Source organism: Nannobrachium achirus, assembly GCF_963921795.1.
Source record: "Nannobrachium achirus genome assembly, chromosome: 5".
NCBI classification, from domain to species: Eukaryota; Metazoa; Chordata; class Actinopteri; order Myctophiformes; family Myctophidae; genus Nannobrachium; species Nannobrachium achirus.
In genome coordinates, this window is record NC_137814.1 from 6,249,241 (window position 1) to 6,321,329 (window position 72,089).

General features: G+C 42.1%; 2 protein-coding genes across 2 annotated transcripts; both read right to left on the bottom strand.

The window, feature by feature from the left end:
* Positions 1-19,866: 19,866 nt before the first annotated feature.
* On the bottom strand, positions 19,867-20,892 carry LOC308286203 (acyl-CoA desaturase-like; the record flags this gene model as incomplete). The annotated part of the gene is made up of 1 exon (XM_080727162.1): positions 19,867-20,892. The coding sequence occupies one exon, from the start codon at positions 20,890-20,892 to the stop codon at positions 19,867-19,869; it is 1,026 nt and encodes a 341-aa protein (XP_080583288.1).
* Positions 20,893-36,504: 15,612 nt separating this feature from the next.
* On the bottom strand, positions 36,505-56,831 carry LOC308286205 (uncharacterized protein; the record flags this gene model as incomplete). Its single annotated transcript, XM_080727164.1, has 14 exons — positions 36,505-36,513; positions 36,811-36,925; positions 37,013-37,100; positions 39,291-39,455; positions 40,138-40,218; positions 40,555-40,713; positions 43,493-43,723; positions 46,597-46,788; positions 47,160-47,276; positions 48,061-48,156; positions 50,599-50,658; positions 54,532-54,627; positions 54,843-54,902; positions 56,561-56,831. 14 exons carry the CDS (start codon positions 56,829-56,831, stop codon positions 36,505-36,507), a joined length of 1,740 nt encoding a protein of 579 aa, XP_080583290.1.
* Positions 56,832-72,089: the final 15,258 nt, after the last annotated feature.

Here is a 72,089-nt window from a genome sequence, read left to right on the forward strand (position 1 = left end):
GTTACAACAGGGGGAAATAACTAATAATTAACTAATAATGAATAGCATTAACACACTAGGGGGTCCTCAGAGTTACAACAGGGGGAAATAACTAATAATGAACTAATAATGAATAGCATTAACACACTAGGGGGTCCTCAGAGTTACAACAGGGGGAAATAACTAATAATGAACTAATAATGAATAGCATTAACACACTAGGGGGTCCTCAGAGTTACAACAGGGGGAAATAACTAATAATGAACTAATAATGAATAGCATTAACACACTAGGGGGTCCTCAGAGTTACAACAGGGGGAAATAACTAATAATGAACTAATAATGAATAGCATTAACACACTAGGGGGTCCTCAGAGTTACAACAGGGGGAAATAACTAATAATGAACTAATAATGAATAGCATTAACACACTAGGGGGTCCTCAGAGTTACAACAGGGGGAAATAACTAATAATGAACTAATAATGAATAGCATTAACACACTAGGGGGTCCTCAGAGTTACAACAGGGGGAAATAACTAATAATGAACTAATAATGAATAGCATTAACACACTAGGGGGTCCTCAGAGTTACAACAGGGGGAAATAACTAATAATGAACTAATAATGAATAGCATTAACACACTAGGGGTCCTCAGAGTTACAACAGGGGGAAATAACTAATAATGAACTAATAATGAATAGCATTAACACACTAGGGGGTCCTCAGAGTTACAACAGAAATAACTAATAATGAACTAATAATGAATAGCATTAACACACTAGGGGTCCTCAGAGTTACAACAGGGGGAAATAACTAATAATGAACTAATAATGAATAGCATTAACACACTAGGGGGTCCTCAGAGTTACAACAGGGGGAAATAACTAATAATGAACTAATAATGAATAGCATTAACACACTAGGGGGTCCTCAGAGTTACAACAGGGGGAAATAACTAATAATGAACTAATAATGAATAGCATTAACACACTAGGGGGTCCTCAGAGTTACAACAGGGGGAAATAACTAATAATGAACTAATAATGAATAGCATTAACACACTAGGGGTCCTCAGAGTTACAACAGGGGGAAATAACTAATAATGAACTAATAATGAATAGCATTAACACACTAGGGGGTCCTCAGAGTTACAACAGGGGGAAATAACTAATAATGAACTAATAATGAATAGCATTAACACACTAGGGGGTCCTCAGAGTTACAACAGGGGGAAATAACTAATAATGAACTAATAATGAATAGCATTAACACACTAGGGGGTCCTCAGAGTTACAACAGGGGGAAATAACTAATAATGAACTAATAATGAATAGCATTAACACACTAGGGGGTCCTCAGAGTTACAACAGGGGGAAATAACTAATAATGAACTAATAATGAATAGCATTAACACACTAGGGGGTCCTCAGAGTTACAACAGGGGGAAATAACTAATAATGAACTAATAATGAATAGCATTAACACACTAGGGGGTCCTCAGAGTTACAACAGGGGGAAATAACTAATAATGAACTAATAATGAATAGCATTAACACACTAGGGGGTCCTCAGAGTTACAACAGGGGGAAATAACTAATAATGAACTAATAATGAATAGCATTAACACACTAGGGGTCCTCAGAGTTACAACAGGGGGAAATAACTAATAATGAACTAATAATGAATAGCATTAACACACTAGGGGGTCCTCAGAGTTACAACAGGGGGAAATAACTAATAATGAACTAATAATGAATAGCATTAACACACTAGGGGTCCTCAGAGTTACAACAGGGGGAAATAACTAATAATGAACTAATAATGAATAGCATTAACACACTAGGGGGTCCTCAGAGTTACAACAGGGGGGGGGGGGCACCAAATCCTTGTGTGATATAAGATCATTGTTTTAAATGAACAACTTCAACCCTCACATCCCGCAGCGCCAGGCATTGAGAGCTTGTAGATCGGTTATTTTCGGCAAATAGGTTTGGTGTAGAGGTAAAAAAGAGCAGACCAAGTACAGAGTCAAAGGTCAAGTTTACTTAGTATCGCGACAATTTAATGAGTTAAATGTCTGAAAAAACAAATGAACACAAATCCAACATAGACTGATGACAGTGCTGTCAAACAAGTCTAGGAATCTACCTGTGAAATCGATGAAAATCTGCATCACAATTAATACAAAATGTAGTGGGGGTCCCTGCTGTATCTCCCTCTCAGCTAAGGGGTCCTTAGACTGAAAACGTTGAAGACCCCTGCATTAGACCCCTTTCAGTGGTAGAGAACGCTGAGTTTAAAGGAGTAGTTCATCCCCAAAATGACTTTTTTTTTTCTCCTATTGATTATTCATGCCATGAGTTGCCAACAATATTTTCTTTGTCTTAGGAATCCGACAAAAAATGAAAAAATAGTATTGAACTCAACTCTCCATGGCGTAAATAATCAATAGAAAATAAAGTCGTTTTGGGGGTGAACTACTCCTTTCACCATTTGATCAGCGTTCTGGAACCATGCAACTATAAGAAGCACATGCATATGAGGCTCATATGTTGTCAAGAACAGTAATAATGGCACTAACCATAATAATTAACAGCATCACTTGATATAAATTGACTCTATTATTATTATTATATCTTTTTAAAGTTTTAAAAATCTGGTTGCCATAGCAAAAAGAAAAAAAGTGCCTCTTGAGGTATAGTACTCAAGTAAATATACTTAGTTACCATCCACCACAGGTCATATGACACATTGTACAATTGTACAAATTAATTTATATATAATACAAAAAAAAACAATTAATACAAAATTATGTCCTTAAAAATCCAGGCTTTGTCTGGTGTATTTAAAATAAAGTGTGTTTCAGTGGATGAACTCACCAGTGAAAGAACAGCTCAGACTGTGCAGGAGTCAGTGGTTTCTGCTGACTGAGTAAAAGCGCTGCATGCATGCAATGTTTCACCACACAGCACATGATTCACCCTTAAAGAGGAATTAACTCTGACTGTCTTACTGACACTGTCGTCACCGCGGACGTGAGCAGCACTCAGGGAGTTTACACACAAAATAACCAGTAAGACTCCCTAATCGGGAGATAAGCCACCGTCAGGTCGCATGCACAAACTTTAGAAGGCAATGGTAGCCAATCAGGAGGGAATATGGGAAATGGGACAGATCCATGTTGATGACATGACTTTAGAGATACTGTGTACCGCTTTGCGTGATTTCAGGGCAAAATCTGTTGGAGCAGAGTCCACAAATGTGTTTTGCAAAGATCAGCCTGATGGTGGCACTAGATGAGACAGATGCATGTTGATGACATGATGGTAGAGATGCTGTGTACCGGTTTGCGTAATTTTAGGGCAAAATCTGTAGGAGTAGCGGGAGTAGTGTCCAAAAATATGTTTTGCAAGAATCGGGCCCATGGTGGCGCTAGATGAGGGTCATGTGAGAAGCCAAGGAGTGTGTGTGCAAAGTTTGGCATGGATCGGGGCAACGGTGGTGGAGATAAGAGTAGGGGGAAAGTGTGACGTGACGGACAGACAGCCGGTGGAGGTTTTGATAGTAACTGTGACCTGACTGTCGCAACAAATGTACCCCAATTGCAGTGGTGGACTCTTACTTGAGTATAAAAGTATCAATACTGCTATGTAGAACTACTCTGTTACAAGTAAAAGTCCAGAATTCAAAATGTACTTGAGTAAAAGTACAAAAGTATTGGCATCAAAATGTACTTAAAGTACCAAAGGTAAAAGTACAAAATGTTTGAAAATAGCAGATCTACAAGCTCACAACACGATGCGACGCGTTTTTCAAATAGCCAAGGTATAGAATAGAATATATGTAGTTTATGTATGTTTTATAATATTATAATTTATATCTGCAAAGAAACTAGTAACTAAAGTTTTCAAATAATTGTAGTGGAGTAAAAGTACAATATTTGGATCCAAGATGTAGTGGAGTAGAGATAAAATTATTGGAAATTGGAAATGCTGAAGTACTGTAAAGTACAAATACCTCAGAATTGTACTTAAGTACAGTACTTAAGTAAATGCACTTGGTTTCTTAACTGCCCAATTGATTCCGGTTCGGGGATAAATGCATTTGGGTCTCCATTCGGGATCAATGGGGGTACATTTACTATAATCAAATTATTGACTTAGGAATGTGGCAAAAACTATTGAACTCAAGTCTCCATGGCGTGAGCAGATCTACAAGCACACAACGCCGTTGTGTGCTTGTAGATCTATCAAAGCGATAGAAAAAGTCATTTTGGGGGTGAACTACTCCTTTAACCCCACTGCGTCCTTATATCGTGCGGAAGACTTTCGCCGTTTGGTTCTGTGTATACACTCTCAGAGTTACAAGACAAGTAAGACAAGTAGGTCGGGAGTGGCTTATTGTCGGTATCAGCCGGTAACACGCGGGAGTCTGTCCCCGTTACAATGCGCTAGACCCCTGGGAGATGGACTGCTGAGGTGGAGCGCCACACCTACCATCAGCTCCCAGTACTTGCCGCACGACTTGCCAAACTGTGCTACTCATACGCTGAGTTGGCGGTGCCCGGAATCAAACCCATGACCTTGCGGTACAAAGGCAAGAGCTCTACCGACTGAGCTACCCGGGCACAGAGTTACAGATCTGTAAAAGTCCATTTGGTTCTGTGGATCCACTCTCAGAGTTACAGATCTGTAAAAGTCCATTTGGTTCTGTGGATACACTCTCAGAGTTACAGACCCGTAAGGGTCCATTTTGTTCCATTAGTACACTCTCAGAGTTACAGACCCATAAGGGTCCATTTGGTTCCATTAGTACACTCTCAGGGGCCTTTTCCGCCAGCAAAGAACCGGTTCTGGTTCTCTCGCCCGCCTATGGGATGAACCAGAGGTGAGCTTTTCCACCAAGAACCGGAGTTGGTTCTGAACCGTAAAAGTTGGTTCGGAACTGGAACCACAAAATCCTTGGTTTTTGTGGTTCCAGAGCAAAATCCTTGGCTCCGGATCAATCTGGTGGAAACGCAAGCCGGTTCGCAAGAACGAACCAAGGTTCCCAAGAAAGTTGAACCGGCACTGGTTCTGGAACCGGTTCTTTGCCGGTTGAAAAGCCCCCTCAGAGTTACAGACCCGTAAGGGTCCATTTAGAACCCTGAGGGTCCCAGGAACACACTCTGAGAACCCCTGGTTTTAACCCCTGCAGGGTGGCGACCACGGTTTTCCCGGTGACCCTGAGTGCAACGGTGGGGGTGCGGGAGTGTGGGGAACACGCCACTGACTATTGCTGATGATGGAGAGGTTATAGGCCTATAGCTTTAGGCCTATGTATTGAGAATGAGAGGCACTCTTGCCGATTTCGTAAGAGACTCGTCGCCAATTGCAAGATATTTAAGTTATATTTGGGACCATGATGATAACCTTTTCTTCCCACTACTAGACTAATAAGGATTTATATTGTCTGTGTTATTGTTTACAACCACAATTATTCACGTGTGGCAAGATCGCGGTTCCAGTTTTACTAGTAGGCTAGCTAGTGTAGGCTTAGAAGCCTTTTCAGAGGTTAATTTAATGTTTTCCATTTAATGATTTACTTTATCCTCATCTAATCTTGCGCTAATGCACGCAACTGTTTTCGCCAGGTTTTAAGGGCTAGTAGGCTTTTCAGAAGTGAATTTAATGTTTTCCATTTAATGATTTCCTTTATCCTCATCTTGCACTGATTTTGCCAGGTTTTAAGGTCTTATTTTAGTTGTTTCTCATAAGCTTGCGACCCTCCTTAACCATCGGCCCCCACCGTTGCGCTCAGGTTCACCGCGGTCGCTGCAGGGGGATGAAATATGTCTTCTTCTTTCGTGTATGTCGCAAACGGACAACAATCACAGAGCTGTGACTCAGCTGTGTTGCAACAAAAGAGTGTCACTAGTTGTACAATTACATTTTGTCCAATCTGTACAACAGAGCAGTGGTTCTCAGCCTTTTCAGGCTGTGACCCCCCGAAATAAATAATCTTATTTGAACTTTTGAAATAGGATTACATGAACAATTCTTGTCCATGTAACCACAGCCACTGTCAATGTTCTAACAATTTACTGACAGCGGTGTCGCACCAAATTCTGGGCCCTGGGTACAAGGATTCACTGCGGGCCCCCCATGAGCTTTAACTATTTTGTGCTTTAACTATTGAAAAATAGCAGCTATACAAGCTCACAGCTTGTAGATCTGCTATTTTTGAAAAATCGTGAAAATCATTTATTATTACCCTTATTATTATTTTTTGAAAAACCTATGTTTCTATGTCAGTGGTGCTCAAACATTTTCATGTCAAGGACCCCCAAAATGATATGTTCCAGGAACCCCCTATAAGCAAAATTTGAGTTACAAATGTTCGCTTAAAAAATACACATATTCAAAGATTTGCACACTTTTCAAAAATAGCAGATCCACAAGCTCACAGTGAGCTAAAGTATAAAATCATTAAGGCCCCCCCCCCCCCCCCCCCCCCCCGTTTACTGGGAGTCCACCGTCTTGCCGATGACATGATGCTTGAAGCTTTCAAACGGGGGTCCCGTGGCCAAACACGTGTGGATCCTTGACGTAAATCCTTGAATGTTTGAGAACTGCTGGCATGTTTCATGTAACATATAGTAGGGACACTGAATGTCCATATATCCGCTCACATCTTGTGCAAGCATTATGAAAGTGTGTCAGAGGGTGGGCCTCTTCGCGATGTGCAATTTGGGGAGGTGTGTGTGTGTGTGTGTGTGCGTGTGTGTGTGTGTGTGTGTGTGTGTGTGTGTGTGTGTGTGTGTGTGTGTGTGTGCGTGCGTGCGTGCGTGCGTGCGTGCGTGCGTGCGTGCGTGCGTGTGTGCGCGTGTGCGTGTGTGACTATACCTATAACAGGGGTGTCCAAACCTTTTTCAGAGGGCCACATTAGAAAATATGAAAACACCCAAGGGCCGACTATACCTCCTGACAACATGTACTTTGGGTCGGACCATAACAAAGTCACATCACATTGATTTCTTTTGTATTTAACTGTCATCATCAATCGTTTAATATCAGTGGTCTTTTGTCAGGTGTCTGCTCTGAACAAAACACACATAGCCTTATTTCACATTACCAAATGTAACCAGACATGCAAGGTAAAAAGAATAAAATAAAAAAATACAATAAAATTGCCTTTCTTTGACCCCTTCAGAATAAGACAACAGGGAACAAGGAATTCTGACAAATTACACTCTGGGAAAATATTCTTGTTTGACGGTGCTGGTGGGCCGTTTATGATACAATGGATGACTAGCGGTAGCTCCGCCCCCACCTTTCCCTCGACGGTAGTTTTGATATGTCCGACACGCTTTGCAGCACCTGTCGTCAGTCATTCATTCACTGTCAGTATGGAGGAAAATGTCAACACGCTGCCCGTCGCTGTTAGCCAAAGTTTTTGGAACAACAGTTCCTTAATATCATCTAGGTCGAGGGAAAAGGGGCTACAGTATGCCTTTGAAGCATATATCCATAATATTAAAATTAAAAAAGAAGGAAACACAACAGTCATAGAAGGAAATGCATACCGTTCTCAAGCCAAAAATGAGAAGCCCCACAATCTCTTTCTCAGATTTGACCAAGAGAGACTTTTGGACCAGTCATGTTCTTGTACTGCTGGGTAAGTTTTATATTTAAGTATCTTATGTCAATAATCTCAATGTGCAATATCTTCCCATCAACTTCCAAATGGATTTGTCCAGGTATAGTGACTATAGTCTAGCCATAAATTATAACTACCAGGAGAGAGTGCTAATATGCGGAGGTTAACCTCCGCATATTAGCACCCTCTCCTGGTAGTTATAATTTATGGCTAACTATAGTCAGTGGTGCTATGTTGATTCATGTTTGGGGGTCGCAATATGTCCCGTGATCGCCACTCAACACATACCATACATGTCTATTGATATGCACATAGACTCATTTCTTAGTTAAAACAGTTGTCGAGGTGTGAACTTGTGGGGGTGCGAGACCCCGGTTCTGAAAAGGGGGTCGTCGGGGGCTCACAGCTGAGCTTCGCCAAGTATGATGTAGAAAGTGTTGGCAGCGAAATCAACTCTAACTACCAAAAGTAAAAGTAGCCAACAAATGAAAATAGCCGACCTACAAGCTCATGTGTCATTCACATATACTTTATGATGGACAATGCATTATCTCAGTCAGACCATGCCCAGGGTTAGACTAGTATACTTATAGTAAATACTGAATGTACTGTATACTCACCTAATAGCAAAGTGGTTCAAACAAACATAGCCCAGCTCTACCCTCCCCTGACCCTTCTTTGTATTGTCCTACTGCATAAAAAAAAATATATATATATCTACTGCATAGTAGGCCTACTGTGTTCTATCCATCTGTCATTCAATGTTATGAGATACTTCAATGGTTTCCTATTGAAATAAGCTTAGTCTTTTCTAGGATCTCCTTTCAGTAGACCTTGTACCAGTGAACTGTACCGTCATGAAACTGTACCCTTTCCTATGCAAACTTCTTCAGTCTTCAATCAATCAAACCTATCCTGTTTCAGGCTTATTGCTATTAACACCAATCCACAAAGGAATCAAAAAGGCTTATCCTTCTATATCAATGAATAGTGGTCATCTTAGCACAAATAATGTCAACCCTACAAAATGTTATTGTCCAAGGAATAGGCATACTGATGTATCAATGTTGACAAAAATATGTTTCAACCCAAGATACTGTAAGTCATTGTGGTAATGATGCTGTTTTTCTTCTTTCTTTTATCAGGGCACCAGGCTATTGTTCTCATGTTGTGGGCCTGATGTTTACTCTAGACTATGGCCGGGCAACAAAAGAGAACATCCCCATCCCTTTTCATGGAAATGAAGAACCCATCTCATGCACAAGCTTACCTCAACAGTGGCACAAACCCAGGGGTAAAAAAATCTTAAATGAACCAGTGATTAATCTGGTGGTAGCGAAAGCCTTAGTCAACCGGAAGCGGAAACCGATTATGTCCAGTTACACCCACAACAAGTAAGTTTTTGCTTTCTGTGTACGGTGTAATAAATTACCTGCCATCCATCAGTATTGTAATGTTCTTAGGAATGTACTCTATGTGCTTTTTTTTAGGAAAGTGCTGGGATCTGAAACCTTCAATCTATTGAGAGAGATGACTGACTCCCCAATAAGTTACATCTCAACAGAAACACATCATCATGTAGATGTTGGAGGCACAAAGTATCCTCTGGGATGTGGTCTAAGCCACCAGGTAAGTTAGACACGAGAATAAGATGAGAACAAATTAAAAAACATTCCCCACTGGTTTATTAACATGTTTCAAAAAACATAATGCAAGACTCAAAACATGAAGGGACTAATGTGTGTGGCTGTGTAGATGTTTTCTTGTCTGCATTCTGAAATCCATATTTATTTTCGCTCTACATTTTATTCACATGCTTAATGTAGTAATCAAAGTACAATACACCAAATTTGTTCTTCATCTGTTCCAATTTTACTGCATCAAAGTATATCCTCTCTAGGTGATGGTCTTCAGCACATTTAAGAAATAAAATCACACCATGACATACCAGTGAGCCCAAGCCATCTGATAGTAATATTCGTGACTCTTAGCTTATAGCAGCGGTCTGCCTGATTGAAAAAGGTATAGGGACACAGTGGATACACTGGAATAGCAGTGAACTTCTTTAACCCCTGCCTTAATTTTTAAGAATGTGAGGCTGGAAGTTTGACAACATACTCACAACATACCAGATTTGATTTATGTTACCCATCCTAGTATTGGGAATTCTTTGTGACACAATTTTGAACCTCTTTATTTTACCAATGGCCCGCTCTACATGCACCCGGTGCTTTGCGATACGTTTTGTTTTGAGCACATCTCCAGCTGGCATTTGCCTCTTAGATCTTGAAAAGGGTGGGATATTTAAGTGCAGTCCTAATGCGGTCAGTTCTTCCTCGATTAGAAACCCCTTATCAGTCATTATGCCATCCCCTCTTTGCAAATAACCAGCCTCAATCAAATTCTTGAGGAGTGGGATGATACCACACTGTCTGAATATCTCCTTGTCGGACAAACTGCCGGTAAAAAGTGAGGATGAAAAAATCACAGCACCACGGGGATCACAAGCAACAAGAGATTTGGCTGTGTTGGTGTTTTTGTAATTTGAGTAAGTTTTGCTCTGAATCGCCAATGAGGTTGGTCTTTCATGTTTCAGTTCTGTGCAATCTAATATCGCAAACGTTGTTGGGTAGTCTTTTTTGTATTCTGGGGGCATGTTTTCTGCAATGACATCTCTGTGAGGCCAAACTGGTAATTCACCTAATATGTCAAACATATAGTCAATCCAGGAATTGAAAATATTACCAGCGATGTGTTCGCTGATATTAAAACTAAAGGCAAGTTTTTTCAGATCTTCGTTGTTGCGAAGTTTGATTAAAACTAATAGCAACTGCCGACGGAGGGGCATATCCAATATTTTCCAATCATGGCGCTTGTATTTAATTGGGACATTCAGTTGAGTAGTGTCTGGATCATTTGGAATTCCAAATAGTGTGCACAGTTCGTTAAATCGTTTATAAGTGAACCCAGTACTGTATTCAATCATATGGGGGAGTTCACTAAGAACTTCAGGTGTAAGCGTCTTATCTCTAAGTGTATTAATAGTTGTTTTCAGCCTTTCTACCTCTGTTTCTTTTAAAGCCAATTTCAATTTCAAGTTCTTGTTTTCTTCCTTTAATTTCTTCACTTTTTCTGTGTCGTGACCCTCTGTGTCATGATCCTCTCCTGCATGTATCGTCTCCCCCCGATCCAGCTCCTCTGGTTCCTTCTCCATCTGATCCAGGTCTTCCACAGGTGGACTCTCTGAAAAGAGAAATTATTACATATTAATGATTTTAATATATATTATTTTGTCTTGTTTTTCTTTTACAGCTTCCCCTTATTACTGTACCTACTGCTGATGGAGGAGCGCCTCAACACCGTGACGAAGAAGACTTCCCCAAATTTACATTGACTCCCCAACCCACAAATGTGTGCACCGTTCTCAATGAAAACGCCATGCAGATCTACACCAAAATGACAATTTCATTACAAGATTCAATAAAACTTGAACAGAACACTAGAAAACAGAACTCAACTAATTTGTGGTTTGATGAAAGGTCTAACCGACTAACTTCCAGCACTTTTAAGAGAATATGTTGTAGGAAAGCTGACCATGACATCCTTGCTGTACAATTAAAATCTAAAGAATCTGTGAAAACCAAAGCAATGACAAGAGGAATAGAACAAGAGCCTGTAGCAGCAGCAGAGTACACTACGTTAACTGGTAATCCAGTGTATCCATGTGGCTTGGTTGTCAATCCCCATGCCCCACACCTGGGAACGTCACCTGACCGCAAAGTCAAAGAGATAAAGGGTGAAAGCACCAGCTATGGGCTTCTAGAAATTAAATGTCCATCTAAGGATAGCATCACACTGTGTCCCTATCTTCTCAAGAAGGCAGATGGCAGCTATAAGCTGAAAGAGTCTCACGAATATTATTATCAGATAATGGGACAGCTTGGGCTGACTGGTATGTCTTGGTGTGATTTATTTGTTAAAAGTCTTGAAGACCATCACCTAGAGAGGATATACTTTGATGCAGTAAAATGGGAACAGATGAAGAACAAACTTGATGCGTTTTATTTTGATTACTACATTAACCAACCATGTCAATAAATATAGAGCATTTTTGGACTGGGAAAGAAAATGCCCCAAATACTGTATGTATGGTTGCAGAATGCAGACAGAAAAAACACATCTATAACGTCGCACACATCACAAACAGGCATGGATTGAAAATCAGCTTTGATCTGAAATCATTTTAATGTGCAAAAGATTAGGGGAAAGAACTGAATTTGAATTAAAATGTGAACACTAGGGGGTGCCATACACAGACCCAAGGTCATGTTAAAAACATGTGTTTTCAACCAGTGGTGGTTCTAGGTGGTCCCCAGCTAAATGTTGGATAGTTGGGAAACAAATGGACCGTTAAAGATCTAACTCTTGAGAGTGTAAAATGAAACCAAATGGATCCATATGGGTCCATTTGATTTAAAGAGTTATTGTAAACAACTGCATTACCTAATTTACCAGAAGTGTACACATTTTGAGAATGTAGAAGAATTGTTATTTTGATCAAATGGGACAAGATCATATCCAACGATAACAAAACAGATCTAGGTTTTGGGTCTCAGAGGATACAGTAAATGCTGACTAAATAGTGGTCCTTAATATGAAAGCGTTTGAAAACTGACGTCATAAAAAGGTCAACATTTTGGCAAAGATAGCCAAGTCCATGTTCATACACCCTGAGGACTAGCTGGAGCTCAACCAGGGTTATATTGACTATATTGTTACATACTGTCTTTTCAAAAAATGTTAATAAACTATCAAAACAAACAATAATGCATTGTGACAATTTGTGAGCTAGTAGATCACCAATCTTTTGCTATCAACAGTCATCGCTCACCTGTGCATGTGGCAACAATACTAGCCTGTTGGTTGTCTTCTGGGGTTTTCTCCAGGTTACTAGACGTGGAGCCCTCATTGCATGCATCTGCCTCAAAGTCACATCTGCGTCTGTAAAAGCATAATTTATGTTATTTTAATTTGTTTATGAATAATAGTACCTGCTGGGGCAAAAATGCATGTTACATCACAAAGGTATATTTAGAGATCACAAAATATATTTAGGGATGAATGAAATATTACTGTTCCTTGTGTACCGTTTCTTTGGAGCCTTTCGACAGCCACCTTGCTGTTCCCTTGTAGGATTAGACGCCTGCACAGCAGCTACTGGGTTGGGATACTCATCTGTAGGCTTTCCATTCACAAAATGCTGTAGCAAAATAAGTTTGCATTAGCTTGATATCACTACAAAACATTATAATACATATATAATATTCAAGATTCATGTGGTTTTATTTGTCCCACATGCTCATGTTTTGCATATATTATTGGTGTGACAGACTAGACTGTGCTAACAATAAACACCATATAAGACAAGTTCTATTTGTTTTGAAATGTATAATAGGCCTACTCCAGCACTGAAGTAAATGTATACACAGGACCACAATGGCAGTGGTGTAAAGTAACAGTACGTTTACCTGTACTTAAGTACATGTTTTAGGTATCAGTACTTGAGTATTTACAATTTCCAATACTTTTATCTCTATTCCACTACAGTTCTGAGATCCAAATATTGTACTTTTACTCCACTACATTTATTTGAAAACTTGAGGTACTAGTTACTACAGATATAAATGATATTATAAAGCATAAATGAACCATTATACATTGTGTACCTTCTGTAGTAGCTATTTTGTATGTAGATAAACCTTACAGCTAGTAATGATAACATTTAAAAACAGTTTTGCGATTACCTCTCAGGTACTTTATGCCTACCTTGGAGCAGACGTATTTGTGTTTGTTTATTGTGGTGGGGTTTAGCTGGTCATGCAGTCTCCCACATTGTTTTATCCACTGCCTGCATTTGTCTGGCTGGGTTTTGGGTTTTGGAAAGGGATAAAAGAGGACTCCCCCCTCCAAACGATCAGGGTACCGGGTGTCCGAGTTACACGTCCCAAAGGCACACCGTTTCACCATTGTTGTTGTTCCTCCACCCCAAAATATTCTGAAACAAAGACAAGCTCGTTTTAACTAAATATACCCATTGCCAAGCTTGATGACATTGGTTAACGTGCTGGCTAGAAGCTACGTAAATGATCACATTAGTCAAACTTTACATTACTCTCAAACTGGCCATGTTAGCTACGTTAGCGTAGCCGTAGGCTAGCTGTCCTGTCTAGCCACCATTAGCTAATAACCACCTAACATCTGCTAGTAAAAATATAACATGGGCATGGCAGTCATCATTTTACGTTTAGATAATGTAATGCCTTGCCTTGTGGATCTTTAAGAAGATTAGAAAGCCAGCCGGCCGGGTGACCACACATTAACAGCAAGCCAGTAACTTTACGTCTATTTTCTGTTTAAAAGGGGTATCAATAAACACAAATATATTAGCAGTCTATCCCATAACAACTACAGTAACCACACAAAGAACAGTAACAACGAAATCAATGAAACGTGTAAGAAAATACCTTTTGAGTTAATGCGACTCCATGTAGTCCCACCGAGTCCCACTGTAGGCATGTGAGGAATGCGGAAATAATGTCGGACGCAGCTTCTGGAGGGGGCGGAGCCGCTAGTCGTCCATTCAGGAATGAAGCTGCGGGCCGTATAAAAGTTGTCCTTTGCCACATATTTGGCCCCCTGCCCTATGGGGACCAAATGTCCCAGTACAGTAGGATTTGAGACATTGCGACATTCTTTCTCCGAGACCCAAAAGAGAGATTAGACGTTCACCCGGGACCCAAACTAGTGAAAACAGCAGATCTACAAGCTCACAATGCGTTGCTTTGCACCGCACAGCATGCTTGTAGATCGGCTATTTACAATTTTTTTCATGTCATTTCTTATGTTTGTTTGTCTTAACCCATTTAGACCTTTTACAAACCTACAGGCGTGCATGTGTGCATGGGCAGATTGGGCACGTGTATGTGCGTGCGTGCGTGCGTGCGTGCGTGCGTGCGTGTGTGTGTGCGTGCGTGCGTGTGAGTCATAAACACTCAAAGAAATATGAATAACTAAGCTGTTACTTTTCTGCAAAAGAGGAAATACATAACCGTTGTTCCAATGGATCCAATGTAGTCATTATTTAGTCAAAAGCTTTTGTTAATACTTTTCATTTGGTTCAATATTTATAAAACACACACACACGTGCATGTGAAATTATTCATTTATTAATTAATTCAGGTATACGTAACGTCCCATTGAGATACAAGATCTGAGATACAAGTTAATGTATGTTGTTACTTCATTTGACATGGACATCAATTACATTGGATGAACCAGATGCATAAAGTGAATAGCCCAAGGGTCTTCAACAGGGGGTCCGGGACCCCTAGGGGGTCCTCAGAGTTACTACAGGGGGTCCTCCAAATCTTTGTGTGACAGAAACCTTTTTCTCTTTTTTTATATTAACCACTTATAGCGTCCATATTCTGAGAACTTTAGCCAAAAATAGCAGATCTACAAGCCCACAACGCCTCGCGCTGCGAGGCGTTGTGGGCTTGTAGATCGGCTATTTTCGGCAAAGTAGTTTGGTGTAGAGGGGGAAAAGAGCAGACTAAGTACAGAGTGAAATATCAAGTTATGTATTGACGGTTCAAGTGGTTAAATACGTATCTGAAAAGAATCCAAAATACATTGCTGATTGTGCTGTCAAACAATGAAACTATATGGAATCTATGAAAAAGTTATGGGGGTCACTGCTTCATCTCTCTCTCAACTAAGGGGTCCTTGGCCTGAAAACGTTGAATGGAATAGCCTATAGTTTTCATCACGTGTCCACGAGGGAGACCCTGTTTAAGTAGTAGCCTACTAGAAGTTCGCTGCCCTTTGGGCTGCTCACGTCTAGAGATTGCGCCCGCTTTGTACACAGCTACATTGCAGCAGTGATCCAACTCAATATGGCCATATATGGAGATCTGTATCTGTCAGTTCTTGCACACTGTCGGAGAAACATAAGCAGAGACACTCTGTTTCAAAGGAAAGTAGGCTACTGGGAATTTCCGTTTGGAACTGTCTGGGAAAATATATGTATTACTGTGACCGCAAGTTGTGTATCTCTGTCTGTCACGCCTGACACTGTGGTTCTATGGGTTTGTCTGTGGTTCTATGGGTTTGTCTGTGGTTCTATGGGTGTGTCTGTGGTTGGGTTTGTCTGTGGTTCTATGGGTTTGTCTGTGATTCTATGGGCTTGTCTGTGGTTCTATGGGTTTGTCGCTCTGACATCATGCTCTGATGTCTCTGTGATGTCAGGGGGGAACCACGTCCTTGTCCGTTTTATGCCCATATATGGAGATCCCTGGCCCGATGTCATCAATATTAAGCGCACAATCTGGGAATGCCCATATTTGGTAATGCCCATATATGGACATGTTCTGACATCACATTGTTGACTATCATGCAGGGGTCTCCATATATGGGTAACTGGTCTGTTAAATTAAACCAGATGTGATAACTATGATGACTTTTTATTGATGCTTTATCTGGTGTTTTTATTTACTATTATTATGTTGTTGTTTTTTTCAGTTTTTCTAATAAATTGGTTTTGGTATGCGGCCAGGTCTAAGCCTGGCTCAGGGAGGAGGACGCCCCTGCCATGCAGAGTCCACCATGGGCATCCTAGGGGTGCCATAGGCCTAGTGTGTGTGTGTGTGTGTGTGTGTGTGTGTGTGTGTGTGTGTGTGTGTGTGTGTGTGTGTGTGTGTGTGTGTGTGTGTGTGTGTGTGTGTGTGTGTGTGTGTGTGTGCATGTGCGTGTGAAAGAGTGAGTGGAATTGTATTCGATCCCTATGATGAAACTCATATTTGTATTATTATTGTATGATGAATGCTGTAATGTAATGTATTCTTGTGTTTGCTGGACTCTTGGAAGAGTAGCCGATGGTTAAAAGAGATCCAAATAAAAATCAAATCAAATCATATAAGTACATCACTGGCCATATGTCCAAGAATTGGCGCGACCTCACCCTTTAGGGCGAGGTTGCATGTCACCCTGAGGCGTCTCACTAGTATACTAGTCCTTACCCGTAGGCGACCCTTACCTGTGTATGCCTCGTATATTTATGGTCCGGATGGTCAAAATGTCATGTGAAACTTGACCAATCCTCAAACTTAACCCTCACCAAAGACGGACAGACATCTGTCTATTAATAGTTAGATATATGTTCGCGCTGCTCACATCTAGAGATCGGGCCACGTATACTGTATATGGCAATGTGACTGATCTGCGTGTCTGTCAGTCAATCTTAATCCAGGAGCCCACTCAAAACACAAATACTAATTCATGTGCCGTGTCCAGTTGTCAAGGTGTCCACATGTCCCTTGTGCCCACATGTCCTTAGTGGCCACATGCCCTTAGTGCCCTTCCTGTCCTGACTACTGCTGCTGCTGTTCAACTATTAAAAAAGACTCTTAATGAAAACGTGAGTGTGGGTTGCTTCTTATACCCGAATTCCGCACCCAAGAGACCTAGAAACACGGTAATTCTACGAGTTGAGCGAACCAGTTCTTTGAAGTGATACATGCCCTTAGTGCCCAGATGGTTTTATTGCCCAGCAGTTGTCCAAGTTCCCACTCGTACAGGTGCCCACATGTCCCTAGTGCCCAGATGGTTTTGGTGCCCAGTTGTCCAGGTGCCCACATGTCCCTAGTGCCCAGATGGTTTTGGTGCCCAGTTGTCCAGGTGCCCACATGTCCTTAGTGCCCAGATGGTTTTATTGCCCAGGTTGTCCAAGTTCCCACTCGTACAGGTGCCCACATGTCCCTAGTGCCCAGATGGTTTTGGTGCCCACATGTCCCTAGTGCCCAGATGGTTTTGATGCCCAGTTGTCCAGGTGCCCACATGATCTAGTAAAATATGCGAGTACTTTTTCCACCACTGGTTGATGTATCGCTCAAGTGCACACAGTGTCAACAGCTTGAGTGTTTCAAAGTCAATCTCAATCTGAACTGGGTTGGAATGGTGTACGATTCGGCTATCGACTTCTGCTCCCTTGTCATGCCACGGCGGCTTTCTTCTGCCTGATTAGTGTGGTTGCCCCTGCAGGGCGACCACACAATAGTGCTTGTTCCGACTTTATTTCCATCTTTCCAGATCATTTTTATTTTGCCAAGCTACTCCTCCCACAGTTTTGGTGGCACGCACTTGGCCAAATAGACCTACATCGGGACATGAAAGGGGTGCATTTTCCTAAGATATAAGATATATATATATATATATATATATATATATATATATATATATATATATATATATATATATATATAATATAGTTTAATTCAGGGGTCTTCAGAAGCAGGGACCCCCACAACTTTTTCATAGATTCCATATAGTTTCATTGTTTGACTGCACAATCAGCATTGTATTTTGGATTCTTTTCAGCTACGTATTTAACCACTTGAACCGTCAATACATTACTTGATATTTCACTCTGTACTTAGTCTGCTCTTTTTCCCCTCAACACCAAACTGCTTTGCCGAAAATAGCCGATCTACAAGCTCGAGGCGTTGTAGATCTGCTATTTTTGGCTAAAGTTCTCCGAATATGGATGCTATAGGATTCAAGTGGTTAATATAAAAATCAAACCTCGGTTCGAATTGAAGCGGTGGACAGATAAAACTTCTATTCTGAATGTATTTGGAGAGCTGGTATGACAGTTGGTATAATAGGTTTAAAAAACAAAATAGATTAAAACATATACATTAAAATAAGAATTTGTAATTAAATAAATACATAAATAAATATAAAGTGTTTAAATAAGACAGATAAACCCTGAAGGCCAAATTATCATGTGAAGCTTGACCAATCCTCAAAGTATCCATTCATCTGACCGGGAGGGACACCACACACATATTCTAGATGTACAGGACATATAAAGCCTATTCATTCTGAACTGAAATGACCATATATGGACATGGGACACACATTTTGCTTTTTGAAAAAGCCTATTCATTCTGGACTGATATTTTACACGTACGGGACAGGAAAAACCTGTTCATTCTGGCCTGGAGTGACCATATATGGACATAAGGTAACGGACATTCTGTTTTTGAAAAACCCTGTTCATTCTGGACTGAGATCACCATATATGGGCGTGATACACACAAAGCCATTCATTGGAAGCGGTTTCCACCGCTTCAAAAAAAGAGAAAAAGGTTTCTATCACACACAGATTTGGAGGACCCCTGTAGTAACTCTGAGGACCCCCTAGGGGTCCCAGACCCCCTGTTGAAGACCCTTGGTTTAATTAATATACCGGTACATCTCCATATTTACTGACGTCATAGACCACCTGAGACTGACACAATATGTCCATATTTGGGCATAACAATATATGGGCTTAATATTGATGACATCAGGAATATCCATATATGGGCATAACACTGACAATGACTGACACAGAGATCTCCATAATACGTATGGCCATTAATGTATTAGTGAATTAATTTTCCCCATTGACTTGGATGGGGAAAATTCAAATGGAAAGACAGAATTAATTTGCAAGTGTGACTCGCGTCACTGCAACCACACTTGCAATTTCCAATTGTATCTTTCTAGTTAATATAGTACTGATGTCGTTACAAAAATAAAGGGCTTTGAAGACCCACTTGGAGCCAATGAAGGGAATCAGACGGTGCAAACAAATAAAGCCATTTCCAGAGCCATTTTTAACCCGCCCCTTGGAAAACAATCTTCCATATAGAAGTACTAGACTCATGATATACAGTATATGTATAGATATAATCTGGCTACGCGAGGCTAAGATCGCTACTCCCTCACACTGCCTTACCCAACTGCTGTCATTGCCATATTTTTTTTCTTTTCTTTTCTTTTACTTTTCTTTTCTTCTTTTCTTTTCTTTTCTTTTTTCTTCCCAATTAAGTCGTTTTGACAATTAATTCCTCCCCCACCCACATTTCTGAGTGTTGTCACCGCTGTTGTATCCTACTGACTCACCTTCCAGTGAGGAGCCCCCACCGGGAGTACGTAGGGCCTCCGTCCTCCTCCCACCCAACGCTCCCTGCTGACAGGCATGCAGTGACAAATATCACCCTCCCCGAACACGTTCCAATTGTGTTCATACAGACGCTCGGCAAAGGGTCCACGGCGGGTTCGAACCCCCAGACTCCATGGTAGTGGGCAGGCATGTTACCACTGCATTACCCGAGCGCCCGCTCTTGTCAGTATTTTCTTTTAGTCGGAAGCAGCAGCCGCCGAGCAGCTCTTGTGGCTCCCGTCGCCGCTCCTCTTGGCCCGGGCGCGGATCTGCTCCTGGGACACGCGTTTCCGGTGGGAGGCCAGGCCCAGGAAGCACATGAGGTCCACGAAGGCGGTGGTGAGGTTCAGCCTGTAGCCGAACTCGCTGGTGGAGTAGTCGTAGGGGAAGGTGTGGTGGTAGTTGTGGAAGCCCTCCCCGGCAGCGCCGAGCGCCACCCAGTAGTTCTCCCTGGGGTTGATGGTGTGGTCGTACGGCCGGTTGCCCCACATGTGGGCCGCGCTGTTGACCAGCCAGGTGGCGTTGAGCACCAGCGCGTACCTCAGGAGCGCCGGGACGAAATAGGCCACCGCCAGGGACTCGCCCCACAGGCACACGGGCACCAGCGCGGGCACCAGGAAGCACATGGTCAGCACGGAGAGCCCGTAGTGCCGCCTCTGGAACATGACCACGGCGTCGGCCTCGAGGTCGGCGAAGCTCAGCTTGCGGCCCTTCTCCACGACGTCGGGGTGCTTGCGCACCAGCAGCCAGCCGACGTGGGCGAAGAAGAAGCCCCGCGTGGCGTTGTGGGGGTCGGCGTCCGTCTCCGAGTACTTGTGGTGGACGCGGTGGTCGCGGCACCACTCGTAGATGTCGTTCTGGAAGGCCATGGAGTTGGCGAGAGCGAGGAACACCCGCAGGGGGAAGGACGCCTTGTAGGAGCGGTGGCTCCAGAGCCGGTGGGCGCCGGCCGTGATGCCCAGGCCGCTGACCACGAAGCACAGTGCGGTCCAGGCGAGGGTCAAGGCCTTGGCGGAAGGGACATACCACAGGCCGTAAAGCGCCGCCGCGTGCAAGGCGGACATCAAGATGATGTTTCTCCACACCAGCTTCACCGGCGGCTTCGGGCCCGGCCTTTCTTTGTAGGTGTCATCGAAAACGTCGTCGGCCAGCGGCGATTCTGTCACGATGGCGACTTTGCCCCGTCGCTCGTTCGCCCCGTGGTCCTTGGTGTCGGTTCCCATATCGGCCTTCTCGGCTGAAACTCTGAGAAAATACTGCGCTCTTCCCCGGCGAGAAGTCTGGTCACCAGCAGCCCTCACTGGACTTATATACTGCTGCTTAGAGCTGACTTGTCATGATGACATCATGCCTGACCATATATGGTTGTACATTCAGAAACCTTCCCCAAATATGGAGTAATTTTTTCGTTAGAGATAACTGATGTCATAGACTTCCCATTTGCAGTCTACTCGAGGCAGAGCCCTCTATTGGAGAGTTGCGAATAGTGATAAAGCTTGAACGGGGAAGTTTACGGAATGCATTGGAGTCTATGAGGGAAAAGTTACATTTCCAGTTACATGAACCATGTGACCGGCTCTGTTTCTGACCCCACATTGGCAGAACTCTCTAATACAAGGCTCTGACCCGAGGGAGTGCCATGCCCAGCGTTGAGTTGGTCGAATAGAAGGTTGTCCAGAAGTGCCAGAAATGTCTCTGGCCGTGGCCCGAATGAGCCAATCGATTGCCATGGTAACTAACTGCAGCCCCGGCTTGATTGGGCAAAGTCCTCAGCCGACATTTACCAGTGCACAAGGACTTTTCATAACCGACTTTCCTCCCCAACGTGCCCATATGTGGGCATCTCCATTTATGGAGATAAAAGGGACAAGGGCATGTAGATATAGAGATCTCCATATATGGGCATAAAAGGGACGATCCCCCCGACGTGCCCTTATGTGGGCATCTCCATATATGGACATAAAAGGGACAAGGGCAGGGAGATATAGAGATCTCCATATATGGGCATAAAAGGGACAAGGGCATAGATATAGAGATCTCCATATATATAAAAGGGACCCAGGCAGGCAGGCAGGCAGGCAGGCAGGCAGGCAGGCAAGCAGGCAGATACAGAGATCATAACAGGGTGGGATATGCATTCACTATTTGCATTGTTCACGAGTACCCAACGGGCAAAGGTCTAGTTAGTGTGGTTGCCTGACAGGGCAACACATTATAGTTCTAAGGAAACTGTATAGACTTATAGGGTAATCGTTTATAGACTGTTTATAGACATTTATAGACTGTTTATTGACTCCTATAGGGTATAGTGAATCAATGGGAGTGGGAATCAATAGGGAATCAATGGGAGTGGGAACCAATGGGGAATCAATGGGAGTGTGAATCAATAGGGAATCAATTGGTGGAGCTTCACATGACAGTTAGCTTACTGTAGAATAGTCAGCAACCGTCAGCAACCACAATCGCAATTCCCAATTGCATCTTTCTTTTTTATTTCATTCTTCATGGACCGTGCCCGTTGGCCAGCGGGAACGATGCGAGTTGTGAATGCATGGCCCACACGTTCTTGTAGGCACACCATGATCAAATCCTCATGAATCTTGGCACAAACGCTGTTCATGGACCAACCCTGAGAATAGTCATCCCAAAACAAACTGAATTGAACACATATGAGGCACAACACTTAAAATGACAATATGTCTGATTGACGCACAATCAGGCAGTAATTGAAGGCTGTATTAATAGCGGTCTGACAATCAGGGGTGTCACAACAAATTCTGGGCCCTGGGTACAAGGATTCACTGTGGGCCCCTATGAATGTTCTTCATCAACAAACTTGAGTTGGCTCATGGACCCCGCCCACTGTTGTGTTGCAGTTGTAACATTTCCAAGATCTTGCAAGTTACAACTGTGTTTTCTTTCATTTATATGGTAGAAGTGGTAGAAAAGCAATTTACCATTCGAGGGTCGTGGGTTGTTGGCCGATTTACCACTGTTTCAGGGTTGTTTGGCACTCGGCTTCGCCTCGTGCCACACATAAAATTGTATAATAAATAAAATAAAAAAAGTGAATGAAGGAAATGCAAAAAAAAAGTGTCCTGCCTGCAAGTAAAAAAAAGACAAACTTCTGGAACAGTGGCAGCAGCAAATTTGAACATATTTTCATTGTATTTTGAATGATCAGTCATCAATGCGTGGTTGCTACCGTGCATTGATGACTGATCAGAACATAATGAAAATATGTTTTAATTTCCAAACACTCACATAATTATTATTCAGGCAGGATACTATGTTTTGTTTTACATTTCCTTATTCAATTGTTTATATTTTATACTGTTCTGTTTTAATGTTTTTTTCACTCTTTTAGTTTTACTGTAGTAAACAAACCATAGACTGTAGAAAAATATGGACGAAGCGAAGCCATTGGTTTCTATGCAGCGCAAATGGCTCTTTCTACCCCTTGGAATGGGTGTCGCCATCATAGAATTGTAAAGGCATCAGAGATGCTATTGGCTGCCAACGGTCACGTGCAACGCAAGGATACATGGGAGAATGTGGTCGGAGCCTCCCGAAATACAGCACACGAAGAAGAACACAGCCGGCTGGTATCAGTTTAGTTGGCCACGCCCCCCCGCAACTTTATAATTTATTTTAAAATACATTGGACCACATTTCGACAAAACGAATATGATGGTGATTGAAAGGCAATTTTTAACTAGCGATAGGAACCATACAGTATTCATAAAAATGTTAATTAAGGTTAGAAAACGAAAGGGGAAAATTAATGGGATCCAATGGAGGGCAATTCTTTTTGCGATCGGCTTTTTGCGATCGACAATGGTGTAAAGTGCAGGAAAAAGTAGCAGATCTACAAGCTCACAACGCGTCGCATGACTGAGTCAGACCATGCTGTTTTGTGAGCTTGTAGATCGGCTATTTTCAGTGCACCGACAATGTACAGTATACATTATGGCTTTAGTCAGTTTAGTGTTTGTTCACTCAGACTCAGTCACTAGATGCTCACCCTTTCTGCTTTCTTTCTCTGCCTTTTCTCTTCTGAGAGCCTGATTTCACTTTTGTGTACCAAGGCATGACTTTTTTGCAACTGCAAACGAAACTCGCTATTCTGGCGTTTCTTCAGTCATCAGTCATCGCATGTGTGGAATTTATTTTTAGCTGCGAGGAATCAGCTGGCTTTCGTGGAGCCAATGAAAAGACTGCTTTCCATTTACTTCGGAAGTGCGAAATACAAAGCAAATTGGTCTCAATCCAGGCTTTTTGAGGGCCCCCCCCCACCTTGGGGCCCTTGTAAGTCTGTTGCACTTCCCCCCCCCAGCGTGACGCCACTGCGAACAACCTAGTTCTGTATATGGCCATATCAGTCAGATCTACAATGCACATTGAGAATGTCAGATGCCCATACCTGCTGTACCTGTCTGTCGGTCTGTGTTTCTTTTATGCCCATAAAGATCCCTGATGCCTTCAGTATATGCACATATATGGGCATATTGTTTGGATCGGTGGTTCTGGACAACTGATGTCCATATATGGGATGGGAATATCAAATGGACAATGGCTTATCTGAGCAACACTCCAGGCACCGCTGCTGTGTGTGTTGACTTTGAGGTCCGTCAGTCCCACCTGTGTGCATAACCGTACTGGGCATAACGTTGGGCTTGGATCCAACAGGATGGATAAAAGAGGGATGCATGGATAACTTACAGCAAAACGACAGTTATTCATACATATAAAGATGAATTAACAAATGATGGTGTGTGTGTTAGTCTGCAGAATCAGTAGTGTAGGTGAGTGGATGTGTGCAAACTGCAAAGTATGGTGTGGGTGTATGCAAAACAAAAGAAACATGAAAGATCAAATGACTGCGCTTTAAGCATGAAAGTCTGTTCTTAAACATTAAAATCAACTGACATTTCTTTAAACACTGTGACTGTATGTCTGTTCTGTAAACAAAACAAAAAAAAAATCAACTGACATGTCTTAAAGCACAGAATGTCTTCTGTAAACACTGAAGCACTAGTGATGATGATGTCCAGCTTGTAGCAACCATGGTAGAGGATGTAGGTCTACTCTCCCCGTGATCAGCTGTTTTCATCCACAATTCAACAGCTGGCTTTGGGTCAAATGTCTCTGTTGTCATTTTAGACAGGTGGATGTGCATCAGGGCTGAGAGGCGAGAGTCTGACTGACAGGATCTGTACTTTTATTTTACATCCTCTCTCACATGCAGCACTGCTCAAAGGCAGTGTAAGGGACAACATAATTACTTTCCAAAAATGTTGGAGTAAGTCTCTGGGTTGCTCGTCTTCGCTATGTTGACCAAGTCAGACACAGAGGAGGCTGCCAATGTTTTGCTGATTGCTTCAAACGCATACATTCTCTTAAAGAGTGGAGTCTCTTTCAACAGACATGCTGGCCTGCCTCATAATTCTGGAGGATGTCACCAAGTGTGGTGTTGCCAAAACTGTAGAGGTCTTTCATTTGCTGAGGCGTGAAGTTGAAGGGTCAAAAAACAACTTGAGGATTCATATCTGGTTTCAAACCTCCGAATTGGACCTCTCAGCACATTAATCTGGTTCCTGTCATCATCCACATCTGCAACAGTCTCTTTCCTGTACCATCACTGTCAAGCAGAAGTGTCAACTGTCCAATTAGCTACCATGAGCTCATCTTGGCATTCACCAATAGTCAGCTTATCTTGCTGGAACTTGAGGGACAGGAACCGCAAGATTTTCCCAGTGTCAAGCATGTTGGCTAAGAAACATTGAAAACGCTGTGTGCAGACATGTATTCAGGACACCGTCATCACTTGTAGCCAGTTCAATATTAATGGCTGGTAATAGTTGTCATATTTTCAAGAGAGTATCCTGTCTCCATGCAGACCATCTAATGTGTGAAACTTTCCTAGCTTAACACAGGCAATGCCATTCTCATCACACAGTTTCTGTAGTTGTGCCATTCTTTTTGCACCGCTCTTCCGCGAATAAAAGCTAAGCAACTTGACAATAGAACGATTGAAAGACTCACAGTATGGTACCATGCGATCATGCCTCCCTGCTTCTGATCTGCCGCGCAGCATGCATTTCGACGCATGCACACTTGGGCACCAGTTATGTGCACCCCTGGCCATATGTCAAATCGACCGGCTTCATCGGGACACGTAGGGGTGCATTTTGCTAAGAGAGTTTATATAGTTTCATTTACCGTATATCAATTTATTCGTGAATTCATTTTCTCCATTGACTTTAATTTAAAATGTAACTTTTCCCAAATATGGAGATGACTGATCATGTCTGACATCATAGACCACATGGGACTGACACAGTATGTCCTTACAGTATATGCAAATTCTTAGATACGTGCTTAATATTGATGACAACAGGGATCTCCATATATGGGCATAAAAGGCACAAGGACTGACACAGAAATGTCCACATATCATGGCAATTAATTTGACAAATATACTCTCAGTATTGAGAAAAATAACATTAATTCCCTGATGAGATCATACAAAAAATATTGCTAATTTATTCCTAAATGTAACTTTTAAAATGACCGCCTCCACATCTACCATCAAGCAAAAAACTATGCTCCCACTGCTGAAAATACTTGTACCTGAATAATGATGTCACTGTTGTTTAACATTAAAATTGTCAACATTAACCTTAAAGGAGTGGTTCACCCCCAAAATGACTTTTTTTTCTATTGATTAGTCACGCCATGGAGACTAGAGTTCAATAATATTTTTAGGTTTTTGTCACATTCCTAAGACAAAAATGTGATAACAATAAATGTACCCCCATTCGTTCCGGATGGGGACTCATTTCGAAACGGGTCCCCATCCGGAATCATTGGGGGTAAATTTACTCAAATCAAATTTTTGTCATACGAATGTGACAAAAACCAAAAAATATTATTGAACTCTACTCTCCATGGCGTGACTAATCAATAGAAAAAAAGTCATTTTGGGGGTGAACTACTCCTTTAAATCTCAAACTGTTTCATGTCAAATATTACATGCCAAATTTACACTTATTAGCCCGCAGGCCCCCTTTTGAAAAGATGTTTACCGCTCTTGCAGTGATTCTCAACCATTTTAATTTCAAGGACCCCGATTTTGACATGCATTAGGCTACGGACCCCCATTTAATGGTATTTCTTTCTCTGAGACCCCAGAGTCGCCAAAAAGCTTCAAGATTGCATGCCTGCTTAAGTGCCATTCCCACCGGGAATGATAACTACAACTATATCGTTCACCATTGTATTTAAAATACATATCGTCGTTGTCGGGTGGAAAACGTGTATGTCCAAAACCGTTCGTTTTGCATTTATCATTTTAAAAATGATTTCAATTAGTGAAAACAGCCGATCTACAAGCACACAACGCCTCGCAGTGCGAGGCGTTGTGTGCTTGTAGATCTGCTGTTTTCACTACTTTTGTGCGACGGCCTTGTATTATGAAGCAGGGCTTTACTTTGCGAAAGAACGTACAAATTTGAAACTTGGAGATACGAGGTTTCCGCACGACAACAACGATATATATATATATATATATATATATATATATATATATAGTATATATATATAGTCGTGTGAACACTGCCATCCACTTGACTTACGAGTAGGTCGGGAGTGGCTTATTGTCAGTATCAGCCGATAACACACAGGAGTGTGTCCCCGTTACAATGTGCTAAACCTCTGTGAGATGGATTGCTGAGGTGGAGCGCCACACCTACCATCAGCTCCCAGTACTTGTAGCACAACTTGCCGCACCCAAGCCGTGCTACTCATATGCTGTGTTGGTGGTTATGTTCCCTTATTACTGACTCCATACTGCCCTATGCTGCCTATTTTAGCTGTAAATTGAGGCTGCAATGAGGCTGCCATGTTGGATAAGGTCTACTGAAAAGGCCATGAAGCCATAACTGCATCAAGTGTACAACGGCGCCATCATGTGTCTGTAGCAATAATAGCACATATTGTTTAAGAGGTGGTGCCATAGTTTTGTACTTGTTCTGTTTTGTATGTGTCTATGGAGTTAACATTACTCTAATCAACTCCCAGGTGTGGTTATAATATGCAAGTATGTCCTCCCTGTGTATTTTTGGTTTGAGTCAAAAGGCCCAATTGAAATACACTGATATAATGACATCAAAATATCAATGCCTCCCAGTGGTGCTAAGTAACTAAGTATATTTACTTAAAGTGATCCCTGACTAATACGACAAATATGCCTTAATACATTATAATTGTCCTCTATAACTACAATGTAAAATTAAAAACACCTCAATTATTTTATTTCTTCTAGAAATAGCTAATCTTTCACTCAATAGGGGAAATGCCAACTGCCAAGTGTGATCTATCCCTATGGAATTTATGGCATGCATGTGAAAATAAAAACAAACTTAATACTTCCTATGGTTAATATGAGCATCAAATCAATATTTCAAATGTGTTTGTGTTTTGTTTTTTTGCACATGCATGCCATAAAAATGACACATAACATTTATGACATCATCAACTTGCGACAGGCATTTCCCCTACTGAGTGAAAGATTAGCTATTTTTAGAAGAAATAAAATATTTAAGGGGTTTTTAATTTTACATTGTAGTTATAGAGGACAATTATAATGTATTAAAGGAGTAGTTCACCCCCAAAATGACTTTTTTTCTATTGATTAGTCACGCCATGGAGACTAGAGTTCAATAATATTTTATTGGTTTTTGTCACATTCCTAAGACAGAAATTTGATTCAAGTAAATTTACCCCCATTGATTCCGGATGGTGACCCGTTTCGAAACGGGTCACCATCCGGAACAAATGGGGGTAAATGTATTGTTATCACATTTTTGTCTTAGGAATGCGACAAAAACCCAAAAATATTATTGAACTCTAGTCTCCATGGCGTGACTAATCCATAGAAGTCATTTTGGGGGTGAACTACTCCTTTAAGGCATATTTGTCGTATTAGTCAGGGATCACTTTAAGTACTGTACTTAAGTACACTTTTTAGGCATTTTTACTTTGCTTGAGTATTTCCAATTCCCAATACTTTTACTTCTACTCCACTTCTACCCCATCCAAATATTGTACTTGTACTCCACTATATTTATTTGAAAACTTTAGTTACTAGTTACTTTGCAGATGTAAATGATGGGGGCCTCGTGTTACAATGTCAAAAAGGATGTGATAAGGCGAGACACTACAGGTGAATAGGGTAAAAAAAAAAACTAATAGCTGCCACAATGAAACCTTTACAGTTGATTACTTACATCAAGACTAAGATTTTTTTTAATTACACATTTTCTGAAATTATATGTTTGGATATGCAAATTAGGCATTATATGCGCTAATAATGCCCAATTTGCATACTTTTCAGGTACATAAATCTGAAGATTGGATAATGCCAGGTTCAAAACTATCGTTTTCTTTTCTTGACATATTAGAGACAAAAGAAATTACAGAGGGGATTTTAGATATCTCTTTTTATCACTCCATAAATCATAAAATAATGTCAACAGGCATAAAAAAATTGCCATGTTTTAGGTTATAAAATGTGATGTAAATCAGGCTATGAATGATATCTCAACAAACCCTTCTGTAAAAATCTCTATGTGTATTTTGAACGTTTATTTTGCATTAGTTTGAAATTAAATGTTGAATTTTTACAGGTTTTCCCCTGCCATGTATGATGTTGGAACAACAAAGGTTCAGGAGAATAGACCACACCGGATAACCACCTTCTCTCTTCCCTAATCATCTCCAATCTAACCTGCTTTCTCCTCCCCACCTCGCTTGCTACAGGTCTAACTGATAACACCTCCTCCCTTATCTCCTCCTACCAGGTTAATCAAGCGCTGTATTTAAACCTGGCCGTGCTCACAGCACTTCCCTGCTCAGTTTCTCGCATGCAGAGGGACTCGCAACAAGTACAAACTCGCGTCTAAACAGACACTTGTACAAATCGCGTCTAGAAAGACAAAGTACACACGTACAAATCTACGATTAAACAAACAGACAACTTGCTCACAAACAAGTATAACTTCGCGTCTAAATAGTGAAGTCTACTCGTCTCATTGACACCATCGTCGTTCTCCATAAGCATGGAAGAACCCATGGACCTGCTCGCCTCAGAAGACGAGATCCCCCCCACGGCAGATCGCAGGCAGGTTTTGGACAGGCAGAGAAACGTCACCGCCGCCACAACCACGCCACCGCCACCACCGGCTTCCCAGCACTCCACCCACAGCCCCGTTGCCACCGCCGGCACCGGCCCCTACTCAAGCACACGATCTGCCACCTCCGTGCCACGCTCCAGGTCAGTCAATCCTCCACTAGCCATTAATGATTGGACCGTACGTGGCTTACAGAATGCCCTGACTAGCTGTAACATAGTATTTCCCCGTACCGCATCTAAGCCCGTCCTTTATGAATTGTTTTGTACGGCTATGTGTTGCCCCTCCACGCCTGGTCCGTCGCGCAATGATGATGCGGGACCTAGAGGCGCGTCAGAGGGAAGCCCCGGGGAATCCCAGTCACGACACACTCCCCCTCCCCCCCCCCCCCCCCCTCCCAGAAAACGCGCTCGTAAAACCACCCCAGCTCGCGTGTCCTCCCCCATTGTTACCACCACAGCCACTACTATCGCCACCCCATCAGTAACTACTACAGTGATTCCACCATCACCATCCACATATGCCAATCCACTGCTTCACTTGCTTGCTTTGTATGCACAAAACCCTGGCCAATCATCCACCATCCCACCCCAGGCTAATCAAACCCTCATCCCACCTAATCAAATTCTAGCACCCCCCCACCCCTCTCACAACCAAACAATGTTTCAACCCACACAGGGCCAAACAGCCCCCCCCCCACCCCCCCCCTCTCACAACCAAGCAATGATACAATCCACACAGGGCCAAACAACCCCCCCTCCCCCCCCCACGGCCAATCAGCTCCCACACACCCTACCACAGGCTCCATTTCCCATCCTCCGCCTTCCTGCCACGGCCAACCAGGCCGCCCACCTCAACCCACAGATCCAAATGCCCCTCCCCCTCCCATCCATGTATAACCAAGCCCAGGTCCAAATGCCCCTCCCCCTCCCCTCCACGTATAACCAAGCCACCTTTCCTCCCATACCCACGCAGTCTGCTCTGCCCCTCCCTTCCCAGCCATTCTACCAACCCATAGCCCAGGCTCAAGTCCACACCCCCATACCTCAATTCACATATTCTCTCTCCACAGCCCTGCCTGTACCCGTACCCCCGTCGGCCATCTCCGCCAACCCGATGCCGGTGTCAAACACCCTTCGCCACCAGATCCTCCAGGGTATGGACGTGGATTTAGCCGCACTAATCAAACCCTCTGCTTTTTCCCACCAGGCCAGGACCGTAGACTGCGGAGGGGTGTCCATCACCCTCCGCGATCTCAATTCCTCCTCTAACCCCACCATTCTCTCCCCCACAGAGTTTGCCCTGGCTTTCTCCCTCTACCGGAACGTCATTTGTTCCGTTTTCCCCCACCGCAGGCAGGAGCTGAATGATTATTTGCAGATAATCATCGACCTAGCCTTACGCTTCCCGGGGGCCCTCTTTTATCACTACCACAGGCAGTTCGCAGCGACGGCGGCAGCTCGACTCCAGCAGTCAAACCAGCTGACCTACTGGGGCGCACTGGACTCCGAGATGTACTGCCGGCTCTTTGCCGGCAGAACTGCCGTCGCCTGCGAACTGTGCAGCTGCCCGGCCCACCCCACCTCAGCTTGCGTCCTCGCCACCTCCCGCCCCACAGCCCCCACTTCATCCACCCGGCCATCGTCCCACCAGGTACCACAGACCCACACACAATTCCCACAGCCCATGACCCCCCCAGCTAGGTCCCCAACCCAAAGTCCCACCACCTCCCCAGCCTCCTCCCAGGACAGGGACCGTCGAGGCCGCCCCGTGCTCTTCGTCGGGTCAAAAATGCTGTGCAACAATTTTAATGACCAGGGCTGTAAATCGTCCGCATGTAAATTGTTGCACGTGTGCTCCTCTTGCGGCGGAGCCCATTCCCTTGTCGCATGCCCCCACACAACCCCACCAAAACCCTTAAGCAGCCGACGAACGGAGCACTATTCATTGTAGCGGCTTCCCTTGGGGTTCAGAATGGACCAGCCGCTCTGTCCTCATCCACTCAGTCAACCAAACCACCGTAGAGATAATTAACAAGGCAGTTCCTCCTCACTCCCCATTCACACGTACATTCGCTCTAATGCCCACGACCTCCGCCAAGCTCACTCAGTGCTCGTCCATAAATCACGGCTCCTTTTTGGGGACTCTGTTCGGGCCCAGCCATAAGCTGTCCAGAGACAAGCCGTCCAGACACAGGCTGTCCAGAGCCCCAGAGCCAAACTACCCAGGGCTCGTGCCCCGAGCACTCAGCCCCCCCCGCCTTCTCCGCTCCACTCAGCAATGCCCGTCCTCGCTAAAACATCACAATCCCTCCCGTTAACTCACTGGGTTCATTCCACCATCCATCAAACCATTCACTCCTCTCCAACCCGGCCAATCCCCCCATCCACAACAGCAACCATTCACTCACTACAGTCACGGCGTTCCGCCGCCGTCCTGTCACCTAAGCAAAGGCTTTTCCGCCTTCTCCCTGTCACCCAAGCAAAGGCGTTCCGCCTTCCCCTCGTCTAAGCAAAGGCGTTCCGCCTTCCCCTCGACTAAGCCAAGGCGCTCGCCGACCTTCCTGTCACCTAACCAAAGCGTTGTCGCCGCTTTACTTAGCAGGTGTTATTGCCACCTTCCTGTCACCTAACCAAAGCGTTGTCGCCGCTTTACTTAGCAGGTGTTGTTGCCACCTTCCTGTCCCGAGGCACCTCCCTGGCCTCTTCTTTTCCCCATTCTACCTCCAAACGTATTTCCATGCCTCCATGTTCTCCAAATACATTTTAATAAATACAACCCAAGTGTGTCTCTGTTTGATGGTGTGGTCTTTACTAGTGAAATGATGTTGGAACAACAAAGGTTCAGGAGAATAGACCACACCGGATAACCACCTTCTCTCTTCCCTAATCATCTCCAATCTAACCTGCTTTCTCCTCCCCACCTCGCTTGCTACAGGTCTAACTGATAACACCTCCTCCCTTATCTCCTCCTACCAGGTTAATCAAGCGCTGTATTTAAACCTGGCCGTGCTCACAGCACTTCCCTGCTCAGTTTCTCGCATCCCGCCTCCACCCCATTCTCCTCCCTATCTACAGTAACTAACCTTCTCACGCATCCTTCTCAGATAACTAACATTCATTTGCATCCTTCCACAGATACCAGTTCCAAAAGGGGGGACTCTGTTCGGGCCCAGCCATAAGCTGTCCAGAGACAAGCCGTCCAGACACAGGCTGTCCAGAGCCCCAGAGCCAAACTACCCAGGGCTCGTGCCCCGAGCACTCAGCCCCCCCCGCCTTCTCCGCTCCACTCAGCAATGCCCGTCCTCGCTAAAACATCACAATCCCTCCCGTTAACTCACTGGGTTCATTCCACCATCCATCAAACCATTCACTCCTCTCCAACCCGGCCAATCCCCCCATCCACAACAGCAACCATTCACTCACTACAGTCACGGCGTTCCGCCGCCGTCCTGTCACCTAAGCAAAGGCTTTTCCGCCTTCTCCCTGTCACCCAAGCAAAGGCGTTCCGCCTTCCCCTCGTCTAAGCAAAGGCGTTCCGCCTTCCCCTCGACTAAGCCAAGGTGCTCGCCGACCTTCCTGTCACCTAACCAAAGCGTTGTCGCCGCTTTACTTAGCAGGTGTTGTTGCCACCTTCCTGTCACCTAACCAAAGCGTTGTCGCCGCTTTACTTAGCAGGTGTTGTTGCCACCTTCCTGTCCCGAGGCACCTCCCTGGCCTCTTCTTTTCCCCATTCTACCTCCAAACGTATTTCCATGCCTCCATGTTCTCCAAATACATTTTAATAAATACAACCCAAGTGTGTCTCTGTTTGATGGTGTGGTCTTTACTAGTGAACTCCCCTTAAAAGGGTTAAGAACACGTTTCATGTTAACAATCAGATATACACATGTGTTGTCATCATCATCATCATAATCATCATCATCATCATCATCCTCCTCCTCCATCTTTTGAGCTTGATCAGAGTATAACACTGTTACGACCCTGTCTAGGGTAGGAGTATAATATAATGAGGAGGACAACAGCTTTTCAAAAAGATGAATTTATTTTATTATATATTTTTTTTAGCAGAGACTGAATATTTTGTTTGTTTTTCTCTCTCCTTTTTCAAGTGATAGCTTCAGGGTGTTGATTTACAATAGCCACAAATACTATGACTAAAGAATAACCCCTAACATCAACCCCTAACCAAAAGAAAGAAATACAAATACAATTTACTAACCTCACCAAACTAAGAAAAACAGGAATAAACACAAATTGGATAAGCCAAACCAAAGATAGTCTACAGAGTGATCAACAGAGTTTACAAAGGATGAATCAGAATAGAACTTTAGTAAATATAACAGACGTTCAAGTTCAAACAATAATCAACTTTTAAAAAACTGAATATTAGCTAATTAAAAAATAGGCACAACTGAAATACTAATAATCAAAGGCAAAGCTAAAACATTTAACACAATATTACAAAATACACAAATATTATAAAATAAGTATAAAACAATACAAAATAAAGAAAAAGCTTACAACGGCTGGAGGACAAGAGAGATTGAGTCTAGCTGTTAATCCCAAACACTGTCAATGTAGAATTAGAGCTTTATAGATGAGGAACCAGATATAGCCAATCATGGTAGAAACAATTGTAGTCTTCTGTCACTCTACACTACAGCAGCAGAGCTTCTGGTCTGCAGTGACACCACCCACTTTGCGCACAGCATTGTGGGAAGGAACCGACAAGGCATATTCCTTTACTATGTGAACGAGGCCTAGAGATTCAGGGACACCTCCAGTCTAGTGGTGCACTCATGCACACCACAGACAGAACCAAACCTCTCCATGCGACTCAGTGCCAGTAAATAAACACAGTTAACATAATAGATCACGTTGACACAAACACACCAGAGAGATCTAGAAGCACTTCATGAGAAAACTAACACTCATGTTGATTTAACGTTAGTGCATGTGTCGTCACTGTTTTCTTGTTGGACATGGGTTCATAGCAGGTTATAATATAGGCTTTGAACAGTCCTCTGACTCCTCTCTCCCCCCTTTTCTTATCGGAACGGAGTTCCACTGCAGAATATTTTAGCGGAACACAGTACCGGGCCGTTCCGGACCACTTTCACCCCTGCACCACACCATTCGCAGGACCAACTTCTCCAAGAACACAAAAAATGAACAATATAATACAAGCCACAAATAACTTATTCCAACTCAACAAAATAAATCCAAATATAAATACAGCTGGCCATAACAAACACGTTGTGTTTTGTTTTGGATTGTTTGATTGTCTGGTTGATATTGTGTGTTTTTATTGTGTTTTGTATGTGTGTTTACAATATATTGTCCTTCTGGCTTTAGGGCCCCCACAATATGAGATGGCATCTCAAGGAGTTATTACTAATAAATCATCATCATCATCAACAGAAATATGTACATCATCAACAGCAATGTCCTCGTAGTTCCAGTAAATCAATTCTCCTTTTCTGCATTTTAGTCTTAGTCTTACTGTTCACTTAATTTTCTTATTTTTAACCTTTTATCTAAAAAGAAATTTCTCTCTACTAGAGAGAAAAATAAATGTCTTGTTGTAAGCGACATGGGTACTGAGAAAACGCTATATAAATCTGATCTATTATTATTATTAGAAGTAGTAGTTGTAGTAGTTATGAATTCCATACTTACTCCACAATAAAGATCTTTTCTAAATAGACCTCCCCATTCCCAATCACAATAATGTTAAGCACATTTGTCACTATATTAGTAGCCTATATGCTTCAGAGATAAAAAAAAAAAAAAAAAAAAAACAGCAGTTCAAAAGAGTCTTGAAATCAATAGTCCTAAAAAGATTTATAAAAAATCTAGTGAAGGACCCCCAAATTGATTATAATTCGGCCACGGACCCCTATCTGAAAATGTATTGTGCCAGGAACCCCCAGAATAGAAGATTAACATTTAAAAGGTTTTAAAAGGCTGATATTCTTGCCAAAAAAACGATCTTGTAGATCTGCTGTTTTTGAACAGCCAACATAGATTATGCATAAAGTGGTTATCATGATGGTGTGCCTTCTGTTGATTTAATAAAATCAAATAAACATAAAAAAGATTGCATGAACACTCACCTGTTTAGACAGGTGTTTACTGATTATTTACATGTGTTTCTTTTTTTTTTCTTTTTTTTTATATTTGCGATTTGCTGTGTTTTCATTGGATGGGTGTTTGATTGTTTAGTTTTACTCATCTTTTTTTCTTATGTTCTGCTATCTTTACATTATATGCCGTAAAGGACCAGAAAGCCAAAGCCCAACCCAACGCAATACCAACATTACCAACAACACAAAAAGCAAAAACACCAACACTACACAACCTCCACAGAAAAACAATGTTAAAACTATCAGAGCCTTTATCAGAACAATACCATACTACTACAACACCACCAGCAACGACAAAACCAACAACAACAACACCACCAATAACACCAACACCAAAACCAGCAACAGCACCACCAACAACACATGATGCCACAAAACCCCAAATAGATCTCTTTGTATCAACAAAATAGAATGGTAAAACACCAAGAACAAAAACAACACCACTGACAATAAGAGCAATAACACCACCACCGACAGCAGCAACCACACCACCACTAACAACACTGCATACACCAACACCAACAACATAACTTACATTACCACCAGGAAAATGACCATCAAGAAAATCAAGACCTATACAAACACCACCAACAAAAAAAAAAACAGCAAAAAAAACAGCAACACCAATAACAATATCAACAACACCACAACCAGCAGCACAACCAAAAACAACACCACAAACATCCATAAACACAACATAAGTCGTACCACCAGCAAAACCAAATTTCTCAAGAACAAGTCCAAAGTCCATAGGTAAAACACATATTAATCCAGCACAATCCACCAATAATAACACAAACAACAACAGCATCATAAAGAACATCAGTGATGCTTCTTGAAGATGAAATCTCTCCACATGTTGAATCTCTTGAATGATCTCCTGGTGTTATTAGAGGAAGTCCAATGGATTCACAGCTGGAATAATATTTTAATTAGTTCATCTTAATTTCATGAATTTGTATGATGAAGGTTTGACTTGGCTCTTCTGTAAATGATACTTACTCTGTGTGTTGTTGACAAGTTGTAAATGTACCATCAGAATATGTATCACCAGTACAGTCAGCACACACAGTATTTGTAGAGGATGTTCCTATAACAAAACAGAACAGAGTCACAACAACACAAGACACAAGGAAAACACTACTTCAATAAAAAAATCAGTTCATATTTGCAAGGGATCGGGGGACGGTGGCACAATGGGTAGCAGTGTCCCCTCACAGCTAGAAGGTCCTGGGTTTGATTCCCACTGGGGACATTGTGGGAGCTGGGGGTGGGGTGGGGTGTGTGGGGGGGGCGTGTTCCCTCCACGTCATGAGTGCCCAGACCCTAGGTGGGGTTGGCGAAAGGGCCTTCTGTGTGGAGTTTGCATGTTCTCCCCATGTCTCCTAGGGTAAGTACCCTTACAAAAAATAATCCAGTAATCCTTGTCTCTATACTGCCTCCCCCTGGCCAGTCGGGGTGCCTGCTGGGAGCCTTTTGGCGTCCAAGTCCCGGAGACGCGTCTCCACGGTGGGGACCCGTCAGTTAGTACCTGGAGACGGGGACACGATTCTCAGATGGGGATGAGAATCGCGACCCGTCCCCACAGGACTGGAGAACAGAGCGCCGGCAGGTAGCACCTAAACCAAACCTTAACCCTAACCCGAACCTTAGTAAAACTAACGCTGGTGAAATGTGAACCTGCCGATGCTCCGCCCCCCCACGATGTGTCCGACCATTAATTATTAGAACGCGTCCGTCCGGAGCGCAAACCCACGGGTCCCGATAGGTCCTGTGGGTGTTCGGTCGGGTATCCCAGCTCTAACACACACACACACACTCACACACACACACACACACACACACACACACACACACACACACACACACACACACACTCAAGCACGCAGCACGATAACACGCCCACAAACACCACACACACAATGGGAAATGCCGGCGAGAGTGGGTTGGAAATATAGTCCTTATTTAACTTTGTTGCTGTCCATATAGTAAATGAATACCTAAAAACATGGGGTCTGCAGGGGGCTATAAAACTAGTCGCCAAAGATCCCACCGTCAACCACACATATTGATTGCCAGGTATGCTGTTGAGGAAATGCTGCCCATCTCAGACATCTCCCACAAGCTGGAGTCTCCCGGAAATCGGGGCTCCTCCCGGCCACCCGCGAGTGGCACTTAACCTCGCGGAAATCCCGACCGCTCACGCAAATGCCGGCCATATCGGGGACGCGGGGACCGGATCTGCAACCCTCGACTTGAGCTTTCAATCTGCCCTGTTCTTTTTCGCTCCGAGTCTGCTGTTGTCGGTTGTCAAGCAACAACAACAGTTCTGGTGGTGGAACCTTTGTACTGTATACAGCTGCGTGGCGCATGGTACGTATTGTTGGTTGCACACTAGCTGTGTTGTGTGCTGTGGAGTGATGCACGGTACTGTTGTGCCTGGTTGCACACTAAACATTGAGCTGGAACGCATGCACGCAAATAAGAATAAGAAATGAGAGTGAGTGAACGTTCTGCCAAATAGGTAAGACATGCATTATATTAAGGCTATTTATGTCACCGTGCAGAACCGTTCTTAACCGTTTTTAACTTTAAAAAACAAATACTTTTCCCAGGAAAAAAAACCCTGCGCTCGTGCATGAGAAGGGGTGCGCTGTCGTGCTCGTGGACCTCCACAGACCTCCCGGAAATTAAATTCTCCAAGTTGGGAGGTCTGCCTTCTCAATGGTTGAGTTTGTTGCCTTTAGAGATCTAGTCGGAAAAAATACCAGTGAAAGCAGGGCCACAGTACAGAAATACCTTTTCTAAATAGCTGGCCATTGAATTATGCTAAAATGGGAGATGAGCTCAAAGATACATTTGATGAGCTAGTACATCTCTCTACCACTAGGGAGTTTTCTTTTCTCTTACTGTGCCACAGAACAACACAAAAACATTTTAAAATGTGTTGTTATTATGTTTAAAGTAAAGTAACTAGTAACTAGTTACTTAACTAGTTAATTTAATAACTAACGTAAATAGTTGCTTTTTTAGAGCAGTAACTACTTAAGGAACTAGTTACTTCGGCTATTATTGGTTATAATAATTGGGCGACATTCAAAAATAGATAATCTACAAACTCATTGTGGGCTATTTTGAACTCATTGAACTTCATTATTTTCATTCAAAATCCTGAAGAAATGGGGAATCTGCTGAAAGGAATTGCTGTGTAACGATAAATCATGACGGCTCCTTAAAACCTATCCTCCCATCATATTAAAATCAGTAGAAACAGACTAACCTCTTTGAACAATATATTGACCAGGCTTGCAGTTGGTGTGTTTCTGTGCTTGAATGCATCCATCCTTCGTTGATGATACACAGTAGAATCCCTCTAGTGGTTCAAAAACTGCATCTGATGTTGTCGTAGCAGGCCTCTTTACTTTCAGACAACCAGAACCTACACCTGTCAATTACAGTAGAAGTTACAGAAGAACCCATTAAACATACTATTTATGACATTCTAATTATGGATATGCTTTGTAATCAATAGGTATTAACACCAGAATAGTTCAGTCCAACACTGTGATTCTCAACATGGGGTCCCCAGCTAAATTGCACAAAGAGCAGGGTTCCTGGGGTTCGCTCTCCATTCCGACATGCTGCTATTCCGACATTGACTTCTAATTGTCTGAGTGGTGGCACTTCCATAGAGGTTAGGGGTAGGGTTAGGTATAGGGTTAGTGTCGGAATGGGGAGATGTCGGAATGGCAGCATGTCGGAATGGGGTGATGCACCTAGGGTTGGCTAATATGAGGTACACAGACTAAAAATTATATTTATTAGCTCACAGCGCGTCACGCTGTGAGCTTGTTGATCGGCTGTTTTCAGTGAAAGCTTTAATTCCCCACAATAATAAAGGTAACTCTTTGGTCCTATTGCCTGCCTTATCACTCTCTTTTTTTAATTGAACGTACTAGGGACTCGCAGCCCAATACTGGTCGTGGTCCAACCCCCTCCCCCAGATACGTCCCTGCCTGACCCAACTAGGATCAACTACTGGAGATGACAGATTGAGGAGGTGAAAGAGCCAGACAGTAATACAGAAAAGATCAATGTAAATAGATTGAAATCCTCCCATTGCTTACCCAGATCTTCATCTTTCTGCACCGGTTCACTTTCTTGTTCCTTCAGTTGAACTGTGAGCGTCTCTACTTGGTTGTCCTGGACTGTGGATAAGATTAGATGAACTACATTTTAACATACTCAATGACATCGGTATTATGAGATCAGTAAATGCTGTTTTTCCGCGCATGCACGCACGCACGCACGCACGCACGCACACACGCACACACACACACACACACACACACACACACACACACACACACACACACTCTTTATGTGTGTGTGTGTGTGTGTGTGTGTGTGTGTGTGTGTGTGTGTGTGTGTGTGTGTGTGTGTGTGTGTGTTATGTGTTTATTCTGCTGTTGGTGAATCACTCTGGATAAAATACATCATAATGTATCAATGTCAACATTTATAAAATGTCAACAGAATCTCACCAAGATGATTGAACTCCTTCCTGGTCTTCCTCAGATCTTCATCTTTCTGCTCCAGTTCTCTCTCTCTCTCCTTCAGTTGAACTGTGAGCTTCTCTACAAGGTCCTTCAGGTCCTGCTGGTCCTGGGTCAGTTTCTGTTGCTTTTGCTGTTGCTGTGAGACTGTACAAGATCACTTTATTCATGATTATGAATTTCTGGAGACGATTGTCATACAAATAATTGTGATTGTCGATTATATTGTCTATTTCTTTCCTTCGTTATAAAGTATACCCTATGAAAGTAGGCTATGAGCTTTGATAATACACATACTGTACACCTTAATGAAGAAGAGCAATTTAATTGCACATATCTTCTCTGTTCCTTTTATTTGTAAACAAACTGCAACAGTGTAAGGTTTTCAGTGGTGTAAAGTAAATGTACTTGTAATGTACTTGAATACAATTTCGAGGTATTTGTACTTGAGTATTTCCAATTTCCAATACTTCTACTCCACTACATCTCAGATCCAAATATTGTACTTTTACTCCACTACAATTATTTGAAAACTTTAGTTTAGCTACTTTGCAGATATCATTTATAATATTGTAAAACATACATGAACCACTTTAGCCCTATTTTATATCTTGGCTGTTGTGAGCTGTGCTATTTTCAAATATTTTGTACGGTACTTTTACTTTTGGTACTTTAAGTACATTTTGATGCCAACACATTTCCATATTGCAGTACTGATAATTTTACTTAAAGGTCCGCTGTCACGCCCCAAAATTATAATAGTATGATACAGTAGGATACAGTAGGTCACGTCATGTGGTCTTTTTTTAAAATGGTCTGAATCAAATGATCCCATCCCCCGTAGCGCAGCCCCCTCCACTCCCGGGGAGGAGGAGAAGGCAGAAGAGACATACAGACAGCCTCAGTCTGGAGAAATGCTGTTAAACACGGCGTTTCCATTTCATCAATACATAGGCTATATCCTTCTTCGTGTGTGTGTGTGTGTGTGTGTGTGTGTGTGTGTGTGTGTGTGTGTGTGTGGCGCCGTGCGAGGCGAGAGCGAGAGTGAGGACAGAGCATAGACTGTAAAATATATGGACAAAGCGAAGCCATTGGTTTCTATGCGGCGCAAATGACGCATTTTGGGTCCTTGGCATGGGTGTCGCCATCATAGATTGTAAAAGCACCAGGGGATGCTATTGGCTGCCAACAGTCACGTGCAACCGCAGGGATACATGGGAGAATGTGGTCGGAGCCTCCCGAAATACAGCACACGAAGAAGAACCCAGCCGGCTGGTATCAGTTTAGTTGGCCACGCCCCCCGCAAATGTATCATCAATTTTAACATAAATGCGACCTTATTTTCACAAAACGCATATCATCGTGATTGAAAGGCAATTTTTAACTAGCGATAGGAACCATAAAGTATGTATGAAAATGTTAATTAAGGTTAGAAAACTAAAGGGGAAAATGAATGGGGTCCAATGGAGAACAATTCTTTTTTCCGATCGGCCGGGGCGGGAAACAGCACAACTAGCGGCCAATCATAGGAAGTTTTAGTTCCGTATTGGAGTCATTTTAAATCGGCGGAACTATGCCCCTGGGGACAGAGCTAGCGGGGGCTACGGGCAGCTGGGGGAAGTTGGCCAGCCCCCCGCAGTTAGAGCGACGAGGCAACATCCACTCTCGGTGAAAACATTGTGTTTTCCATTTCAACAATTAAACATAATATTCAGAGACGATACATCTTACATACAGAACGATTCGATACGATTCGATTATGTGCAATTTCGATACGATTTCGATTTTGTGGAGTTTTATGCGATTCGATTGGATTCGATACGATTTGATGCGATACGGTGTGATCTGATACATACGTTTAATGAAACATTCATTTTCCATTCAATTAAGAAGCTATAATCTATAAAGTACTGGGAAAAGTGTTATGTGTAATCCAATCCATTACTGTCACATTCTTATAAAATCCAAACGTTCTCCACTGGAATAATCCATAGATTTATGGAACTACCATGTTGGTTTGTTTACAAGTCGCTGTGTCGCACACGACGCACAGTTGCGAGCGTCATACACGCACCAGTGTGCTGCGCCGGAAGTAGCAGATGTACAAGTTTACAACCCATCCACATGCAACACGCTGTGGGCTTGTAGATCTGCGGCTTTCCCGCAGGACAGCTCAGTGGAGCTCCACTGGAGGTCGGAGAGAGGGGGCTGCGAGCTGCATACATACGCTCTTGCAGGACAGAACAGGCAGCTTTTTCCTTTTTTTTTTTTTTTTTTTCCGTTGCACTGACTGGGTTAGCAGCGCTCACTTTTGAACTAATGATTTGTAACAGTAAACACTGAGTAAGTAAGTTCAGATTTTCACAGCAAGTACATTATTTAATGCTAAAATCCAGTGAATCCGATTAATAACTTTAGGACCGATACATCGACCGTTACGGCCGCGATTTGGACCGATCCAGGTAAACGTGCATCGATGCAGCCGTATCGCTAGTGTTGAAACCGATAATCGATTCATATCGATTTTTTCCGGCACCCTTAATAAACAAGCATATTCACATGAACAATGGGGAAGTAACAACCAGTAACCACCGGAAATATATTTTTATATGCACAGATTTAATCAGCCTCCATCAGGTGCCCCAGCTGGCCAGGGGGAGGCAGTATAGAGACCAGGATTACTGGATGTTTTTTTGTGAGGGTACCTAGACTACCTACTACCTACCCTACGAGATATGGGGAGAACATGCAAACTCCACACAGAAAGGCCCTTTTGCTAACCCCACCTAGGGTATGGGCACTGATGACGCGGGGGGGTAAAATAGCCGATTTACAAGCTCACAACGTGTCGCAGTGCGATGCATTGTGTGGTTGTAAAATCATGTAAAATGTAAGAATGTAAAAGAAAAAGTTAATAAAATCTCACCAAGATCATTGAACTCCATCCTGGTCTTCCTCAGATCTTCATCTTTCTGCTCCAGTTCTCTCTCTCTCTCCTTCAGTTGAACTGTGATCTTCTCTACTTGGTTGTTCAGGTCCTGCTGGTTCTGGATCAGTTTCTGTTGTTCTCTCTTGGAATCCTCAATCTCTCTGGTGGTGTTCTGCAGTTCTCCCTCCCTCTCTCTCATTTTCTGACTTGTGTCATGCAGGTGGCTCTCTTTTTTACAACACAATAAACCACAGACATTTTACGTTAACATCCTCAATGAATATAGTGGAAATGTAGTGGAAATGTATTAAGTTTACATTTTAACATACATGTTAACATACTCAGTGACATCAGTACTATGAAATCAGTAAATGTTGCATTTATGAATGGTAGATGGTGCATTTATATCATAGATGGGCAACTGGCGGCCTGGGGGCCACATGCGTCCCCCATCTTCCTTAATGCGGCCTGCAGGTTAATATCGGAATATACTGATAGGCCTATATTGATTTCAGTTGTTACACTTCCAAACATGCAAATATGACCAGTACTAGTAGTCTTTTTTTTTTAATGTCCTATGTATTTGTATTTAAGTTCATTAAGTTAGTAGCAGATCTACAAGCTCAAAACGCGTCGCACTGCGAGACATTTTGAGCTCGTAGATCAGCTATTTCTGACTGCATAACGCAACATGGCCCTCGGGAGTGAGTGTGAAAATATAGTGGCATCTCCTGTGATGAACACAGTTGCCCACCCATGATTTACATAGTGCCTTCATCCAAAGTGCTTTACAGTGTACATTACATTCACCCATTCAAGAAAAAAATATATATTTTCATTATTATTATTATTATTATTATTACCCTTATTACTAGAAGCTCGGCCGCCGAGCGTCTAGTCGCCGACCTGGCCAACTCGGGAACGATGTAAATAGGGAATGAATGCCCCACCCTTTAATGCAAACCCCATTATACCTGTTGTCATACGACCTGTTTTGACCATCTGTTTGCTTGTGTCCATTTATGCCCATATATGGAGATATCTGTCTGTCTGCGTCCATGTTATGCCCATATATGGAGATCTCTGTATCAGTCTTCTGTGTCCCTTTTATGCCCATATATGGAGATCTCTGCCCTTCAGGCGGCCAAGCGTCTAGTCCGGTGCCGGCCTACTCGGGAACGATGTAAATAGGAATGAATTCCCCGCTCTTTAACGCAAACCCCATTTATCTGTTTGCCTGTGTCCATTTATTCCCATAACGTGCATGCCGAATTTGATGCCGGTGGGAAGAACGGTATGTGATGTCAGAGCCTTTTATGAAGTGATGTCACAATGAGTCAGCGCTTGCGCCGATTTCCTCCGGAACAGCCTGATGTCAACAATCAGCTCCGCATAGGAGATTCAGAACGTTTTGCGCCGGTTTCGGAAAACCGCGGCACTGCACTCCGCGCCACGGCGGGGAACGCGCGTGCCGAATCTGAAGCCGGTGGGACGAACGGTTCAGACAGACAGACAGACAGACAGACAGACAGACAGACAGACACGTAGAGATTTCTCGCATTTATAGTAAGAAGATTACACTTTTCATTAACAACCTCTGTGCAGCTGCGTGTGTGAGAAGTAATAGAAGCTGCAAACTTTATTGTGTTGGATTAATGCATCCAACATCATGTAGGCTTATTACTGTATAGTAAGATGCCTCAGGGCGACAAGCCATGTCTTGGCCATCTGGTCAGTGATGTATATCAGACCAGTTACCCAGATATATGGAGACCTATGGTACCCCATATATGGAGATCCATGTACTGTATATGGAGAAAGCCCAAACATGCTTACTCAGTTATTTGTTATGTTAAAGTCCTATGACGTCTATGACATCTGACATCATACATACGATCCCTTTTATGCCCATACATGGAGATCCCTGTCTGTAGAACCAGCCAAACAGATATGGGCTGTCTTGGCCAACTGTCTAGGCCATATATGGATTCTGTTAGTGTGGTATGTGGCCGATGTGGCCTCCATATATGGGCATTCCATACCAAGTCCTGTTAGATATGGGCTTAATATTGCTGACATCAGGGATCTCCATATATGGGCATAACAGTGATTCTGTTAGTGTGGTTCCCCTGACATCGCAGTAATGTCAGAGTGTGATGTCAAAGCGGCAAACCCATAGACCGTAAAAAAGCGTACACGTCCAGACAGACGGATGGAGACATGATGTGCCGTTTTGGTCGCAATGGAATATACTAGTAAGACACCTCAGGGTGACTTGCGACCTCAGGGTGACATGCGACCTCTTCCTAAAGGGCGAGGTCGCGCCAATTCTTGGCCATCTGGCCAGTGATGTATATGGGACCAGTTACTCATATATGGAGACCCCTTCATGATAGTTATGTTATGTCAAAACATGCCCATATATGGACATTACCAAATATGGGCATTCCCATAAATGTCCTTAATATTGATAACATAATATCCTTAATAATGTTGACAATATAGGAATCTCCATACATGGGCATAAAACGTACGTTAATTAGTAATGCCAAGCAGGGCCTTGGTGAGTTAGGGCCTTGGTTTGATGCCTGTGGATCCATATATGGGCATAATGGGGTACCCTAACATTCTCATTTTCGGCCTGGGAGTTATGACATCATGTATGGGCATGTATGGGCATAAAAGGTTTTTTCTTTTTCTGGGAATGACCATATATGGACTTTTATACCCTGAGAAATCTCGTAGCTTGTCTGACTGTCAGTACAGGAAGTGATGTCACTTTTTATGCCCATATATGAGTCATTCTGTACCACATCACTGTGACTCACTGACATCACAATGACATCACTTCCTGTACAGCCAGCCAGACAGACAGACAGACAGACAGACAGACAGACAGACAGACAGACAAGCTACTAGGTTTTTCAGGGTATAATGTCGCAATAATGCGACTGAAGGTCGCAATAATATTAGCATCATAAAAAAAAGCTATACATTAAGGGAGTAAAGATCGCTTTTTAGGCTATTCTATGAAATCCAGAGGTGTGTCATTTTCGGACTGTTTGTAAATGTATCCATGAATGTCATTGATAGAATCTCACCAAGATGATTGAACTCTTTCCTGGTCTTCCTCAGATCTTCATCTTTCTGCTCCAGTTCTCTCTCTCTCTCCTTCAGTTGAACTGTGAGCAACTCTACAAGGTCCTTCAGGTCCTGCTGGTCCTGGATCAGTTTCTGGTGCTCTCTCTTGCAGTCCTCTATCCAGGGATTCACCATCGAATCCCCTCCGCTTGCTTATTGAGAGATTAATTCCCAAATTAATTAAATGCCACCAAGGTGGACAGAATGCACAAATTACGCTTCATTTCCATCTAGTTTTGTGTCCTTAATAAGGCTGCACAACTGAAAAGTGAAGCTTTGGGTCATGCTTCACTTGAAATCATCATAATATAATGGCAAGACCCAGTGGGTTCCTCGCTACTCGCGTCAGTGCAACTTCACTTGCAATTTCACCATCAAATCAAAAGTTAACCCTTAACTGTGCGGGTCATTTTGACCCGTTTTAAATTTAATTTGAAATAAAAAGTTAGAAGTTTACATTTTGTACACACTACCACAGGAGTATTCCTTTTGCATATTAATGTGTATCTGTAGGATTACTCACAGAAAGCTCCCTGGCAGTCAGCTGGGTTAAGGTAGACCAGGGTTATTGACGTACACACCCCAAGCACAGCCAGCGCCATCAGCCAGGAGCTGAAGCTGCCTCTTTTAGAACCAGGCTCTGAAAAAGAGAAAATAGAAAGAATGAAATAAATTAAAAAGTCGTAATTCTTAGTTTGTGTATCGGTTTTCGGTGTTACGTGTTTTTCCCCTCAGTTTTTGACCGAACAAAGACAGACGTTGGAGCTATATCGTTAAAAATTGCTGACTTTGTGTTTGGTTTAGGTCATGGCGCCCAAGATACTTTTTGAGCAGTGCTCTTGGAACAGAAGCTATATCTCCAACATCAGGCTTTGTCCGGTCAAAAACCGATGGAAAAAGTATGTTCAAAAATGGCCGGGGCTTAAGTAAACATCTGACCTAGATATGGTCTCCATCTTGGCACAAATGGCTCAAAGTTTGTTGTACGGTCAAATGTCCGGGGCTTTAGTAAACGAATATCCAATCCGCGCAGCAGTGGAAACGATTACATTTCAGGAAGAGCACACACCAAGCATCACACACACCACACACACACACACACACACACACACACACACACACACACACACACACACACACACACACACACACACACACACACACACACACACACACACATGCTGATTTCACCAAGCTGTTGATTACATGTTTCTGATCGCAGTTCTGTGTGGAACCACCAGCCTTGTAGGTGGTTGTATTAAGTAACTTAAAAAATAATCATAAAAACCATTGTGAAAAAGAATCTTGATAAGATCGTGTATCGTGACACAGCTTGGAAACATATTGTGATATTGTATTTTTCTATATCGCCCATGCATAATATGGCGTTCGCAGGGCTTACATTTGTGTTGTCCTAGACTTACCAGCAGCTCTTAGACCCGGTCTCACAGCATCTGCTGGTGTATTGCTGACATCAGTGACATCAGCGCTAGTAAGACCACTGGTATCTTCATCACTCACTGGAAGGCCAAACAGTGAAAGACTGATACATACAATTGCTCCACTAATTACCACTATTGAGTTATCTGAGTACATTTCAAACTTTAACTTATTTAATGAATATGAACTAAGATCAAGGCATTGTAGTACTGTACATTGACACCACATACATGCTTCTCTCTTTTCAAAGTGAAACATCGTCCATTGTTTGTTATTGCATTCTAAGTTAAGTTTGCTTTAGTACCATATATATATATCTTTTTTTTACCACATCAGAAATACACTAATATTTCCTCATGCCACAAATCAAGACAGTTTTAACAGATGGCGTTCTATTTTTCCAGTGTCCACCTTTTCGTCGGTAGAATTAATACTTGGTGAAGGAAATTCCTTCACTAATACATATGAGAGAACAGGAACAATTATCAAATACAACAGTACAACAACATGACATTCTTGATACCCTTGCTTCCTTCATGTATACAGTAGCTTGCCCTCAGGGACATGCTGGGCCCCTGATTCAGCCCGGGAAAAAGAGTTGGAGAGGCCCTCATTGCACGCTAGAGAGAGAGATCTCTCTCTATAGCGCTGCTGCTACTCAAACATTTGCCATTTCAGATCATGACAAGTGACAAGCCAGTGGGCCAATTACATGAGTTATATTTCGTCGTTGTCGGGTGGAAACCTTGTATGTCCAAAACCGTTTGTTTTGTATTTATCATTTTAAAAATGATTTAAACTAGTGAAAACAGCCGATCTACAAGCACACAACGCCGCACACCGCGAGGCGTTGTGTGCTTGTAGATCTGCTGTTTTCACTACTTTTGTGCGACAGCCTTGTATGATGAAGCAGGGCTTTGCTTTGCTCACTGTTTCTGCCCGACAGTGACGATTTACTTTGTTGGCCGCCCAGCCCCCAAAATGGAACGAAGGCCGACATTTTATTTTTAATTTTTTCCTAATGGCCGGCCTGGACCGGCCGGGAATGGACCGGCCGTTCGGGAGTTGTCCCGCTTTTCCCAATGGCCAGCACGTCCCTGCTTGCCCTACAAGCATCCAGTAATTGACCCTTTGTCAAGTCCTGCCTGTGGCTCCACCCCTCTTCACACCCATGGTTGCTATTGCTTGGTTGGACAAAGATCCTCTCTCTTCCTCTACTACCATTGAAAAAAAGTGTTTTTCAGTTGCATCGCATTGATAATTAATGTACTCAATCCTCTTAGTGTGGTTGCTATATGTCTCTATAGGTCAGAGAACCTTTATGCCAGCTAAAGTAACCCTGTTTTTTGTTAACCTTTTTTGTTCACTGAGTTTAATGGACATTTTTTTGTAACCTTTTTTGGAAGTAAATCCCGACAGAACGTCAGCCCAAGGCCGACCCAAAGCCTGATACACAATTGACAATTGGAGCCCGACCCAGCCCAAAGCAAAAAAAAAACATAGGCAGGAGATGAGGGTTAAGACGAGGCGAGAGGTGGCGAGGGCAAAGGAAAGGAGGATGAGGAGTTGTATGAGAGGTTGGACACCAAGGAGGGACAAAAGGATTTGTACCGATTGGCTAGACACTCCAATGGCTAGAGATGGAAAGGATGTGCAACAGGTTAAAGTGATAAAGGATAGAGATCGAAATGTTCTAGCAAGCAAAGCCAGTGTGTTGAGAAGATGGAGGTGACAGAAGGGTGCCAGTGAGATGGAAGATGTATAAGACAGCAGTGAGACCAGCCAAGCTCTACAGCGGTGGCACTGATGAAAAACCCAGGAGGCGCAGCTGGAGGAGGCAGAATTGAGGTGGAGCTAACAGGACGCTTCACGCTTGAACTATAAAATCATAGGTCGTACAATCACCCTTTTTAGGTCGTACAATCACAATTTTTTCACGGATTCCTTGGATCAACCCATGCAGGCCACGGCCATTTCTGCCTAAAAGATTTTCATTTTAGGAGTGTCAGGTGTCAATCCTGTCCGCATTACATGATCTCATCACCACAACATACAGATCTCGTCCTCACACCTTAATTAAGTTGTGGAATCGACTTACAGCTCTCGTTCGCACAAGTCATAAATGGTGTTCGTTCCCACAGCAAACTAAAAAGGCTTACATTTATGTTAGACAAAATAAAATATGTCCTACACTTACCAGCAGCTCTTAGACCCAGTCTCACAGCATCTGTTGGTGTATTGCTGTCATCAGTGACATCAGCGCTGGTAAGACCACTGGTATCTTCATCACTCACTGGAAGGCCAAACAGTGAAAGACTGATACATAAAATGGCTCAAAAAGGGGAAAACACTATTTAGTTATTGATTTTTTTTCTTCTTAAAAGGTTTTACTTAAACTTGAGTAGATCAGACTTAGTTACTTTCCGTAAATGCAGCTATTATAGGCTCACTTTAAATATTCCTATAGGCATTGCCAAAGTATCATATCTTTACAAATGAAACACCAAGAAGTTTTAACTCACTTGAAGGGTACAGTATGTCTAGGCTATGGCACCGTTTCATAGGTATCCTACCCTGGCCATCTGCAACAATATCACACAATATAATTCAGTCAATATATCCCAAAACCATTTTATTAGAGTTCAATTTCACACACGCACACACACCGACCATTAGTGCCATCTCTCGGACATAATCCATGTCCCAGCCAGGGCCTTAAAGATTATTATAATAATACTTGGAGGAAGATTTCTTTCAAGAAAGTCTACAGAATGTTAAAATCGTATGCCTGGTTGTCAGGTGGGTGGTGACCCAGCTGAAGTTAGCCACACCCACAGTGTTGTTGGATGGTGAAAAGTGGAGGTTTATTTCAACTGGGCCTTTTGACTCAGAGGCTTTCAGTTTTCAAGGAGTAACCAAAAATACACAGGGAAGACATATTTGCATATTATAAGTACACTTGGTTGTTCTATCTATACTATAATTTTGCGAATGTCTGAGTGAGTGAGTGAGTGTCTGTCTGTCTGTCTGTCTGAGTGAGTGAGTGAGTGAGTGAGTGAGTGTCTGTCTGTCTGTCTGTCTGTCTGTCTGTCTGTCTGAAACAGCGTTTCTCCTCAGTGGCTGGAGCAATTGATCTGAAATCGCATCACCATCAGCATATGAACACACCTGACATAACTGTGAAGCCCGTTTGTCACTTTCACAAATCATATACTGTATATTCGCATTTTTAGGGTGTATCTATATTAGCCTACAGTACCTTTTGTGACCACACATGTTAAGGGAGGGGCGCTGTTGTTCAGGCCATGCACAATCACACACAAACCCACACACACACACACACACACACACACACACACACACACACACACACACGGGGGGGGGGGGGGGGAGTGTGTGTGTGTGCAGGCGGGCAGGCGGGCGGGCGGGCGGGCGGGGGGGGGGGGGGGGGTTCTGGCCCTGTTACAGATGTTGTCCAAAAATCATGCAGATCGGTACACAGTATCTCTGTAGCTGTTAAATGGAACGGGTATTTCTTACATTGATGCTCCTACATATTAGCATGCAAGCACCAGTTAAAGTTACTTTCCATCCCTCATATACTGTGTGCACAGTGCACATCCCATAACCCACACACTGCACATCATTTCGGAGCTCATATCTTTGAACGGGTAAGGGCTAGTTAGAGTAACATTAACTCCATAGACACATACAACGCAGAAAGAAATTCAAAATTATGGCACCACCTCTCTAAGGTCTGCAGACAACATGCTGCAACTTCTCTTCACCTACCTTCGTTTATGTTTAGAAATGTGTCTGCTTGATCATTCTTGTAAGTCTTCCTCAGATATTGTGATATTGTATTTTTCCATATCGCCCACCCCTAATATAGCGTTCGCAGGCCTTATATTTGTGTTAGACAAAAAATTATGTCCTACACTTACCAGCAGCTCTGACTAGACCCGATCTAACAGCATCTGTTGGTGTATTGCTGACATCAGTGACATCAGTGCTGATAAGACCACTGGTATCTTCATCACTCACTGGAAGGCCAAACAGTGAAAGACTGATACATAAAATGGCTCAAAAAGGTGAGGAGAAACCTTGAGGAGAAAAAATCTTATGTGAGAATGCTGTTTATTGACTACAGCTCAGCATTCAATATCATAATTCCCCTCAAATTATACACCAAGTTGAAGAGTCTGGGTCTAAATTCAAGCCTTTGCGGCTGGATCCTCAACTTTCTGACACAAAGACGTCGAGTGGTGAAGATGGGAAAAATTACCTTGGCCCCTCTGACTCTCAGCACAGGTGCCCCCCAGGGATGCGTTTTGAGCCCCCTCCTCTACTCCCTGTACACCCACGACTGCGTGGCCCTGTTCAGCTCCAACCAAGTGATCAAGTTCGCGGACGACACCACAGTCATAGGCCTGATCACCAAAGATGATGAAACAGCCTACAGGAGAGAAGTGGAGAATCTGGAAGCATGGTGTCAAGGGAACAACCTATCTCTCAATGTGGACAAAACAAAAGAGATTATCTTTGACTACAGGAGGCCTCCTAAAGTCCACTCACCCCTCCAGATCGGGGGTGCTGCAGTGGAGAGAGTCAAAGAGTTCAAATTCCTGGGGGTACACATCACTGAGGATCTGACCTGGGCAGTGCAGACAGAAAAGGTGGTCAAGAAAGCCCAACAGCGCCTCTACTTCCTCAGGAAACTGAAGAAAGCTGGGATGGGTCCCAAAGTCCTACGGGCTTTCTACAGGGGCACCACGGAGAGCATCTTGACTGGCTGCTTCACTGCCTGGTATGGCAGCTGCACTGACCTCAATCGCAAGGCCCTGCAGAGGGTTGTGCGGACAGCCGAACGCATCAGTGGATGCGATCTCCCCCCAATCCAAGCATTGTACGACGAGCGCTGTGTCAACAAAGCCTGTGGAATCATGAAAGATTCTCACCATCCCAACCACAGTCTGTTCAAGATGCTGCCTCAAGGAAAACGTCTACGCAGTCTCAAAGCTACCAGCAACAGACTGCAAAAGAGCTTCTTCCCACGAACAGTCAGGCACATGAACGAACTGTCAAAAACGAGAAAGATCCAGGGAAAAAGGAATCGCTAGCGCCCCAGCCCCCAACCCCTTACGTTCCCTCCTTGTGAAGTTGAATTGCACCTACTGTACATACCCCTTACGTTCCCTCCTTGTGAAGTTGAATTGCACCTACTGTACATACCCCTTACGTTCCCTCCTTGTGAAGTTAAATTGCACCTACTGTACATAAATGCATACTGTGAAGTTGAGTATATTAATCTGTTGCACATAGAACACTCTGTGAAGATGTTTACAAAAGTTAAGTACAGTACAGTAGCAACTACTGGAAAAATATGCTGTTGGCGTATAGAATATGCCAAACTTTTTGCACATGTACATCTGAGGATGCTCTTTTCTTTTACTGTTGCTCTTTTTGCCTTTTGCACTCCTTTTTAGATTATTATTATTATTATTTTTAGATGTGGTTTGCTGTTATTATATTGTTTTTTTGATATACGACTGCATTGACTGAAGGATGCCAAACAAAAACAAATTTTACTCTTATGTACCTGTACAAAAGACGTAACAATAAAGTACAACCTTGAACCTTGAACCTTGAACCTTGAACCATTATTTAGTTATTGATTTTCTTTTTTCTTTTTTTTCTTAAAAGGTTTTACGGAAACTTGAGTAGATCAGATGTACTTAGTTACTTCAAATATTCCTGTAGGCATTGCCAAATATCACATCTTTACAAATGAAACATCAAGAAAGTTCTGAAGTTTTCTTTTTCTTAAAATGTTTTACTCAAACTTGAGTAGATGTACTTAGTTACTTTCTATAAATACAGAGGGTATGCACATGTATAAAGTGAATGGCAAATCGAGTGGCAAAGTGAGTTTAACATAATTTAATGCAAGCAGATAGGACTTTTCTGTTTGGATGTATGGGCTGTCCAGAAAGTAGTTTGTTGCCACTCAGTAGGCGTTCCAGTATGATGATAATGTCATGTGCTGCATACCCTCTATCATAGGCTCACTTCATCCTTACAAATTTTATGTGGCCACACCCACCTGCTCATTAAGTATGCCTGGTTGTCAGGTGGGTGGTGACCCAGCTGAAGTTAGCCACACCCACAGTGTTGTTGAATGGTGAAAAGTGGAGGTGTATTTCAACTGATTCAGAGGCTTTCAGTTCTCAGGCAACACCATACCGGATGGTGTTCCCAGGGAGTGTGTCGCTGTTACTACATGTCATCTTTTCGACACCCGACTCTAACCCTCACCCTAACCTCCGTGGAGTGAGTCCCTAACCCTCCGGTCGAAATGATGGTCGTTCAAAAGAGCGCATTTTCCACGTGTTCCCACAGAAAAATAAAAAGGCTTACATTTATGATAGACAAAATAAAATCTGTCCTACACTTACCAGCAGCTCTTAGACCCGATCTCACAGCATCTGTTGGTGTATTGCTGTCATCAGTGACATCAGCGCTGGTAAGACCACTGGTATCTTCATCACTCACTGGAAGGCCAAACAGTGAAAGACTGATACATAAAATGGCTCAAAAAGGTGAAAGCACTATTTAGTTATTGACTTTTTTACTTAAACGTGAGTAGATCAGATGTAAATGCAGCTATCATAGGCTCACTTCAAATATTCCTGTAGGCATTGCCAAAATATCACATCTTTACAAATGAAACATCAAGAAAGTTCTGATTCAGTGAAGTTTTACTCACTTGAAGGGTACAGTATGTCCAGGCTATGGTGCTGTTTCATAGGTATCCTACCCTGGCCATCTGCAACAATATCACACAATATAATTCAGTCAATATATCCCAAAACCATTTTATTAGTGTTTTTTTCACACACGCACGCACGCACGCACGCACGCACGCACGCACGCACGCACACACACACACACACACACACACACACACACACACACACACACACACACACACACACACACCGACCATTAGTGCCATCTCTCGGACATAATCCATGTCCCAGCCAGGGCCTTAAAGATTATTATAATAATACTTGGAGGAAGATTTCTTTCAAGAAAGTCTACAGAATGTTAAAATCGTATGCCTGGTTGTCAGGTGGGTGGTGACCCAGCTGAAGTTAGCCACACCCACAGTGTTGTTGGATGGTGAAAAGTGGAGGTTTATTTCAACTGGGCCTTTTGACTCAGAGACTTTCAGTTTTCAAGGAGTAACCAAAAATACACAGGGAAGACATATTTGCATATTATAAGTACACTTGGTTGTTCTATTAAGGCATGTTTTCATTGCAGTTCCGGAATTTCATTGCACTTGCCGGGAGTTTCGTTTTTTGGGTGTTTTCACATGCCCTCATCGGCAGCAAAAATGCCGGTAGCGCTCGTTTTCACTAAAACCATTGAAGCGGCATGAAAACCAGTGTTGCCAGATTTTGCGAGAAATAAGCAACCAGGTGTACGAAAATAAGCCCCAAAAAGTGATATTATCTAGGCCACACAAGCACTTTAAAACTATATGCATCGCCACATCAGCTAATTGAAAATTACCGATCTACAAGCTCACAACAAATAAAACAAAACCAGCAACTATCAAATATACAAGTAACTTTACGGAAATCAAGTCCAGAGTCGCTTATAATTAGCAGACATGGCAACACTGGCAGCTTGCTTGCTGGAGTGAGTCGAGTGCTGCGGTTCGTTATATGTCTCTCATTCTTTCTCTCTCAGTCTCACCCTAAACCCTACAAATGGATTTAACAAGTTTCAAGACTTATTCTTCATGCAACACATAAGGTTCAGAAAGGATCGCTTATGCGTTATGCAACGTGTTGCACGTGTGGGCTTGCCGCTTGTAGATTAGCTGTGTTTTTTTTTTTTTTTTTTTTCACGCGTCACCTACGGATGACCAGACTCGATGCGCTGCTCTGTAAAACACTTTTAATCATGATTCATCAGTCATCACAACGACGAGAAACTATTAACAATGACGGAGCTTTTTGAGTTGGTAAAGCTTCCAACTTTCACCACTGCATAATGAGCGCATTGTGTCCCAATCATACTAAAAATAGGCCAGATACAATGTTTTAACTGTTATTATTGGCTCCTTTCATGCACCTGCTTGTAAAAAAAAAACGTCAAAAATAACGGTATGCGTTTTCACTGTGGGGAAATGTCTATTCTCCCGGTACGTTCAGCAAAAATTACTAGGTATTTTGCCGTCAAATTTAGGACGTCAAAACTCCCAGAACACAAAATAAGTGGCCGTTTTCACATGGCGTGAATTTCAGAATTGCCGTCATTTTTGACAAAACTTCCAGAATTTTTGCTCAATGAAAACGGGGCTTTAGAGTAACATTAACTCCATAGACACATACAACGCAGAAAGAAATTCAAAAGTATGGCACCACCTCTTTAAGGTCTGCAGACAACATGCTGCACCTTCTCTTCACGTACCTTCGTTTATGTTTAGAAATGTGTCTGCTTGATCATTCTTGTAGGTCTTCCTCAGGACGTTGATCATGATCTGAGAGTGCTTCTTGGGATAGGTCTGGACGATCAGTTTGGCGGTGGCCTTCCTGTCAGCATTCTCTAGTCGGCTCTTCGGGAGCGGCTGCAGGTCAATGGCTTCAAAGGTTTCAGCGTCTTCCAGAAGCCACTTGAAGACAGAAAACTCCTCGTCTTCCAGCTCATTCAGCATTTCCAAGATACATTCAGCTGGATCCATGGTTGATTCCTGTAACAAACAGAGGATGTTGACACATCTCGGCTTCATTCTCTCAACAAAACTAAACAAATGCTTTAGCCAAAGTTGTGTGTGTGTGTGTGTGTGTGTGTGTGTGTGTGTGTGTGTGTGTGTGTGTGTGTGTGTGTGTGTGTGTGTGTGTGTGTGTGTGCGGTTAAACTTATACAATGCCTGTGTGTGCTGCTGTCTTGGTGAGCCGTCCGAATCACGAACGAATCGAATCTTTTGAACGGCTCTTTGAAGTGAACGATGGGATCCGGTTCGCGCAGTAGAGAGCCGTTCATTTAGGGGGAGACTCCCCTCCCCCCCCAAATTCAACATCTCCTTGCTACTCCACTGAGTAGGCTACTGACTGAGTAGCCTACAGTGATTGAACGGTTCTTTTAAGTCAGCCAGATCCATGGCGCTGGCTCACTTCAAATAAGCCATAAATCCCACTGCTAGAGGCTGCCTGAGCCAACTCCTGCTGCTACAGCACGGAGTAGCCGTGCGCTCCAAACCAGCGCTCCTCGCCCTCCTATTTTCTTCTACTGAAGAGGATTGCATCGCGCATGTACAAATTAAAGCGAGACTCAATGGAAACAGATCTTTGCGCGCACAGAACTGTCACCTATCAGTAACGTTCTACAACATAGGACATTTTTATCAACAAATTGAGTGGCATTGACAGCAGATTATACGTTTTACTCACTGTTTAATCATTATTATATGATATTTACCTTGCTGGCTTGCTCATTTTAAATAAATCACAGAATGCAGAATTCAAAATATATTTTATTCTGGCCCTATGGGCCGGCCGCGGCTGGTGAAAGGTCTTTAAAGATTTTCTCGAAGGCTCGACAGCATATTAGTCAGGAGATATTAATAAAACCTGGGAATAAATTTCTTTCCAAACGATTTCTTCACCAATGTGTTCGTAAAGGTGTCTAGTAACATATGTAACAAAGTTTGAAATTCAAAATCCCTACGAGAATCTTTGACAGCTAGGGTAACTTTGGGTCTCATTCTAGGCCTATAAAGGGAAAAATGACTCCCAAGAAATCTGCTTTAAGTGGGATGTGAGTGTGAGGGGTCTAACTAGGTGTTTTTAATTATTCTGAATCCATTGCAAGCATTTGTTTTGCATGAAAAACATTCCTTGGGCTAAAAACGGCGCCCCAAAACGATGGTTTAGTGATGAGTCACTGTTCACAGTTTCGTGGTGTCCATATTTAGCCCAATGAATGTTTTTCGTGCAAAACAAATGCTTGCAATGGATTCAGAATAATTAAAAACACCTAGTTAGACCCCTCACATCCCAATTAAAGCAGACTTTTTGGGAGTCATTTTTTCCTTTATAGTATATAAGTGAATGAGACCCAAAGTTACCCTAGCTGTCAAAGATTCTCCCAGGGATTTTGAATTTCAAACTTAGTTAGATGTTAGAAGTGTTACTAGACACCTTTACGAACACATTGGTGAAAACGATTGTTTGGTAAGGAATTTATTACCAGCTTTGACAGGTATTCTGATAATATTCCCTGATACAGCAAAAAGTGTTGTCCACTACAGTGTCTATGGTGCTGAAACCTCAGGTTGCTTAGTATTGTTATCTTTCACAAAGGGACACAAAATGAATATTAACCAATGAAACCATATGGACCCTTACGGGTCCATTTGGTTTCATTTTACACTCACAAGAGTTAAATTAGGCCTAATTAGCTAGTAGCTATGCCCCTCCCCTAAAAAGCTTTTGTCCAATGCTAGCTTAGCAACTGGCAGCTTGCCAAGGCTGTTGCCAAGGCAAACCTTGGCAAGCAGGAAGTTATTCTAAGCTAGCATTGGACAAAAGCTTTTTGGGAGGGGTAATGGGGCATAGCTACTGGCTAATTGTTAAACATCTGCATTAGGCTACTTAATTTACAATGATTATATTATTTGGCAACCGGGGCGGTTGCCAAATATGGACCCTTATAGATCTTTAACTCTTGAGAGATAGAAAAGTTATGGCCATTTGTATATTCACTGTCCCATTGACTCCACTACACAGGAAAATAAAAATATATATAAAAAGAAAGAATCTGCTTTAAGTAGCATGTGAGGGGTCAAACTAGGGGTTTTTCATGTTTCTAAATCCATTGCAAACATTTGTTTTGCACGTAAAACATTCCTTGGGCTAAAAAACGGCCCCACAAAACTGTGAAAATTGATGACTCATCACCGTGATGACTGAAAAGTCATCTTGTCACTATTGCCATTGCCAAATAAATGGGGGGTGGGTGTTCACTGGGAGGTGTCATGACTACCTTCGCCTCTGGCCTCCTGAAAGGTGGATTTTCAGGGCAGCCTTGAAGGTCAGAGCCCAGCGAGCTACATGTTTTAAGGGAGGTAGTCAAGGAATTTCTACACTTGAGTAGCAGTATTATAGAAAGAGAATGTACACATATTTGTGTTATGTGTTTGTATTATCAGAATGTTGTGTGCGCTCCCTCTGGTGTTGTAGCTGTGGGTGTCGCTAACTTTTTGGAGGTGTTTGGTCAGACTGGGGTTGAGGGCCGATTTGCATTGACTATTTTAAATGTCAATCCCATTTTTAGTTGTTTAACCCTGTCGACCACATTTAGCCACCCCAGGCTAGCAACGTTTTTGTATCACCATTGTTGCCATGCTATCCCCAGACAGGTATGTATCTAGAATACAGCCTAAATAGGTAATCTCTTCCTTGCTACAGATTACTGTGTCATCAACTTTGATCTTGAAATCGTTTACATTTATCAAAACCTCCCCCTGGTTGTCAGTCTGTCTGTCATTCTGTCTGTCTGTCCGCCACGTCACACTTTCCCCATACTCATATCTCCGCCACCTATCCATGCAAAACTTTGCACACACCCTCCACCCTCATTTCTCACATGGCCCTCTTCTAGCGCCGCCATGAGGCCAATTCTTGCAAAACACAAAACACATTTTTGGACACAGATTTTGCAGATTTTGCCCTAAAATCATGCAAAGCAGTACACAGTATGTCTAGAGTCATGTCATCAACATGGATCTGTCCCATTTAGCGCCATACGGGTGAAAAAAAAAAGAAAAAAAAAATGTGGGAAGGCCAGTACAAGACCAGAACATCTGACAGCCATTATGACTCATACAGATAAGCGTACCAGAGACAATGTCCTTCATGCAGCATCAGAAATGTTGATGAAGTTGTACATCAGTGGTTGCTCTCGTACCCATATCTTTGTATATGATGCCAAATATCATGAAAGCTGCCTTAAACACCACATCTAAATATAGCAGCTGCCAGACCAAAAAAACAACAACAACATTCTACCACTTTTTCTAGTCACATGTTCAAATACTGGATTCTGATTGGTTTAAAACAGTGGTAAATAGGCCAACAACCCTCGCAGTTTTAACATTTCCAAGATCAATGCGCCTCCCAAACAACCAGAGTCAGAACACCTTCCTTAATTACAGACCCCAGTTCCTTACCGTGAGCTGATTATTGAAAACATAGGTGGTCCGAGGTCGTCCTACGTTTACTAACGTTACTATCGACATTTTTCGCCGATTTATTCCAATGGATCCAACGCAATCCGCCAACTTTAAAGCCCCTTTTCTCTTAATCTATGCTTTTCTGGAAGCGACCAGCCTCTATTTGCGGCAAAATAGCCAAAAACTGTGCTTCTAACAGTAGCGTTAGCCTAGCTGTAATGGAAGCTAAATCCATGCACCTCAGCAGGAGTTGGCGCCATCTGGTGGTGGCACTAAAAGGGAACTCTTTTAGCTGCAATCTGGGACTATATGCTGTGGCGGAAGTATATGTGTATCCTGAAACAATTAATGATTGTAACTAAAGATCCTTGCAAGTTACAACTGTGTTTTCTTTCATTTATATGGAAAAAGTGGTAGAAAAGCAATTTACGGCTTACTTTGACCAGTATCAAAGCTTCTCTGAAGTCATTGACAAAACTTGTTTATGTATAGAAATTGAAGTGATGACACTAAACTAAGGGTTATGATAGTAGTATAATAGGCATACATTTTGTTCTATTTTTAGATTTTCTAAATTTAGAATCTAATAATAGCATTTCTATTAATAGAATCTGTGCCTATAGGCATAGTTTTGGTCTAAAAATAGATAGTCTAAAAATAACAATCTAATAATAGCATTTGACAGCTGTTAGGGTGGTTGTGGGGGTAAGAGAGGGTGGAGGGGGGTTGTGATTGACAGGTGACAACTGTGATTGACTGGGGGTTGTGTGTGTGTGTGTGTGTGTGTGTGTGCGTGCGTGCGTGCGTGCGTGCGTGCGTGCGTGTGTGCGTGTGTAAGGAAGGGTTCACTTCTTTTATATATTCAGAGGTTCTCGGAGCGCTGATTCAAACAACAATGGCTTCTAACAGTGCTGAAGGTACGAGCGGTACAACTATGCACACTAATGATGATGGGGTGCACCAAACAGAGTGTGTTACACATGCTATGAGTAATGAGTCTGAACTGCATATTGTCTATGATGGCACTGATAGGTGTGTACGATTTTAAATATAAGGCCTGAAGGTAGGATACTAAAAATCCATAAACCTGACGGCCCCATAGAGTTGTCTTTAGAACACACAGATCCCAATATGTATGAAACTAAAATTCTATTTGTTATACAGTGGTGCGACTGGGGCGTTGTGCAGGGAGTGTTTGTGCCTGGTTAGCTCAGTCGGTAGAGCTCTCACCTTTGTACCGCAAGGTCATGGGTTCGATTCTGGGCACCGCCAACTCAGCGTATGAGTAGCACGGCTTGGCAAGTCGTGCGGCAAGTACTGGGAGCTGATGGTAGGTTTGGCGCTCCACCTCAGCAGTCCATCTCCCAGGGGTCTAGCGCATTGTAACGGGGACAGACTCCCGCGTGTTACCGGCTGATACCGACAATAAGCCACTCCCGACCTACTTGTTTGCACAGATTGATGGAAATATCAGAAGATGTGAATTCGGTTACTAGTACGAAATCAGCAAGAGAGAAGTTCTTTACGGCTATAGGTCACCTAGCAGCCACAATTTTGTGTGTGCCCATACTGACCTGTATGAATCAAAAGTAAAGAGAAGAATCAATTTCTTCTGATTGTCAATAATGGTAAATAGATGATGCTTCATTATTTTAAATGTATATGCTTATACAGTATAGCTTATGATTGATGACTGATTTTACCGTTCAAACACCCTACAGGCATGAACATCACCCATTTGTATGAACCTACAGATAATGCTGTGGATTACACCGGATCTAATATAGAGGATGACACTATTATCACTTGGATAAGTGAATTTGGTCAGACGCATGAATATCATAATTTCACCGAACCTTATACTATGGATATCATCAATGAGACACCCTCTGTAAAGAATAAAGAAGAAGAAGAAGAGGCGGAAGGTGTATCTGTTTCACTGTCTTCGGATGCCCGTCTGGATCCTGAGGACATTGCCACACTGCGTTATGTATTAGGGTGGTGTATTGAGGATGTGATCGTGAGTGAATTAAAGGCTGTATGTTATGGCTGTAGTGTTAACCATCCGAGTCAGCGTCAACACACATGTCTGGATGAACCAGATGCATATCATTTTGAGAGGTGCTACAATGATATATGTGTCAAGTTGTTTAAACCAACATTGATCATCGCTCTAGACTATGCACTGAAAGAACTACGTGGCAAAACGGTGTCAGAGCTTAGAATCCTGGGCGCTGCAGATGCGATCGTCTCTGAATGGCAATCTGAGCCATACATTATAGAAAAGTTGAGAGAAATAAGAGAGAGTGTTTTAAGATATAAGATCCAGCCCACAGTGATACAATGTTCTAACATATGGAGTGCAGATTGTTCTGCCTATACAACTGATAGTGTAATCTAATGGGTACGGTTAATAGTGTTGAGGAATCAACTCATACCAGATTTGTATCACTCATGATTGCTGTGCCTAATAAATATACAAACCTTATACAACATTATGTAAATTGTTAATGGTATATGTTTCTAGTGATTATGTAAATAAATACTATGAATGTTTATACAATCTGTTCACTTGTGTATGTGGTGTTATGATGGAAGGAGCTCTGCAGAAGATTTATTATGATGCGGGAAACCCTGGGGGGTTTGGAGGGGTGGAAAGATTGGTTAATGCAGTTAAAACATCTGAGGGTACCACCCCTAAAATAGCTGATGTTAAAAATTGGCTAGAGAGACAGGATGTTTATACCTTACATGCCCCCGCTGCAAAGCGATTTCAGAGAAATAGGGTTTATGTTAGTGGTATAGACAAGCAATTTCAAGTCGATCTGGTTGAAATGGGTGAATATTCAAAAGAAAATGAGGGTGTACGCTACCTTCTAACATGTATAGATGTGTTTTCAAAATATGCATGGGTGAGGCCACTCCATAGTAAAACCGGCACTAGTGTCACAGAAGCCTTTAAAGATATCTTGAGTGAAGGAAGAGTACCACAACGTCTACAATCTGATTCTGGGGCCGAATTTTACAATAAAACCTTTCAAAAATTGATGAGTGATCATGGAATAAGACATTTTTCAACAAATAATGAGACGAAGGCTTCTGTAGCAGAACGTTTTAACAGGTAGACTATATTTAAGGTTCATATATGTTTATAATTCGATGTATAAGTGAATGGTGTATAGGTGATGCTAAATGTAACATTTACATTTTCTTATTATTCCATCACAGGACTCTTAAAACGCGAATGTGGAGATACTTGACATCTGTCAATTCTAAAAAATATATACATGTACTGCAACAACTAGTTAGTGCCTACAATGGAGCTTACCATAGGTCTATTAAGATGCCACCTGCTAAAGTTAATAAGAACAATGAAAAGATTGTATTTATCAATTTGTATAAATCCAAGGATAGACCCATTGTCAAATATAAATTTAGTGTAGGTGATACTGTACGCATCTCAAAATACCGCGGAGTGTTTAGTAAAGGGTACAAACAAACATTCTCAGATGAATTCTTTAAAATAATTGAGTGCGTACCTAGAAGTCCTCCTGTATACCGACTACAGGATACAACAGGCGAAGATATACAGGGTACATTTTATGAAAAGGAACTCCAAAAAATTATTATAGATGAACAGAAAGTGTTTAAAATAGAAAAAATATTGAGAACTAAAAAACAGAGTGGTCGCAAGATGGCTCTAGTCAAGTGGGTGGGTTGGGATCATAAGTTTAATTCATGGATACCAGCTAGTGAAATTATTGATCAAGAATAGTATAAACAATGTATAGACATGTGTATATAGCCAGTGTACACAATTGTAGCAATCAGGAAGGGTCAGTCATAGTGTTCGGTTAGAGACAATGGACGGTGCTGAATTTTATCTAACGCTGCCCAGTAATGCATCTCAAGATGTCTACCCAAATAATACAATAAGTCATTATAGAACGAAACTAGCTAAACCTATTATTTTCAAAGAACAATATGAAATGGGTTTATTAGAAATTCAGTATCCTCGTACGTGGTACACATTCACAGATAAAGTTGATGGTGAAATAACCTTTACCGATCTTGCAAAAGGTAGTAGTGTAGACATTACTCTGCCACCAGGAATGTATGCTGATATTCGCACGATTGCTACTGAAATAAATAGTTTGCTATCGGTTCATGCCCTTACAAAAAGAACAACCGTAATGTTTAATGCCATAACAAACCGTACATTCTTCATGAATGCTGAAGGCTTGGTAGTGACATTTAGTGGGCGGCTAGCAATTATTTTAGGATTTAAACCAGGCATTCCGTTCCGCGTACCTGGTACAAAATACTCTAAAAAATATTCACCACACCCAGCCGACATATATGGAGGATGTTACAACATTTACATCTATACTGATATTGCAGACTATCAATTAGTAGGTGACAGCTATGTAAATCTGCTGAGAACTATAAATATTGCTGACGACCACCGAATGATGCCAAACATTCATTACGATCGACCACACTACACACCAATATCGAGGTCCGTCATCGGTGATATTGAAATATCTCTAAAGACTGATCAGAATCTGTATGTACCATTCACATACGGTAAAGTCATTATTAAACTACATTTTAGACCTGTAAGACCCAGAACATAACCATGAGAGGATCAATGTACACAAACAATGATGGACATTATGATCATTATTATGCCCAACAGGCGGGTAGAGGGTTACCGGGTTTTACAGGTTCACCCGCGCAATATGGCTCAGGGTTAGGCGGTATATTTCGAAATATATTTCGGTTCGCAATGCCTCTTTTAAAGAGCGGATTCAATGTGGCCAAACCACATCTTAAGACTGCTGCAAAAGGTATTGTGGGAGATGTGGTAACACGTATACTCAGCAGACCTTCAAAACCAGAACAGGAGGGCTCAGGGGTATTGGTTCGTGGCATGAGAGGTGTAAAGCGTCCACCGCCTAGCCGCTCTTATGGGAGGGACTTGAAGCGTGCTAAAAAGTATAAAAGGATTACCCCGAGGAGGAAGAAGCCACAGCCTAAACGGAGCACCAGAAGAATACTCCGTCCCTCTAATAGAGATATTTTCTAATTTTACTACTGGATCGTCATGGCTTTGATACATAACCAATCAACAGAATGCACACTTTCAGAATTGGATCTTTTCACGATCCCAATGACCCAGACGTCGATAGAGAAAAATACATATCATGAAATCAGTCCTCTGGCAGCTATTACTGATACATCGCCCATAGAATTTTTCATAACGGGGAGTTCTGAACATTATATTGACTTGAATAACTCCTATTTACATATAGTGGCTAAAATTACAAATGCAGACGGCACAAACCTTGGTGTAAATGCTGAAGTGGGGTTAGTGAACTATCCTGGTGTATCTTTATTCTCACAGGTTGATGTAATACTAGGCGACACGCTCGTATCCCATGCATCAAATACATATGCTTATAGAGGTATATTGGAATGTCTATTAAATTATGGGGAGGATACATTAGCCACACAGTATAATTGTGGTCTTTTTGATAAGGACACATCAGGGCAAATGGATATTACGGATCCCGGAGGTGCTAATGCAGGATTAACCAGGAGATCCATGCATACAGCCTTGAGTCAATATGTAGACATTATATCACCTATTCATGCGGACATTTTTTTCCAAGAGAAACTACTTATAAATGGTATTGATATTAAGATCAAGTTTATACGTGCGAGGGATGATTTTTGTTTGATGGCCACTACGCCTGCAGACACACATAAGGTCAAGATCATGGGGGCTAGTCTGTACATTAAAAAGGTTACAGTAGCACCCGGCATCCGTCTAGCGCACGCAAAGGCATTAACTCATACCAATCTAAAATACCCGATTGATAGAGTGTGCCTAAAAACTGTATCTATACCAAATGGATCCAGGGAATGCAGTCAGGATAACTTATTTCTAGGCCAGATACCAAAATTTTTAGTCATATGTTTTGTTGATAATGAAGCTATGAGTGGCTGTTACACCATGAATCCATTCAACTTCCAGCATTATAACTTAGAATACCTAAATGTCATAGCTGATGGACAATCATATCCCGGAAAACCATTTCAGCCAACATTCAATAATGGCCAATATGGCCGTGAATATTATCAATTATTCCAAGCCACAGGACGTCAACTTAAAGATCGCGGCAGTGCGATAACAAGGAGAGATTTTGCAAATGGTTATTCACTATTCTGTTTTAACCTCGAGCCTGATGAAAGCTGTGGAAACCACGTATCGCTAATCAGATCTGGTAATATTAGAGTTGAAGCGAGATTCAGAGCAGCTTTAAACCGTACCATTAATATGATGTGTTATGCTGTGTATGATTCAGTTATTGAGATAAATAACCGTCGACAGGTACTATTGGATAATTACTGATTTATACAATCATGAATACAATTGAATTGACAAGCGTTTTAGAAAAAGTGATTAAGCCTAACATACATATATTAGGCGTATTAGCCAGTGACCAACTGTCACATAATATTATTTATTTACCAGCTGTAGCAATAATTAATACCCAACCATCAACAATGCCAGGGGCACATTGGTTAGCGGTGTATATTGATGATGATAGAACTGGATATTTCTTTGATTCATTTGGGAATTCACCAACATACAAAGGTTTTCCAGATGATATATATATGTTTCTGAAGATGAATTGTGTGAATGTACAATATTCAAAAAGACAGATTCAGGAGAATATATCATCTTACTGCGGTCAGCACTGTATATTTTTTATATGTCAGATTCAGAAGAGAATTTCTTATCAAAAAGTGATGAATATGTATAATGATAATCTACATTGCAATGATGTCATGGTCTGTAAATTTGTTAGCAGAATTCGCCCTGGTACATGTAAAAGTCATGAGTTTACATGTGTACAATGTGTACAGTGTGATGACCATTGTATTTGATTTTATTTTGATATGTTAAGAATGTTAAGATGTTTACCCATTGTATTTGATTTTATTTTGATATGTTAAGAATGTTAAGATGTTTACCCATTATGTTAAGAATGACTTACTTAAATAAAAGAAACATAAAGAGTATGACCTTTGTTTATCTGATTCTTTTTATTAAGAAATGCATGTTTTACAAAACAATAATCATATCGGACACATTCATGTCTGGTGAGTTAGACAGATAATATTACATGGTTCAAAAGAGTAAAATCATAAAAACAAACATAGGCACACAATTAATATCACTGGTTACAGAGGATGGAGAAAATCATAAAACAAAATTAACATCATATATACACATTAGGTAAAAGAGTAAAGTTGATGATGTGATCATGATCCATAATTACAGAGTATTTGCCCCAATACAATGTCTCAAAAAAGAAAAGAAAATAACAAAACAATATAAAACAAAATATCAGCCTGGTTGTACTAACAGTACTGTACCCACGCATTAGAGCCAGTCTGTACACGTTTATCAGGAGTTTTACCTCTAAACCTCTTAGTAGGTGTATTACTCATATGTTTATGTCGCATTTTAGGAGAGACATCACTTCTTTTGATAGCTACTATAGACTGTCTTACTTCAGAGTTAGGTACAAAAGACATGGGAATATTCAAGACGGCTATTTCCTTCAAGAAATTAGACCATCCCACTGGTCTCTTTTCTTCAGCCACCCTGAAAGGGGACGTTATACTCTTTAGAAGGTCAAATAAATTAGATCCTCTCACAATGCCCTCACCAGTAATTAGTTCACCATGAGGTGACCATGACACATGATCTTTTGATTTACTCAACAAATCAATGATATGTTTTGCATTATCCTTATGCTTGGTAGGCATGTACCTCAAAATATCTTTTAACACAGTATCCTCTTTCACATCTTCTGATTCATCAGCATTTTCGATAATATTACTACTAGGTAATGATAATGTGAGCATAGCTTTCTCAGATGCTTTCTGTCTAACCATAGATAAATATCTCTGTAAAACACTAGAGTATCGTTTGGCCTTTTCATACAAATCCAAATCAGGTGAATTAAGTACAACTGCTATATTTCTATCTAAATCATTTTCGGCCGTTTGCCTAATAGATTCTTGAGGTGATGGTAATGATGATGATGATGATGATGATAGATTCTTTAAATTATCAAGCTGATGTTGAGGCACTAGATACATTTTTTGCACATGATCCATATCAAAAAGTTATCCTCTGGAAAATAGGCTTGAAATAAAAGGGATAGCAGCGCCTAGCAGAGGCAATAGAAAACCGTGTCCTCTCTGGTTAATAATCTTCTTCTTTTTGGTAAAGTTAACCCGTTTATCAGCGATTAATCTTACATGTACTTTTCTCTTCTTCAACATGGCATACTGTTTTGCTGTTAATGGAATTTTACCCCTTAGAATATTGAGTGATATTTCGCATAAAGCATTCAAAAAATCAGTGTTAGCATTCTTCAAAATAGTCCGTCTAGCAGAGGGTTTCGATTTATAGAGTCTTTCCAGCAGGGCTAGATTCCTACGAATGAGTGTAGACATGTTATACCACTGATTATCTAGGTATATAAACTACAGGGGTGTCTGATAATATATCTGTTCTGAGACGGAAGCAATCAGGTGTGGTCTGTTTTAAATCTAAAAACAAATAACCGTATCCGTTTACTGTAGCGTCATTATATGATTGCATCATATACTGAGTGTTATATGGAAACATCTGTTTAGCTAATGACATAATCTGCGTTTTATCGCGCACCGTTTTGAATAAAATAAAATAACTAGCATTCAAACTTATAGTTCTACTCGCTTTTCCTTGAACAAATAAATTCTGTACTAAATACATACAACTCAGATTCCTGTGGTGTACATATTTTGTGAAAACATTTTGAATCTCAGGGTGCTGGCATGCTGAATCCATCACATCGTCAATCACCAATAAATTATGTACATTACTAGGTAGGAGTGTATCGTCACATAAAGAATCTGGTATACCCTGTATGAAGTTTATAGATCTTATTTTCAATAATTCATCATAGATAGGCTGCCAACAAGCATAAATATACACAATGTTCTCTACTTTAGCAGAAATAATCTTATCGGCCTGCTCAATTAGGTCCTTTACAAAAAAGGTTTTCCCACAATTTGATGGCCCTGCAATTAGCATGCTGAAAGGATGTTGTAGCTGCCCCGGGAATCCCTCGGCCTCTCTAAAATTATTCCTCTCAGTAGCCATAAGGAAGCGTTGAATAGTCCTCGAACACACGGCGTTTATTGTAGACAATGCGTACACGTTTATGTACTGTGGCGTTCTTAAGCTGCAGTGTCTTCTTATTTCTAGTGATTGTATCGGTTTGGACATACAGACACTGTGGATCATTCTGATTGGTCACAAAAGCATCTACTAGATCTCTAAGTGCATCATGCGTCACAATGGCTGCGTTTTTAACATTCAAAGTAATTCCCTTCCACTTGACTACAGTCTTACTGTTTCGAGTGGAAAAAGCATACGCTTTCGGCCCCCCTGCCACGAAAGAAACGATAGAATCACCCGGGTCCAACTCATCCGTTAAATCACCTAAATATTGTCCAATAGGTGGTATATATTCCCCAGCCTTTGTAGAGAAGACGATACTGTCAGTATCAACGTATATGGATCTCCTGCCTAAGATATCCAACAGATCATACAGTTTCAGTCTGGCGTATGCCGTGGTCATCGCACCTATGAAGATATTTACATTTGATACTCGTGATGCACTAGGATCCCTGTGTTCATACTGAACCATTGCCACATCCTTTGTCAAGAAGTTGAAATGTTTCACAACATATATATCGCTGAACATAAACTGCGTAAATTCTTTTGGATCACTTATTATTAGTGTCAGAGCCTTATCAGGATTCATGCAGAAACGTCCCCAGAGAGAGTTTAATAAAAGTTTATTGATATTTCTGATAGCTTTGTTAACTACTATTTTTGATTTGTCAAGTTGGATGCCTTCACGTTCAAAATAATCCTGGATGTATTTATCCTCATCCGCAGGTGTTTTCACATGAGAAGGATAGCCAGAGGCCTGTTGTTTACAGGCCAAAAAGGTCCGTACATAGTCTTTGAAAAGAGTATCTGACTTATTTTTAAAATGCCAGATTTCATCAATTTTAATGATCTCATAACCCTTCTCAATAGCCCGAGCCAACTCAACGGAAACCCATACCCCTGGTATTAACCGGTCCTCATCAGTATGGGTACATGTAGTTGTCTGGTTCATTTCCTCTGCACATGTGCGGCATAGAGGGAACATTAACTTGCCATTACAACGATATGGTAGCACTGGGTGATAGAGTCCCCTGGGAGGCTTCACAGTGCATTTTACAAATCCAAAAACATCCTTAATGTCGGGAAAATCCTTAAGGATAATTGTAGGATTACCAACAGGATATTGCATGGTAGCTTGTACATAGGGATAGAGGCTAGTGAAGTCATAGTAACGTATGTCCTGATCTGGTTCTACTGTTTGTGCTAACTTTATAGCATTGGTTCGACCACCATACAATGCGTCCCTGGGGTTTAACCTTTCAGGGTGTTTATAAGTGGACATGAATGCTTGTACGTTTGGATCTATTTTCTTCATCATTCTCCACTCGCATTCCCACATTACTTTTACTTTTAAACCATAGTCTCTTTCGAGCGCTATGATTCTACCTTTGAATTGATACAATAATTTCTCAGGTGCGGCTTTGAGATGATCAATGTACTTAACCCCTGCATAACAAACCTCACAACCGTGCCAATGACATCCTGCAAATGAGTAGCATGTCTTTGTCTCTGCAGAATAACCATCTAGAAAAAATGGCCCCACCTGAAATTCACCACCCCGCAAAGCGTGTTGAATATCCAATTTTTCAGATTGTCTTACGTATTCAAGCCACTCAATTGACACATCAGAGAATGCTTTATTCTGGCTAATATAAGCTCCGTTATACGTCAATGCTACAGTATCCTTGGGGAGAAATAAAGTTTTATAAACCGCCATGCAGCTAGCTGCTAATGTGATGTGTTTAAAAGGATCTACTTTTGTGCAGGCCATGAATGTATCACGATAGATTTCGCAGGCTCTATGCAAGACTTTAACATCATTTTTCCCATAAAGTTCTAGCTGCAGCTGAAAATTAAACCATTTACCTTTGACAAGGTCATACCATGCCATGAAAGTTTCCTGTTCACTAGTGGACATATCACTGTACCCATAGTAAGATTTATCAGGGTAAGGTCCTACATAGTCTTCGTTCTCCACTGTATTGAATCTATGCGGAAAGTAGCCTTTTCCCAGATCATCCTTAAAACCCAATGCACTGGGGGTATTAGCTAAACGCATAGGCATAAAACTGTATGAATCCAGCCATCTTTGCTTATAGCCTTTATCGTATATATAAGTAATCCTAGCACCTTGCATTATGATTTTCACTTGCACTTTTTGTTTGACTAACTCTTTCAGTATGATATAATTATCAAATCCCGCAGCATTGTGTGCGATGAATGTACTGCTCTTGTAAAAAGGCTTCCTGTACTGGTCAATAAATTTCTTTACACAGTCGGTACCAGAATGACTCCATATATCGTCTTCAGCAAAACATTTAGCAGCTACAAAGTTTGCTTCGTGCACACCCTCATGGTGTCTTGTCTCAAAGTCATAATATATATATCTATTATCAGGTTCCTCATCCAGTTTCAACGGTTGTATGTAGCATTTATGTGAAACATTAGCTTGAAGT